Source organism: Setaria italica, chromosome IV (genome assembly GCF_000263155.2).
Source record: "Setaria italica strain Yugu1 chromosome IV, Setaria_italica_v2.0, whole genome shotgun sequence".
Taxonomy (NCBI): Eukaryota; Viridiplantae; Streptophyta; class Magnoliopsida; order Poales; family Poaceae; genus Setaria; species Setaria italica.
Window position 1 is genome coordinate 36,744,464 of NC_028453.1, and position 67,544 is coordinate 36,812,007.

The 67,544-nt window shown below is 46.2% G+C and overlaps 8 protein-coding genes and 2 pseudogenes across 13 annotated transcripts in view; 7 read left to right on the top strand and 3 right to left on the bottom strand.

Moving 5' to 3' along the window:
- Positions 1–1,589: 1,589 nt before the first annotated feature.
- On the top strand, positions 1,590–4,324 carry LOC101765678 (probable inactive purple acid phosphatase 28). Its single transcript, XM_004966065.3, has 4 exons — positions 1,590–1,876; positions 1,983–2,133; positions 3,007–3,398; positions 3,633–4,324. The coding sequence occupies exons 1-4, from the start codon at positions 1,697–1,699 to the stop codon at positions 4,089–4,091; spliced, it is 1,182 nt and encodes a 393-aa protein (XP_004966122.1). The 5' UTR covers positions 1,590–1,696; the 3' UTR covers positions 4,092–4,324.
- A 1,011-nt stretch (positions 4,325–5,335) lies between these two features.
- LOC101766092 (GATA transcription factor 20) lies at positions 5,336–9,787 on the top strand. Of its 2 annotated transcripts, none has more exons than XM_004966067.3 (7): positions 5,336–5,947; positions 6,048–6,134; positions 6,244–6,356; positions 7,072–7,203; positions 7,937–8,042; positions 8,683–8,757; positions 9,358–9,787. In XM_004966067.3, the coding sequence occupies exons 1-7, from the start codon at positions 5,465–5,467 to the stop codon at positions 9,433–9,435; spliced, it is 1,074 nt and encodes a 357-aa protein (XP_004966124.1). In that variant the 5' UTR covers positions 5,336–5,464; the 3' UTR covers positions 9,436–9,787. The 2 variants fall into 2 exon arrangements, with proteins under 2 accessions (XP_004966124.1, XP_004966123.1); XM_004966066.3 differs by having other exon boundaries at positions 5,337–5,947; positions 9,355–9,787.
- LOC101766780 (serrate RNA effector molecule) lies at positions 9,470–16,466 on the top strand. The gene is made up of 14 exons (XM_004966068.4): positions 9,470–9,473; positions 9,591–9,630; positions 10,262–10,804; positions 10,894–10,979; positions 11,315–11,369; positions 13,078–13,152; positions 13,240–13,314; positions 13,422–13,469; positions 13,598–13,666; positions 13,747–14,550; positions 14,640–14,688; positions 15,417–15,646; positions 15,735–15,926; positions 16,081–16,466. The coding sequence occupies exons 1-14, from the start codon at positions 9,470–9,472 to the stop codon at positions 16,139–16,141; spliced, it is 2,331 nt and encodes a 776-aa protein (XP_004966125.2). The 3' UTR covers positions 16,142–16,466.
- A 1,577-nt stretch (positions 16,467–18,043) lies between these two features.
- Positions 18,044–22,520, top strand: LOC101755959 (disease resistance protein RPM1). 2 transcript variants are annotated; one of them, XM_012845107.2, is made up of 3 exons: positions 18,044–18,123; positions 18,586–21,389; positions 21,875–22,520. In XM_012845107.2, the coding sequence occupies exons 2-3, from the start codon at positions 18,635–18,637 to the stop codon at positions 21,952–21,954; spliced, it is 2,835 nt and encodes a 944-aa protein (XP_012700561.1). In that variant the 5' UTR covers positions 18,044–18,123; positions 18,586–18,634; the 3' UTR covers positions 21,955–22,520. The 2 variants fall into 2 exon arrangements, with proteins under 2 accessions (XP_012700561.1, XP_012700562.1); XM_012845108.2 differs by lacking the exon at positions 18,044–18,123 and adding an exon at positions 18,130–18,485.
- A 311-nt stretch (positions 22,521–22,831) lies between these two features.
- LOC105913509 (disease resistance protein RPM1) lies at positions 22,832–26,978 on the top strand. Of its 3 annotated transcripts, none has more exons than XM_012845075.2 (4): positions 22,905–23,046; positions 23,253–23,374; positions 23,501–26,313; positions 26,573–26,750. In XM_012845075.2, exons 3-4 carry the CDS (start codon positions 23,559–23,561, stop codon positions 26,665–26,667), a joined length of 2,850 nt encoding a protein of 949 aa, XP_012700529.1. In that variant the 5' UTR covers positions 22,905–23,046; positions 23,253–23,374; positions 23,501–23,558; the 3' UTR covers positions 26,668–26,750. The 3 variants fall into 3 exon arrangements, with proteins under 3 accessions (XP_022681601.1, XP_012700529.1, XP_012700528.1); XM_012845074.2 differs by having other exon boundaries at positions 22,909–23,046; positions 23,269–23,374; XM_022825866.1 differs by lacking the exon at positions 23,253–23,374 and having other exon boundaries at positions 22,832–23,046; positions 26,573–26,978.
- A 6,195-nt stretch (positions 26,979–33,173) lies between these two features.
- LOC101756360 lies at positions 33,174–33,902 on the bottom strand (annotated as a pseudogene).
- A 16,970-nt stretch (positions 33,903–50,872) lies between these two features.
- On the top strand, positions 50,873–53,081 carry LOC105914248 (annotated as a pseudogene).
- A 3,030-nt stretch (positions 53,082–56,111) lies between these two features.
- LOC101767194 (disease resistance protein RPM1) lies at positions 56,112–60,410 on the top strand. The gene is made up of 3 exons (XM_004966069.4): positions 56,112–56,579; positions 56,958–59,803; positions 60,055–60,410. Exons 2-3 carry the CDS (start codon positions 57,049–57,051, stop codon positions 60,129–60,131), a joined length of 2,832 nt encoding a protein of 943 aa, XP_004966126.1. The 5' UTR covers positions 56,112–56,579; positions 56,958–57,048; the 3' UTR covers positions 60,132–60,410.
- Positions 60,411–60,478: 68 nt separating this feature from the next.
- LOC101767591 (choline monooxygenase, chloroplastic) lies at positions 60,479–64,871 on the bottom strand. The gene is made up of 10 exons (XM_004966071.2): positions 64,505–64,871; positions 64,003–64,048; positions 63,296–63,431; positions 62,708–62,782; positions 62,425–62,631; positions 62,247–62,342; positions 61,841–61,959; positions 61,666–61,759; positions 61,272–61,322; positions 60,479–60,809 (listed from the first exon to the last, which is right to left on the bottom strand). The coding sequence occupies exons 1-10, from the start codon at positions 64,773–64,775 to the stop codon at positions 60,672–60,674; spliced, it is 1,233 nt and encodes a 410-aa protein (XP_004966128.1). The 5' UTR covers positions 64,776–64,871; the 3' UTR covers positions 60,479–60,671.
- Positions 64,872–66,205: 1,334 nt separating this feature from the next.
- The window catches only part of LOC101768264, a 1,678-nt gene continuing 339 nt past the window's right edge, over positions 66,206–67,544 (bottom strand). Inside the window, exons 1-3 of one of the 2 annotated variants that reach the window (XR_002677351.1) lie at positions 67,200–67,544; positions 66,724–67,080; positions 66,206–66,562 (exon numbers count right to left, since the gene is read on the bottom strand). The exon at positions 67,200–67,544 is cut by the window's right edge and continues 339 nt beyond it. Coding sequence is in view for 1 of the 2 variants with exons in the window: in XM_004966072.3 (XP_004966129.1) it covers positions 66,840–67,080; positions 67,200–67,544 (586 nt within the window). In the remaining variant the exon portion in view is untranslated. Of the gene's footprint in view, positions 67,081–67,199 lie in introns of both variants that reach the window. The other variant, XM_004966072.3, reaches the window with a different exon arrangement.

The window sequence follows — 67,544 nt, forward strand, 5'->3', positions numbered from 1 at the left end:
TTTCCCAAGGGAGGCTTGGTCGCTGACTCGCCGTGATCGTGTGGTCTGGTCACCGCCACCACCATGCTACTCGATCGATCAGGTTTGCCGTAAGCATCGAGTCATGGACGTTGGCGTCATCATCGTTCGATCGATACGCTCAATGCTAAAATTCCTGGAACACAAGGATACGCAGCTCTCCTGTACGTGTTTGGGAATAAAAGTTGCCATAGTCTCTTGGCTTCAACTTGAAGCTCAGTGCATCAAGTGCCTGTGCTCGCCGCCCACACGGCCACACCCACCTGAGCAACTCCTGCGTGCACATCGACGTCGCGTGTAGATTATCCCTGAAGCAATGCGTGTCGGCTGCACTGATAAGCCAGCAACGCCCACAAATTCAACCATGGGGCCTTTGATTACCCGGACGGCCATGACTTGGTAGCACAAGGTCGCCAATCTGTGACCAGCAGCATCTTACTTTAGACCCGGATCATCAATCTACGACTCACAAGTCACATAAAAGGCAACATGGTAAACATCAAATTGATGCTAAAATAACTAATCTTGACGCCATGTCAGTGAGAAACTTCCAGAATAACTCACCCTTTTGTTGCTTTGCTGATCAGCGAAAACCAACAAACATACACTAATCCAAATGCCCTGTCTCAATCTGAATCTGAGCAATGGATGGGTTACGGGTTACCTGATTGCCGGCTTGAACGAGTCGTCTGTCAGAGATTTTCTGGCCGCAAGGCAAGTGCTTTTCTATTTGTGGATGGATTAGCCCAAGCACGTCCGTCTCCTAGTTACCTCTGCTGTATGCAACAGAAACCATCAAGAATCTGATCATGACTGAGGGATGTTTGAATCTTGAAGCTAAAGAACCTGATTATGACTGAGGGGATGTTTGAATCTTGAAGCTAAAGTTTAGTTCGTGTCAAATGAAATATTCGGAGGCTAACTAATTACACAGATGGAGGCTAAACGACGAGACGAATCTATTAAGCCTAATTAATCTATCATCAGCAAATGGTTACGGTAGCATATTGTCAAATCATGCACTAATTAGGCTTAATTAGGCTTAATAAATTCGTCTCGCTGTTTAGCCTCCATCTGTGCAATGGATTTTGTAAATAGTCTATATTTAATACTTCTAATGAGTATCTAAGCATTTGATGTGACATGGACCAAACACCCGGAGGGAGAGACGCAGCCGATCGTTGCTTGCTTTCGAAACTGGAAAGATGCAGGTTGGTCCCATTTACAGCACTGCTTGTCTCGACGGATTCAGTGGCAGCGAAACCCAAATCAATTCGACGTTGGAAACAGCATGTAGCTCACGGTGGTGTCCTAGTCGGTTGGCAATGCATACTACATTCTGAAGAACCGTTCCAAGCCTGAAGCCTGAAACAGACAAGTCAAACGGCCTAGCTGAATGCAAGCTGAACCCTGCAGCTGCAGGACTCTCTGCCTGCACCTGCATCTCAACGGCACGTTTCGTCCACGCTGCAGCAATGGCACGCGACAGTTGGTCAGGTAGTTAGTTGCTGGTCGGTTGCTTCCACCAAAATACAGTACAGGAGTAGCTGATGCTACCTGAATGATCCAGCTCTGTTTCAGTTTGGTTGGTATTGGGCATGGAGGCTGGAGCTGGTTTTGACTCTTCAAGAACGGGGGTCCTGCCTCCTGCGCTGCGCACTGGCAGGTGGAGAGACCGATGGCCGCGTCGCACGCGACGGCTCTCGTCGCCCTCCTTCCCCCCTGCCTGCTCGCGCTCCTCCTCCTCCGCTTCGCCACCGTGCTGGACCCGGACCCCGACGCCGCCGTGCCCCGCGTCAAGGCGGCCGCGCCACTCCCACTCCGCTTCCGCCATGACGGCGCCTTCAAGATCCTCCAGGTGAGTCGCTCGCTCGCTCTGCTCTGCTCAGGCCCTCCTCTCCGCTCCCCGTCTCGTCGGTTGCTGATCGATCTCGCTCGCTGGCTGCTGCTGATGCTGATGCTAGGTGGCGGACATGCACTTCGGGAACGGCGCCGCCACGCGCTGCCGGGACGTGTCGCCGGACGGCGGCGGCGCGCGCTGCTCCGACCTCAACACCACGTGGTTCCTGCGCAGGGTCATCGAGGCGGAGAGGCCCGACCTCATCGCCTTCACCGGTGCGGCTCCCCTCTCTTCTCCTCCTCCTCCTTAGAGCTACCTGCCGCTGGTGCGTGGCTTTGCTCCAACCTTGGCTGAGCTAGCCTCGCCGTGCTCAGCTCACCTCGCCAGGCTGCACAGTAGGATTGCCAATTCTGGGTGGGTAAACTCGATTTGGGCAGCGCTGGCCGTCGCCGGGCTCGATTGTGCTTGGAGGAGCTCGATTTGGTGGTTGTCGAGCTCATCTGTGCACAGGAGGGGAACTCGATTTGGTTGTCCTCGAGCTTTGCCAGCAGGATCTGTTCCGCTCCCGCCCAAGCTAATGCAGGCATGGCCATATATATTAGTAGCAGACTAGCAGTATACAGCAATACGCTCCAAAATGTAGCTCGGTGGCATTTGTTCGTCTGGTTTTGGAATAGTCGTCCCTAGGTGCATTCAGTATGACGGCTGGAGGTTTTAGTTATGCAGTGCAAGTTGTTTGTTGCATACTTGCATGTAAAGATGTAACTCTCAATACAATCTCTTGCAATTTATTGGTTTTCTGTGTGATGCAATGGAGATTTATTTAGAAATCAATGTGGGGTCATGCTTAAGGGTTTTCAAAACCAAAATTTTTTGCTGTGCTCGGGAATTTTACACCAAAATCACAGCCCATAAACTATTGATTTACATACTGAGAAAATTGTCGGTATAGCTCTATCAACCAAGCATGACTACTATCTTGGGTCGCTCCCTGCAAACTCTGGCAACATCTTATTCTGGCAAAGAAGTTCACGACTTACCTCTTTGAGTTCCTACACTAGTATTTGCTTTCCATCTTCTTCCTTTATGAGCAAAAGGGAGCCACTCTAGTTTACACCTAACTCTTCCATTGTTTCAATTTGGAACAGGGGACAACATATTTGGGGGCAGTGCAACTGATGCAGCAGAGTCACTACTCAGAGCAATCAGCCCTGCTATTGAATACAAGGTACCATGGGCTGCCATTTTAGGCAATCATGACCAAGAGTCAACAATGACCCGAGAGGAGTTGATGATGTTCATGTCTCTGATGGATTACTCAGTATCTCAAGTAAACCCCCCAGGCTTTTTGGTACATGGGTTTGGCAATTATCATATCGGCATCCATGGGCCATTTGGATCTGAGTTGGTCAACACTAGCCTGCTTAACCTTTATTTCCTGGATAGTGGGGATCGTGAAGTGGTCAATGGAGTTAAAACATATGGATGGATCAAAGAATCTCAACTTGTCTGGCTTCGTGCTACTTCACTGGAGCTTCAGGTACTTCTGATTATGATTGATAACCAAATCACAAGCATTGAGGTTTCACTGTTGTGTTGAGCACATTTAGTGTATCTGATTCTCTCTTCTCCTACTAGCAGAATGCATGCTAGCCACTAGTATTTAGAGATCATTGACTTATTTGTTTATTGGCATTATCTTGAAATAACCAACACTGCATTTCAGAATGGTTGCTTCTAAGTAGTAACTTATATTTTTACATTTATTTGACAGAAAACTGTACTTGCCCCTGCATTAGCGTTCTTCCACATCCCAATTCCAGAGGTCCGAGGGCTGTGGTATTCAGGCTTCAAGGGTCAGTATCAGGAGGGAGTGGCTTGCTCATCTGTAAATTCCGGCGTCCTTAACACCCTTGTCTCGATGGGAGATGTAAAAGCCGTCTTGCTTGGTCATGACCATCTTAATGATTTTTGTGGTAACCTCGATGGGATATGGTTCTGTTATGGCGGTGGCTTTGGTTATCATGCCTATGGAAGACCCCATTGGCCAAGGAGAGCTCGGGTAATTTACAGTGAACTCAAGAAAGGACAGAGATCGTGGATGGAAGTTGAGTCGATCCAGACTTGGAAGTTGCTAGATGATGAAAAGCTTTCCAAAATTGATGAGCAGGTTCTATGGAGACGCAGTACAGATGATTCTGACCACAAAATTTTGTCAAGACCAGGAGCATAAGATTCAAATTCTGTATGCATCTTCTGTATTTATATGCTACGCTGTACAATATTTGTAACCAAGTACAGTACTCCACTTTTGTAGATTAGTTGATTGATTCTTGGAAATCCAGTCTGCCATGGACCAAGTTAGTTTTCACATTCAGTGTCAACACTGATATGCTAATACCCTGATTCAGGTTGTTGAAATTGAAACTGTTTTTGACTTTATTGTGAAGCTTGCAATTTTTTGCTCTTGTTCTAGCAATAATTTATATTATGTTCTTCTTTATTTGCAAGCAGTTCAGCCTTCTTTCTAATATCTCTTGCCGAACAGAGAATTTTGAAGTGTGGTTTTGCTTTGTTGTGTTTAACTAGTTAGTTAACAAGAACAGCAGCACATGGATTAGGACCGTCTGATAGTCTAAGGGCCTGGTTGAGTTCGACAGAGCTTTGGGATCAAGAATTTTTGGAGCCGGTTATTCCTAACTTCAGAATTCATGGATATATTTGGGTGAACCATGTCTTTGTTTTAGAATAAAAATATGTACTCAAGCAACATCTATCTTAGATTGCAAGCTCCTAAATTTGCCGTGTACCTAGGAGCTGGAGTCATGCCAACAGTGCCTGAACACAGATTTGCTTGGGAATTTGTATCCTCTCCGATCCCTTTCATGATCTATAAGTGGAACTTCGATTAGCAATTTTTAAAGTATTATTTAAAATTAAAATAAATAAAAGGTATGATGAAATTATCTTCATTGTAAATAACACTATTAATCATGGAAGAGTCCTCACATTTCCATCTATCTATTCACTCCGTAGAAAACTTGACTTGTAGTAATTTCATCATTCTCAAGATTCGCCAAACCCATTTCCTATATACGTTTATATGTGTGCGTGAGCATCTGCATCGACGTTTTTTTAAAAAAATTATGTCCCGTTGATTTATCTATTTTATTTATTTATTAATGATCAAAGTCGAGCAATTTGATTAATGGGAACTATAAAATGACTTATATTATTTTTGGTGCAGTGAGTAGGAAAATTGGTGCCTATATTTACACGTTGGAGACATGGTACTTATCTAAATAAAAACATTTTATCATGACCTAATCTACTGATTAAAAAGTTTTTTTTTTATCTCAAGGAAAAAGTCATTTAGGAACACACGTACAGCTAAAACCGTGGATCGGACGGCCGCGATCCGCCCACAAAACCCAGAGCGCACGGCCTCCCTCCTCCCTACGTCGTCTCCCTCTCGAGTCCATTTCCACCCTCCAAACCAAAACCAGATCGAAATCCTAGGGGCTAGGGTTACCCTCCACCCCCCATCCCCATCGTCCGTTCGGATCCGATCCGATCCCCCGCCGCCCAAGCCTTCGCCGCCCATCCATGTCCCACCACGACGGCAGCAAGCCCTACCAGCCCCGCCGGGGGCCCGAGCGGCACCCGCAGCCGGCGGACGAGGTCGCCGCGCCGCCTCCCGCCGCCGTGGCCCCGACGGTGGACCACCTCGCCGCTGTGGCCGCCGAGGCGGAGGCGCTGAACCGCTACACCGAGGAGCAGCAGCAGCAGCAGATGCTGCAGGGGCACGAGCAGGCGGGAGAGGACGAGGAGGAAGAGGACGGCGAGGAAGAAGAGATGGAGGAGGACGAGGACGAGCAGGAGGGGGGGCAGGACGGCGGCGTCGGCGCTGAGCACGTCCCCATGGACGCGGATGCTGCCGCGGCGGCGGCCGCGGCGGCTGCCGCCGGCGCGCAGATGGACCCGCATGGGTCGATGGTGCCTGGGGCCGTGCCGCCCATGGCGAACAACCAGCTCACCCTCTCGTTTCAGGGCGAGGTCTACGTGTTTGATTCCGTCTCACCTGATAAGGTCCTTCTCCTCTCCCAATGTCTATAGACGTGAACTTGCCTTCTCTGCCTGTAGGCAACGGAATTCGCTAGACTGATTAGAGTTTTGATTTCGTCTGCAGGTCCAAGCCGTTCTCTTACTGCTTGGTGGAAGGGAGCTGAACCACCCAGGGCTGGGCGCAGGGTCATCCTCTGGAGCGTACAATAAGGTTAGGACTTAGGACAAGTGATGGCGAGAGTAATGTAATGCTTGTGAATCATGTTTGGAAGACCATTCTGGAATGGATGATTCACATGAGTGTATTTGCTTCGCTTCAGAGGTTGAATTTTCCTCATCGGGTAGCATCACTGATGAGGTTTAGGGAGAAGCGGAAGGAGCGGAACTTTGATAAGAAGATCCGGTACAGTGTCCGGAAGGAAGTTGCTCTTAGGTAGGTGCTAGCTTTTTTGAATTTTGGCTGGGTACTCCATTTGTAATATCTGAAGTTCCATTAAGTTTGTTTTGTTGGAACTCACTAAACTTCATCGTATGTGGTCTGAAACAAAGGATTTGTCCTTTAGTAAGATGTCATATTTGCTTTGAAACTTATTACATTTCTTGTGCACATATGTTCTGAGGTAAGTAGTTGTTCAGGGGAAGATATGCATATCCTAACTCCCAAGTCATTTTCCAAGTTATTCTGATTAAATAGACCGATTGTTCATTGACCCTATTTTTGATGTGTTCATTCTTTTTTTAGTAGTGTCTATTAGTTGGTAGGGATTAGGGGCACATTGAATTATGAATAATGTAGTTTACTAACGGTGGACACTTTATACATGGAATTTGGAAGTCAACATAAACATATGATACTAAATCAGCCAATGTGGACTCTATTTACTATCTCTTTCACCCCTGTTATCATATATGTTGTACAAAAAATCGCGTAATGCCACTAAGTGGTGTGTTAAATAGTTTTGGGTTTTCGGTTACTTTATTTGTCTATCCTGTTTCAAAGGTTGTGGATTGCTGCTGTGGCATTTCTTGATCCAGATAAGATTACGATGTTATGTTGGATGTTTCAATGGGAGCTGTGTACTCCTCTTCATAGAAGGAGGTTATGCATAAACACTCTTGAGATTTATATTGGTTGCTTGTATTTGTAGGATGCAACGCAACCGAGGTCAGTTTACATCTTCAAAACCAAAGCCTGATGAAATAGCAGCATCAGAAATGGTGACTGCAGATGGCTCCCCAAATTGGGGGTCAGTGGAAGGCCGACCTCCATCTGCTGCCGAGTAAGTTACAAAGTGTTTCCAGTTTGCTCTTGGTTACATGTGTTTGACATATTCAGAAATATTTTGAGATGAATAAAATATGCTCGGTGCATATTTTCTTGGCCTTTAGAGTGATAGATACCATTGCTGTAAGGCTATTTATTTCATTGTAGATGGCATGAATTTTGGACCCTTGTTTGTTCTCTGCAACTATTACCAGAAATAAGCAGTAATCTGAGATTTAATATCGAAAATCCATAAACCATACTGTGGTTGCTGTTCAGATTGCTGGTTGACAGCATATCATGGTACTACCTCAATACTTCTGTGCTAGCTGCCACACCTGGGATGTTCATCTGTTACCCACATGATCTGCCCACCATCGTATCAACTGAATATAGTTGTGTTGGTAGATGTTGAAAGCTTTTTTATTCCCCTTCCTGACTATTCATGTGCATGGTTTAGATTCTCCTGCTGGTTGGTTCTGGTGGTTTGATAGGCCTGTACTGCACATAACGAGGAGTTTAAGGTCTTCCTCCTCCTGATACAAGCATGAATTGGTTACTTAAATTTAGGCTGGTGTACAACAGTACTAGGAAGTTTGGTATGGAAGACATTTGTTTGTACTTAACATAAGCGTATTTGTTCAATTTTTTTGTGGATATTATGTTTTAATATGGCATGAGATTGAAGTTATCTTTTAAATACCTCATTTCTGAATTGTTGTGATGACTGTCTTCTGTTATTCTTTCAGATGCCATCACTGTGGTACTAGTGCTACAGCTACACCTATGATGCGTCGTGGACCTGATGGACCAAGAACATTATGCAATGCTTGTGGCCTCATGTGGGCAAATAAGGTAGTTGTGAACGCTTAGTAGTACAATTGAGATTCCTGATTTCAGTGAGCATTGAAACTACAAATCTGTTTGTTTTTAGATTAGACTATGCAATGAACCACGATCCAGGCTATTATTCTGCTTTTAATATCCTGCCTCGACATTCTTGGGACTAAAATGCTCCTGCTGTTATTGTAAACTGCATAATGAACCCAGCATATGTTGTTACAATTGCCTTAATATTAAAAACCTTTTTTTCTTAAAAAAATCTTGCTGGGTCCTTAGCCTCAATAGGCGTAGTTTACCATCACGATGCTACACTTAGTTGTTATATGGCCCTGTACTTGGTAAAGCACACATCTGTCTCTGTTTATTTGTGTGCCACTGTAGTCTGTACCCAAACACTCTTCCGGCGGCGTTGAACGGTTTTGTGTCTGCTTTATGCTGCAGTAATAAATCACATATATTTTCTATTTGCTATAGAATTTGTTTCTTTTCTGTTTACTCTTGGGATTGCATTAGCATCTTTGTCTCTGACTTCATCAATTTCTGAAATGAGAAATTTATCTATGTTTTGTTCTGTGTAGTTTCTTCATGTTAATTAAGATGGTATTATGTAAACACAATTAAATCTATTGATGATCCATTCACATCTTTATAGGGTCTGCTGAGGGACTTGTCAAAATCTCCTGTGCCTCTTCAAGCTGTGCAATCAGCTCCTGTTCTAGATGGTGGTGTAAGTTTTTCTTTTCCCTGCACATGTTTTCAACCTAAAATTGGTGGAGAGTTTGTTTGGTTGAAACATATCCTATAAGCTGGAAGTGAAAATTGGCTCAGATAGTTGGTTCCTTATGTTATTATATCTAACAAAGCAATGCACCCTGCACGATCTGTCCTAGGGATGGTACCCAATACTAACAAAAAGCTAAAATTTTAGCCAAATTATGCCAATCCAGCTTAGACCTTTTTAATGTCGCCAAGTACATGATAACAAGCTACTAGAAAACTCAGTGGTAGGTGCGTGCCTTTGCCATCTATGTTTTTCTCCCAAAGAGACTTTAAATCAAAGCATTATATTTATTAATCTTCACCCATATAGAGGTATTGAGACATTGTCTTTACATTACTGCTGGTTAATTGTTAAAGTGGCAGCATTCTTCATAGTGTTTTAAGGACAGTATGTAATGGACTATCTTATCATGCTCTTCCAAAGTCTCTTTCACAGCTTCCATAACTTTTTTTTTTCCTTCTGGTTTGCCTCATTTATTTTGGTAAACTGTATGTCATCATGTTCTGAATCTGAAAACTTAAATTGCCCTTAACTCTTCTCCAGCAGAATGGAAGTGTCATAGCAGCACCTGGCAGCGAGCTAGAGAATCCTGCAGCAGCCATGGCCAATGGCCACGAGTCATGAGGGGAGTAGTGCTGTAGTGGTGTTCAGTTCAGCGATGGGTTAAAGCAACGAGGATCATCCTGGAGCAATCTCTGCAGTAGGCGGTCAACTGTTGTACTATAACTTGAGTGGGAACCTGCTTAGATATGGAATACTTTTTATCTTGCGTTGTGTAGGTTTTAAGAGCTGCGACAATGTTTTATCTCGTGGAATCATGTTTGCAGCCGTTGTTGCTATAGCAAATTTGTTTTTTCTTATCTTGAGGCGCGACTGTTGAGAACTGATGAAGTAAATTGCTTCAGTGTGAGCACTTGCGTGCTTGTAGATCTCAAAGCAGATGTTTGACCCGTGCATCGACGTCTCCTATTTCTCACTACTTTCTTTGCAGCCAGGTTTTTTTTCTTTGCCTCCAGTTGAGATGCATGGATATGGCTTGTTGGCTTGTAAGGGTGATTTCTGTTCTGGGTGCGAGAGCTCTTCAGGATTGAAAATTTGTTAGCATGGTTGTGGTTTCCTGGCTATTGTGACGCGTGAATGAATAATTTTTTATCAATTTTGGGCCATTAGTTTAATTCCTTAATGATCCCTTTCAAGAGTCCTGAATCCTAATCAAGTTACTTCTCTAAATTTCGTTGAGCTTGTAATACAGATTGGAATTATATCATTTCTCTGTCAGCATTATGGAAATATGAACAGCTCCATCATCGTTGATTCTGTGCAGAGGAGCGCTCGAGCACAGCTCATTTCGGACCAAAGGAGGGTGGAGTCATTCCTAAAACATATATTGATCTATAACCGTACACGTGTCCACCCGTAAACCTCCATGTTCCTAGCACCCGAGTTCCAGACGTTTCCGTTTGCTGCGCCGGAGACCTGACCTGCCTTCCCATCGGTCTCTCGGCTCCTCTCCGCTTCCGTCTCCAACCGCTCGACTCGATTGGACTCGGCTCGCACGGCTCCAAACCCTAGCCCGCGCCGCTCGAATGGCCGACGTGCTTGACCCCGCCTCCGACGCGCCGCGCGCGCGGCGCCCGCCGCCTCCTCCTCCAGACAGCCCGGAGGACCGCTCGCCGCAGCTGCCCCCGCCCCCGCCCGGCGGTCCCCCGGCGCCCAGCCGGAAGCGGAGCCGCTCGCCGCCGCCGCCTCCGTCCTCCCTCCCGCCGCCACCGCCTCCGCCTCTCGGCTCGTCGCGGCCGCAGAGGTACCGGGACCACCGCGGCGGCGGCCGGGGCGGGAGCAGCCCCAGCCCGCCGCCGTACCGGGGCAGCCGCCGCCACTCGCCGCCCAGGAGGTCCCCGTCGCCGCCGTTCAAGCGGTCGCGGCGGGACGACGGGTACGATCGCCGCGGGGGCCGCGGGAGCCCGCCGCGCTACGGGTACGACGATAGGAGGTGAGGGGTCCCGGCTCAGTCGTCCCTCGGGTTTTGCACGGCAAGTGTTCAGCAGGTGGTTTTGTGTCCTCACGAATTGGGTTGTCCAGGCGAGGTTATGACTACGAGCGAGGTGGAGGCAGAGGTGGGTATGACGATGACAGGAACCATGGCAGATATCCGAATCGTGCTCCAGGTGAGGACTCTTCCCCTCTGGCGAAGTTCAATTGTATTGTACAAGTCTTCAGAATATACAATTTAGAGCAGCACAGCATCAGGGAACAGATATGTGGGAATATTGTTCTTGTTAAGGAAACGTGATTAATTAAAAAACGGTGACCTGGTGTGACCTTACTCACAGTAGAATGCTGATCACCTAAACATCTCAACTTATTTGTTTTCTGCCTCCATATAGAAAGGATCAGAGGAAATTATGCAATGGAAGCTATTTTATCTTCACAACTTGTGTGACAAATGATACCTTGCTATTTGCTCACTGATTATCTTTTGACATGCAACTTTGATACCCAGATTGGCATGATTCAGGGTATGGGGCGGCCAATGATGGTCCAGGGATCACCCAGAGGTACTATTGATGTATCTACGAGTCAGACATCTTTTGTTAGCCAATTCAAATTTCGTGTTCCTGGGCATTGGTGCTATAGCTGTGTAGAATCTTCAGAACTTACTTCTGCTCTTTGAGAATTTGAATCAAGCCTTGCCCTGTCAGATGCTCTATGCATTGTTAACGGATAGAGAATATTCTCAGAAAATTCTCCATGTTTGATGTTTGAAACAAAAGTGATCCTTTGAGCAACACGAGTATGGAGTTCAGCAGAAGATGTGAATAGTTTATTGGATTGAGTTTCTTTCCACTGGAAGTGTAGTTTGTACTTTATAACCTAGTAACTCTTATTACCCACCACCAGCAAGCCTTGTACTCTCTTTACAGTTTGTACTACTTCAACAAAGAGCTTCCCCCAGTATATCTCCAGTGTATGTATATGTTGAGATGCATCTATATACTCAAAAGTAGAGTCAGCATATGTTTCGGATGCAATCAAATGGAGAATCTGATGAGAACATTCTCTATCCGTTAACAACCAACACGGCAGAGGCTTTATTTGGAACTCTCAGTGTTCTTTTTTCGCACTTTTTTTTTCTGCCAGATATGAAGCTGTTCATACATTTATATTGACAACTCCGCATATTATTAACAGCACTTACGAGATTTGTACTTCTGAACAATTGTTCCTGCATTCAGTTTTACCCTCTCTCCTTCTTACTTGCATGTTGGCATTTCCTCATTCTGCATTGAAGCTCCTGGTAATTGATGATTCTTGTTCAGAAGAGGGACATGAATGTTATGCCCTCTTTTGTCAATGATAGCCTGAAGCATATAGAAACACTTTAACACCCCCCCCCCTCTCTTGATTCTTTTTGTTGCTGCACAATTTTGCTTGACAAGTTTGTGCACTGCTGAGTGTTGAGTCGTACTTCCTCTGCTCTTTCTTATTTAATGTGCTTGAGCTAACTCAAAAGGAAAAGCACAACATCGCCATGCCCTTGTTAAACTTGTTTTCTCTTGCCGCCTCTATAATTTTGTTTTTCTCCTATGCCACCCATCTTTGATTTTATTGACCAATGAACCATATACTAAATGACATGACATTTTACAGATCTCTTTGAATTCTATAACGTCAAATGAAGTAAAAGAATGCTTTCCACTCTAAAAATCAAATATGAATGAAAATACACTCTGTGCTTGTAACGCCTTCAAATGTTGGAATTGGGAACCGATAGAATAGGATCAAATAGATTGTGATTGAGCTCCTTGTTACTCTGGCAATTCTCCCAAGTTTTCGTAAAAAGGCATTCTAATATGAAAACCTCACACGAACTAAGTGTGAAAGTGGACGCATGCTAACTTGGCAAGTGAATAAAACTACAAAAATCAACTCTCTTATTTTGAAACTTTTGGGTTTGGGCAGGCTTACAGTATACCTCTCAGGAAGTCAGAGGTATTCATTTGATGAGATGTTTGAGTCATTCTTCCCCTTGCAATGAAACAAATCAATGATTTCTATTGAAGATTGAACTTGCTAGTGCTTATATACCAAGTTCTCATCCATACCATTTTATCAGTTTCTATATGAGCAGACATTTTTTCTAATTTTTCTTTTTGTTTCAGTCTCTGGAGCTATCCATCCTAGCATCTCAAACAAAAGTTTTTAGAACATAATTTTAGTTTGTGGGGATTTTTTTTGGTCTTACGTGATTATGAATCTTTCCAGGGAAGGTTTGATGACATACAAACAGTTCATGCAAGTTCTAGAGGATGATATTTCACCAAGTGAAGCTGAACGCAGGTAACGAGTAATGAAAGTACACTTTGAGAAACATCATCCCAAGTGCTCTGTTTTGTTTCTTAATGATTTCTATGCTTGATTAACCAGGTATCAAGAATATAGAACTGAGTATATCACTACTCAAAAACGTGCTTATTTTGAACTCCACAAGAATGAGGACTGGTATGTTCCAACGGGTTTAATTTTAGATCCTAATTTTACTTTACAGTAATGCTGAGTTACATCTGGTGCTGAAACTTAACTGTCCTTTTGTTTTCTTACACTTGCAGGTTAAAAGACAAGTACCACCCAACCAACTTAGTATCTGTTATTGAAAGGTGGAGTTACATTCTGTGTGAATATTCTTGTGTGGACTTAGGCCTTGTCGTATCTAGAAAACATTACATATATTCTAGAAAGAAATATGGTTCCAGCTCATCTAAAAAGTTGTTTTCTATTCACGCAGGAGGAACGAACGTTGCAAGGTTATGTCAAAGGATTTCTTTCTTGATTTGCAAAATGGAACTCTGGACCTGTGAGTTTATGCTTGCATAGTTTGTTTTACAATGTGTTTTTTTGGACAACATGTTTATATCTTGATATCCTGTGGAACAGAGGCCCTGGAATAACTGCAGGTGCAGCAAGTAAACCAGGAAGCGGTGGTGATGGAAATTCTGACGACGATATGGATGGTGACAAGAGAAGAAAGCAGGGCAAAGATTCCTCTAAGGGAACAGATTCTCTTTCTGGTGCCCCCAAAGCTCATCCAGTTAGTTCCGAATCACGTCGAATTCAAGCTGACATAGAGCAAACTCTAGCTCTTGTGCGTAAGCTTGATGCTGAGAAGGGCATTGAGGGCAATGTACTTTTGAGTGGTGATCATGACAAGTCAGATGGCGACAAATCACATATTGGATCCATGGGACCTATAATTATAATCAGAGGCTTAACGACTGTCAAAGGCCTGGAAGGTGTTGAGCTCCTAGACACTATTCTGACCTATTTATGGCGTATTCATGGTGTTGATTACTATGGCACCTCAGAGTCACATGAGGCAAAAGGCCTTCGTCATGTGAGAGTAGACAATAAGACTTCTAGCACATCTGATGTCAATGCTGCTGATTGGGAGAAGAAGTTGGATACTTTCTGGCAGGAAAGACTGAATGGTCAGGACCCTCTGGTCATACTAACTGCCAAGGATAAAATTGATGCAGCAGCTGTTGAAGTTTTAGAGCCTTATGTCCGGAAAATCAGGGATGAAAAGTATGGATGGAAATATGGCTGTGGAGCCAAGGGCTGTACTAAACTTTTTCATGCTCCTGAGTTTGTCCACAAGCATTTGAGGCTCAAGCACCCGGAGCTTGTGTTAGAGTCGACTTCAAAAGTTCGAGAGGATCTTTATTTCCAAAACTACATGAAGTATGTATACGTGATGCTCTATTTACAGCTTAAAAAAGTATGATTAAGTTTAGGAGGTGATATTTATCTAGTCCTTCCATTGTGAACAGCGATCCTAATGCACCAGGTGGAACGCCAGTTATGCAACAGTCTGCACCAGTAAGAACAACACACTCCATTTTCTTGCCTTAAAAAATTCATAATCTGCAAATTTTAGCGTGCTATTCTGACATGTCGCATGTATCTGGTCTTAATTATTACGGCTTCAGTTAAAGTAGGCTGTTCTTCTCAGGGGGACATTCTCTAGGTTACTTATAATCATTTTATGGGTCATTGTGCTTTCACACAATTTAGTCTACACTAGAATTTCTTTCTTCCTTTTAGTGATGAACATTGTATTGTTTGTTCCTTTTTGTTATTGGTGGTCTGGCCAATTCCTCTGAACCAGAGCTTCAATGACATTGCCAGCTTCTGAGGGTGAAGCATTATGTCCTTTTTGATCTCATGAATTGTTATGTCCTTGGGGATGTAGCAGAGATGCCTGCATGTTGGGGATCTTGAATAGATGGTTAACTGCTTGCCTGCTTGGGTGAGAGTAACGAAGAATGGCGTAATATTTAATAATCTGGGTGGAATTAATATATCTCTCGACTGAAACAGTAATCAATTAGTGAGTTACATCAACAGTCTCTGGTTTCTGGACCCTCTGCTAAAAAAGTGGGGTTTATCAAACTTAGAGCAGAATATTTTGTGAATATAACTATAGTGCTGCTGGCAAAAATAAAAATAAAAATTGAGTACAGGAGACTGCAGCAAAATTTGATGCATATTGAACTGTCAATTTGGGTCCGAGATCCTTGATGCATGATGCAACTTCTGATTTTCAGGACAGAGGAAGACGGAAACCTGGCATGGACAGTCGTCTGAGATTTGACCGTGGCAATAACAAGGACAATGATAAGGCAGAGGGAGGCCGATATGGTAGAGGTGATCGCTCTCCAAGCCGTGATGGGCCTGATGATCAGATGTTTGATGCTTTCCGTGGACGGGGCTCCAATGCTCCTTTTGTTGCCGAATTCCCCCCTCCACCAATATTGATGCCTGTACCTGGTGCTGGGTAAGTGTAAAGGCAATGCATTTCAGTATGTTTTGGTTGAAATTAGGACCGCTCAGTGGCTAACTAGTGTCGTTGCTATTGTTTTCAGTCCCTTGGGACCATTTGTTCCTGCACCTCCAGAGATAGCAATGCATATGATGAGAGAGCAAGGGCCACCTCCGTTTGAACCTAATGGTGCACCTCATGGGAACACAGGAATGCTCGGGCCGATGATGGGTGGCCCGGCACCTATTATAACTATGCCTCCAAATTTCCGTCATGATCCTCGCCGTCTACGAAGGTTAACACTGAATTCCAGACTCTCTGTTTTCTCTTGTTTGGTTGCTCTAATGTGCATCATGCTGTTTTGTTGCTGAGAAGGAAAATTATTCTTTTGGGCTACTGTTTTAAATAACATCATGCAACTCATACCTGTCTTCCCATATCGGTTGCAGTTACAACGACCTTGATGCTCCTGACGAGGAAGTGACTGTCCTTGACTACAGAAGCTTGTAGGCTCCAGCATCCCCAGACGCCTAAGGTTTTCCCGTGCTCTCATTGGAGAATAGGGGTTGTGTTTCTCTCTAGAGTCGGAGATGGAAGGTTCATGAACAAGTAAATCAATTTTTGGGTCACCTGTAGCGTGTTAGATTTGTTGTGGCTTGAATGTGGTCAGAACTTCATATTTGCTCTTACGTTTGTTGAACTGTGCTCGTGCATGCACTGCAGTTACAACAGTTGTTGGCCAAGTATTTGACATAATGCTGTATTGTCATTCACAACATTTTTTCCGATAAATGAGGATTCGACTGAATAAATATAGGCATTTTATTAGTGCGAACGGTGTATACTTCCGTGCCTGGGTTTGCGCTGTTTTCCATCGACGATTTGTCGCAGTCAGTGGTTTAAATGAACGAAGACTTCTTGTACTGGGTGTTGTCAGTGCTTTAAAACGAAGACTTCTTGTACTGGGTGGAAGCCTGGAAGGGTGTTGAACAAGGGACAGGTTTCAAATCAAATATTGATTTGATTGTGAATTTCTGGTAACCCATTTTGTTTCTCTAAGCTGGATGCCTACGTGCTGACTGCTGAGCGCCCCTCCAGAAGCGACGATATATTGTAGAAACCGGCGGCGAAAAGGTTGAACAAGCATATTTTTCATTAAACAAAAACAGCTGGATATAACATCCTAGTATGTGTTATCTACTATAATGGAAACTAAGTTTAAATAAGAACGTGGCAATAAAAGCTGATGCCTCGGTGCTTGTACCTGGAGAAAAGTGGATGGCCCACTTGTAGGTCACACATGGAAGTTATGAGGTGAAGGAATATAGTACTCTCCCCTCCCAAATTTCTACTCATTTTTTTCATTTTTTTTCTTTTCTAGTATATAAGTTTTGCAGCTTTTCTAGGTACATAACTTCTGCTACGTAACTAGACATACAAAAGTTTCGCTTGCTACGTAACTAGATATACAAAAGTTTCGCTACATATCAAGATTTATATCAAAAGTTTTGTATCTAGAAAAGTCAAAACGAATAGTAATTTGGGACGGAGGAAGTAATATTTAATTAAGGGTATTGTTTGCGTCCGGACGTCCGATGGGAAAATTCCCATTAAGACGCTCCGTTGCAACATCAAAATAAAACATCTGTAACATTGAAAATATATGGTTGCAACATTGAAAAATATGCGAAAAAATAACTACGTTGTTCGACTCTGGATAGAAAATTCCTGCCGCAACATGAACATTTTGTTTTATGCAACGTTCATGGTGAAACCTGCGTAAACAATAGTTGCAATATTGATGCTTAACTATTGCAATATATGTTGAGCCGTCCGATTTTTTATGACTACGGACGTCAGTTTGCAGTATTACCGTTTAATTAATATTAAATTTTTCATAGATGTTGATTCTGCTGGTAATGTTCGTTACTCGGCACGAGTGCTTATCTTTCCATATGTTTGTTTTAGATTTAGTCAGTTACTGTATTTTAAAAAGATATTGCTTTTGTTATTGTCTACTGTGTAACGTATGGTCCATAATGGAACTTGCTGCAGTTAAAGGGATGTTTGGATAGGGTGCTAATTAGAAGGGCTAAACATGAGCTAATTATAAAACTAATTGCAGAACCTCTGTGCTAATTCGCGAGACGAATCTATTAAGTCTAAATAATCCATCATTAGCAAATGTTTAGCACCATATTGTCAAATTATAGACTAATTAGACTTAATAGATTCGTCTCGCGAATTAAACTCCATCTGTGCAATTAATTTTGTAATTAGACTATATTTAATACTCTAATTATCATCTAAACATTCGATGTGACATTTACAAGCCGGGGCTATCCAGCACCCCCTAAATTGAAAATGAAGCATCGCTTGTGATGTGATATTTGGGGGATCCAACTTGATTTAGCACACACTGTGGCTTGTTTTTATTGTCCTCGATTTCTTTCGGTTTCTTTTCTCGCCGTCTTGTTCCTCTGCTTGTTGAGGTGAGCACGCACGCTTTCTTTGCTCGTTCCTCCTAGTCCCTACCCGCGAGGCTGCGACCTCTTCTTGGGGTGCTAAACCATGGAGACAGATAGATTGCTCCTCTATTGCGCGGTTGTGCTCGCTGTTTAGGCCTACCCTTATCAACACGTAGGAGCAGGACCATGCCTTGTAGCTCTGTTGTGAGCAATTCGTAGAACAGCTTATGGGCATCTGGCAAGGTCAAATCCTGGGTTCTTGTTCCATGATTGTCCTCATAGATACATGATGAATCCGGCTGCTGGTCTCAGGAATTTAAGCCTGGTTCTTCGCCTTACACACTGAAACCTCCGTTTGCTAGTCGGTCAGCAGGGCCCTTCCTCTTGTTAGTTATCTCACAGCCGTTTGATGTTTACTTCCGTTTTGAGCAAAATTCGTGTGATGCTTCGGCTAACTCGCTGTTTATGAATTTCCAATCGTTGCAGACTGCGTCTGAATCTTGTTCGAAAATATATCAGCGAGGTGAAGGCAAATATGGCAGATGCGCTCTTTGTTGTTCTAAAAAAGGTCGCTCTTTCCCTGGGAGAAGGGGCACTGACGAAGATTGCCAGTGAGGTGGTAGAAGCAGCGCCGATTTTGACGGATTTTGAGCATAGCGTGAAACAAATCGAGGGCGAGCTCTCGGTTATGCTGGCCTTCATTGGGCAGGTTAGAGCGCAGAAAGCCGCTGACAGGGCATTTGATGCGTGGTTGGACCAAGTTAGAGATGTTGCCCATGAGTTGGAAGACATTATTGATGAGTATGCTTACCTTACTGTGCAAGCTGCTAATACAGGCAGCTTCTTCAAGAGAAAGTTCCATCAGGTCAGGAATTTTGCTGCATGGCAGAAATTACCAACCCGGATCAGTCAAGTAGAAGCTCGAATTCGGAGGCTGGCTGAGATGAGGAATCAGTATGGCATTTCGGTCGGTGAGATAGACAGGAGTGACAAGTTGCAGATTCCCAATCAACTCTCTGTGTCGGATTCTGCTTACTTAACTGATAACTCTGAAATAGTGGGGCATGCTGATGAAATTGGGATATTGACACAATGGCTTCTTGAGGAGAAACAAGACCGGACTCTAATTGCCATAATAGGTATGGGGGGTTTGGGCAAAACAACTGTTGTGAGCAGTGTATACAAGAACCAAAAGATCAGGAGAAGTTTTGATTGCCACGCATGGGTTACTGTGTCCCAGACGTACCAAGTCGAAGAGCTTCTGAGAGAAATCATAAGTCAGTTAATAGAGCAGAGAGCAAGTATGGCAAGTGGTTTAATGACCATGAGTCGCATGAGACTGGTTGAGAAAATACAGAGCTATTTGCGGGACAACAAATATTTGATCGTCTTGGATGATATATGGGACAAGGATGCTTGGTTATATTTGAACCATGCATTTGTGGGAAATAACTGCGGGAGTAAAGTGCTGATAACAACTCGGAGAAAAGATGTGTCTTATTTGGCAGCTCACAACCGCATAATTGAACTTAAAACTCTTAACTATGCTGAATCTTGGGAACTATTCTGCAAAAAGGCGTTTTGTGCATCGAAGGACAACATATGTCCTATGAATCTTAGATCTTTGGCAGGGAAAATTGTTTACAAGTGTCAAGGATTGCCACTTGCTATCGTAATCATTGGAAGTATTCTGTCGTACCGTGAATTAGATGCACAGGAGTGGTCATTTTTCTACAACCAACTTAGCTGGCAGTTAGCTAACAATCCAGAGCTCAGTTGGATCTCCAGTGTCTTGAATTTGAGCTTGGATGATCTCCCATGTCATCTGAGGAGTTGTTTTCTTTACTGCAGCCTGTTTCCTGAAGATCACAAGATTAAAAGAAAATTGATAGCCAAGTTATGGATTGCAGAAGGCCTTGTGGAAGAGAGAGGGGATGCAGCTACAATGGAGGAAGTTGCTGAGCATTACCTTGTAGAGCTAACTCACCGTTCTCTTCTTCAGGTAATAGAAAGGAATGCAAGTGGAAGGGCGAGAACATTTCTTATGCATGATCTTGTGCGAGAGGTAACCTCAGTAACTGCTCAAAAGGAGAAGTTTGCTGCCATACATGGCACTGCTGGCGTAGCCCATGTTTCCCAGAAAGCCCGTCGCTTATGCGTCCAAAAAGTTGTTGATTCCCAAAATTATTTAGCAAGTTCACATCTACGATCATTCATTTTGTTTGACACTGTAGTGCCATCTTCCTGGATATATGACGTCTCATCACATTTCAGGCTGCTGAGAGTGTTATGTCTAAGATTTACCAATATTGAACAAGTGCCAGATGTGGTCACAGAACTATATAACTTGCGTTATCTGGATATTTCATACACAAAAGTCAAATGGATATCGCCCTCATTCAGAAAACTTGTGAACCTACAAGTTTTAGATCTCCGATTCAGCTATGTGAAGGAGCTGCCTTTGGAAATAACTATGCTAACAAATTTACGTCATTTACATGTTTGTGTAGTCCACGATATTCAAGAAAGATCATTGAATTGCTTCAGTGATACAAAATTTCGTGGCAACATTTGTGGTCTAAAGAATCTTCAAGCTTTACATACTGTTTCAACCAATAAAGATTTGGTCTTACAGCTGGGAAATTTGACAATGATGAGAAGCTTGAGCGTTATGAAAGTGCGGCAAAGCTACATTGCTGAGTTATGGAACTCCCTGACTAAGATGCCTAACCTGAGCAGACTGCTTCTTTTCGCGTCTGATATGGATGAGATTCTAAACTTGAAAATGTTAAGGCCGCTGCCAGATCTGAAGCTCCTCTGGTTGGCAGGAAAGTTAGATGGAGGCACGGTCCCATCGCTATTTTCTAAGTTTGAGAAATTAACACTATTAAAAATGGACTGGACTGGTCTGAAGAAGGATCCTATTCGCTCCTTCTCTCACATGTCAACTCTAGTTAATCTGGGGCTCCGTGGGGCATATGGTGGGGAACATTTATCTTTTTGTGCAGGATGGTTCCCCAAGCTTAAATATCTGCAACTTGCTGATATGGAACATCTGAGTTGCATTTTGATGGAGGATGGAACAATGATAGGTCTACATCATTTGGAACTTATTGGTTTAAGGAATATAAGGGCAGTACCCAAGGGTATCAAGTACATCAGGACACTCCATCAGATGTTTCTAACTGACATGCCGATGGAGTTTGTTGAAAGCCTGCGAGGAAGTGCCAGTCACATTGTTCAGCATGTAACTAACGTCCATATTTTTGACTCCTCTGATTCTGAAGCAGGTAATATCCATATTCTTACTATGCCAATTATGTGATGAAACGATTAATATAGTTGTCATAAAATATTTTCAAACAAGTACTGATTAGAAATGAAACAAAATAGGTAACGAATAATGTCTACAAAGCAGGTGCTTGCAAAGCTTATCAGTGAACTGGATCCAAACATTTATCTCATCTCTTTCCGTATTCAAATTAGGTTTTTACCATGTTCATATTAACGTCCTATTCAATTCTTATGGTATAAAAGGGCACCAGTGTTGGTCAGATATCCATACATAAATGATAAACTGTATCCACTTACTGTAAATGGATGTAGTTAAGTAAATCTTTTCAGTTTCCATTTTGTAGCCCCAATTCTCTGTTTCTGCATGAATGAATAATTGAAAAGAATCTCTCATTCTCATTCCATTTGTGAACTCCATTTTTCTCATCTTTAGACTTATTATTTATACGAAATTGTAAATACTATTTTGCTGATATTGCAGTGAATAACTTCATATTTTGGCCTCACCTTTCCAAGAAGTATGGCTCTGGTGCAGCTAAGTATGACCCTACAGCAGAATGAGGGTTCATCTGGAACTTGGCAGTTCGACGTGGGAGATTTCAGCAAGAAATTTGCAGTTCCTCTGTAGGCCAATCTTCTTGAGCATCGAACAGATCTTCAATATGCACTCATAGATTGATTCAAGCAAAATCCACCATTAACACATGGGGAATGAAGCACGTGGAAGTAAAAAAAATTTGTGCAATTTGCTGATAAATGCCCATCAGGGGAGAGAGGTCTAAGTCTGATGGACAACTAGAATCTAGTTACGATTCGCATGTCTCAGAGACTACTGGGAAGGCAGGCAGTGCTTGAGAGTGGCTCCCTTCTTTATGTGCCGAATAACGAACAGGGTTCTGTCCAGAGCAGGGTAACTATTACCTGCATGGCTGCATGCCGTGTTAGATGTGTGCTGTAGCTTAAATGGCGACAATTTTTCATTATTTGCTCTTGTGTTTGTTGATGAACTGCGAAGCCTAATGTAATCAGATTACAGACGTGTGATGTGTGTTTGTGCTCTTTGTTTGGTTGGAGTTGGACAATGCAACGGTGCCAATTTGATCGCATCCCCAATTTCACTCGTTCTGCAAGATTTGTATTTTCGGCTCCCAACTTTTAATTTCCAGCGATTGTTCGTGGCTATATACTATATATCAGTGGCTTACCAGTTATCAGTTATCACTATCACAAGGATACGATCATACTGGACATTGATCGAGCAATTTACAAATACCAACGTCAAATGTCAATTGAACGGGGATTTTTTTTTTCTGCAAGATTCGTGCAACTCCACCGCCTCGAATCCTCGATGGATGACAAATGTCCCACATATCCCCTTGATTTTGTAAAACCCGAGTTTGACTGCAGCAAGTTTTCAAAAAAAAAATGTTCTCTAATCTGGGCACCGCGTGCGGATGAGACCTGACCAGCCGTCGTTGACTGACTGGGGGCTCAGCAACCAGGAGAGATGGGCATTCTGGAAACGACGGTGGGCGCGGTCGTCGAGGCGGGAGGCAGCACCGCAGCAGGCTCAATACTTCAGTCGCGGCGGTCTCCGATCTTATCTTGGTCAGCGCCTCAGCGGCTCGTCCTGCTGCTCTGCTCGCCGCGGAGGTAGGCAACACTTCTTGCTCCTACTCCATACCTGGCCTATTTGGGAAAACTACAGTGCTACTCCACATCTGGAATTTCCATTTTTTCCCGCAATATCCAAAGTCTATGCTCATACATTATGAAATTGTTGGTTGGCATCAGGGATTCGATTTCTGTCTTCCCCTTATCTTCTTTATAGTAATTTATGCTTATTAATTGGACAGCAGACCTCTTTCCTTGTAGTTTATCTCACAACCGTGTGATTTGCTCTTTCCCTGGGGGAGAAGAGGTACTAGAGAAGATTGGGACAGAGGTTGTGGGAATCTCTGACTTGCTAACCTGATAGCAGGTCTGTTTCTCTTTTTGTTAATTCTCGTCCATTTGATGCCGTCTGGATCTGATGTTCATTTCATTTTGAACAAATCCATATGATGTGTTGACTAATCTGCCATTTATTAATTTCACATTATGACAGAGGTGTTCTTGAATCTTGTTCGAGGGGCATATATTTATATGACAAGGTGAATTCAGACATGGCAGATGCCCTATTTGTAGTCCTCAGAAAAGTTGCTCTTTCCCTGGGGGAACGGACGCTAGAGAGGATTGGCGCGGAGGTGGTCGAAGCGGCACCAGTTCTGACAGATTTCGAGCATAGCTTGAAACAGATCGAGGACGAGCTTTTGATTCTGCAGGCTTTCGTTGGTCAGGTTGGGCCGCACAAAGTTGGTGACAAGGCATTCGATGCCTGGCTGGACCAAGTGAGAGATGTTGCCCATGAGGTAGAAGACATCATTGATGAGCATGCTTACCTTGCTGCTCAAGCTGTGGATACTGGCAGCTTCTTTAAGAGGAAGTTCCGTCAGATAAAAAACTTCGTAGCATGGCAGAAGTTTACTAGCCAGATCAGTCAAGTAGAAGCTCGAATTCAGAGGCTAGGAGAAATGAGGAATCGGTATGGCATCTCGGTAGGTGAAATTCACAGGAGTAACAAGTTGAGGCACCCCAATCAGCTCTTTATGTCAGAATCTTCTTACTTAACCGATAATTCTGAAATAGTGGGGCATGCTGATGAAATCGAAAGATTGACACAATGGCTGCTTGAGGAGAAACAAGAGCGAACTCTGATTGCCATCTTTGGTATGGGAGGTTTAGGAAAGTCTACTATTGCAAGCAGTGCCTACAAGAACCAAAAGATCTCAAGAACTTTTGACTGTCATGCATGGGTTACTGTATCTCAGACTTATCAAGTTGAAGAACTACTAAGAGAAATAATAAATCAGCTGATAGACCAGAGAGCAAGCGTGGCAGGTGGTTTCATGACCATGAGTCGCTTGAGACTAGTTGAGGTAATACAAAGCTATTTGCGGGACAAAAAATATTTCATTGTCTTGGATGATGTGTGGGACAGAGATGCTTGGTTATTTCTTAACTATGCATTTGTCAGAAACAACTCTGGAAGCAAAGTGCTGATAACAACTAGGAGAATGGATGTGTCTTCTTTGGCAGTAGATAAATACGTTATTGAACTTAAAACTCTTCCGTATGCTGAATCTTGGGAACTTTTCTGTAAAAGGGCGTTTTATGCATCAAAAGATAACATATGCCCTGAAAATCTGCGGTCTTTGGCAGAGAAAATCGTTGCTAAGTGTCAAGGATTGCCACTTGCTATTGTAACCATTGGAAGTACTTTGTCATACCGTGAATTCGAGGAGCAGGAGTGGGCATTTTTCTACAACCAGCTTAGCTGGCAGTTAGCTAACAATCCAGAGCTCAGTTGGATATCTAATGTTCTGAATATGAGCTTGAATGATCTCCCTAGTTATCTGAGGATCTGCTTTCTTTACTGCAGCCTCTACCCTGAAGATTACAGGATTAGAAGAAAACTGATTTCCAAGCTATGGATCGCAGAAGGTCTCGTGGAAGATAGAGAAGATGGAACAACAATGGAGGAGGTTGCAAAGTATTACCTTACCGAGCTCACTCAGCGTTGTCTTCTTCGAGTCACAGAATGTAATGCATGTGGAAGACCTAGAACATTTGTTATGCATGATCTTGTGCGAGAGGTAACCTCAGTCATTGCTAAAAAGGAGAAGTTTGGTATTGCATATCGCGATGCTGGGATAACCAAAGTTTCCCATGAAGCTCGCCGCTTAAGCATCCAAAAAGGTGCCCAGTCCCTAAATTCTTTAACCAGTTCACGACTCCGCTCATTCATTTTGTTTGACCCTGAAGTACCATCTTCTTGGATATATGATGTTTTATCACAATTCAGACTACTGAGGGTCCTATGCCTAAGATTTGCCAACATTGAACAAGTGCCAGGCATGGTAACGGAATTGTATAATTTGCGCTATCTAGATTTTTCTCACACAAAAGTGAAGCACATACCAGTATCATTCAAAAAACTTAGGAACCTACAAGTTTTAGATCTCAGATTCAGCTATGTGGAGGAGCTGCCATTGGAAATAACTACACTAATTAATTTACGCCATTTATATGTGATTGTAATCCATGATTTGCAACAAAGATCATTGGATTGCTTTAGTGCTGTAAAAATTCTTGGTAATATTTGCCATCTAAAGAATTTGCAGACTTTACATATTGTTTCAGCCAATAAAGATTTGGTTTCACAACTGGGGAACTTGACACTGATGAGAAGTTTGGCTATAATGAAAGTGCGGCAAAGCTGCATAGCAGAGTTATGGAGCTCCCTGACAAAGATGCCTAACTTGAGCAGGTTGCTCATTTCTGCATGTGATATGGATGAGGTTCTTGACTTGAGAATGCTCAAGCCATTACCAAATCTGAAGTTCCTCTGGCTTTCAGGAAAGTTGGCAGAAGGTGTTCTTCCATTGATATTTTCCAAGTTTGAGAAATTGGCATTGTTAAAGATGGACTGGTCTGGTCTGAAGAAGGATCCTATTATCTCCTTCTCTCACATGTTAAACCTAGTTGATTTGCGGCTATATGGGACATATGGTGGGGAACAGCTAACTTTTTGTGCAGAGTGGTTTCCTAAGCTCAATTCTCTGCAATTAGCTGACATGGAACATCTAAATTGGATAGATATAGAGGACGGAACGATGATAGGTCTGTATCATCTGGAACTTATTGGTTTAAGGAATCTAAAGGCAGTTCCAGTGGGCATCAAGTACATTAGGAAACTTCACCAGATGTTTCTGACAGATATGCCAAACGAGTTCATACAAAGACTGCAAGGAAGTGACGATGACATTGTTCAGCATATACCTAATGTTCATATTTTTGACTCTTCTGATTCTAAAGCAGGTAATTTCCATTTTCTCTGTGTGCCAGCTACTTGTAAAACAACCAGTATAGTTGTCTTAAGTTTCTTTTCTGATGATTCAGGCTAGGAAAGATCAAATGAAAACATGTATCAAGGAATTACTATTATTGAAAAGTACCAAATGTTTGGAAATATTATTGGTTCACTAGATCAAAACATCTTGTTCTGCTTCTTTCTTATTCTTCATAGGTCTTTATCGGTATATATACCTGATAAAATACTGTTTTGTTGGTGTTGCAGTAAATACCTTCCATTTTGTGCCATACCTTGCCAAGAAGTACGGCCCTGGCGCAACCAAGTATGCCCCTACATACTGGGGCTCATCCAGCATTTGACATTTCGGTCGCAGCTTTCAGTAAGAAATAAATATGTAACTCCTTTGTAGACCAATCATTTGAAGAGTAAACAATATGCAGTCCCTCATGGTGCTAAAACTCTATATGAGATCGTTTTTTGTGTTGTGTATCATCCCTTGTTTGTGTTGTGCCTCATATGTGAGTTTCTCACTTAGCTCCTGATATGGTTTGCTACTGTCAATAAAGATAAACACAAGAAAAATTCAGCAGTTGCTGCATGGAGGCTGTAACTCGAGTTTTTTCGGCTGTGCTTCCTGAAAAATGGCTATCAGTAAAGTCGTGGACATGTGAAGGGATGCACTTGCATGCATGTTTGAGTGGTATTCCCTGTACAGTAGAGAGCAGATTACACCCATGTAGATGTAACCATACAAACTACTTGGATCCGCAGCCGGTACAGACGTACGGTGGCCACAACTGAGGAGGTTTTGGTGGTTTGCCGACTTGTCCATGACTGACTGTGCCAATGGTAGACAGAAACGACACAATAGCCATGCACTTGCCTCGGTCAAATGCCTTGTGAGCCCCATAGGAAGTTTGCAACTTCATGGAATTTATGGTGCCTGAGAGTATGGTCAACTGCAGTTGATTCATATCTATCTCGTTTCCAAGCATGTCAAGAATGCTTCTTGCACTCCCAAATCTCCCGAAAAAAAACTCAGGCAAGCAGGAACCCATGTAGGATCCCAATGTATAACCACCTCTCTGGCTCTTTCTTGAACGAGTCTCTGCACTCCATATCTATAGCAGCTTTGCAAGCACCGAATACTGCATTATCTGAGATTCTCTGCACTTTTGATATATCACTGAATCCAAAACCTTGCTGTCTTCAGCAGCATGGACTTTAGGGACAGACATTTCCTTGGCACACAGCATACTACTTGGAATTGTCTGCATTAGAGCAGGTACGGTAAACTGTAACTACATAAGCATCATCAAGAGACTGAAACCGCAGCTTCCTTTTCTCAGAAGGGTTCTTGTACTTACTAACAAGATTTATCTTTTTACCGGCATCATTCAGAAACTTGTTTAAGAGATGTCATTATCATCATAAGAGGACTCATATAGAAGATTGTGTGGTGCCCTCTGTAATATCTAGAATTTAAGCTTTCCACACTGAAGTTTGGTGTACCTTGCTGATATATTGCAAGAAATATTATTAGGCATATAAATAATTGATGCACTATCGTGTGATGGATATGGGTGTACATTAATTTAAGAGGCACAAAGTTTGTACTTTACGAAAGTAATATTCGAACGACAATACGAGTGAATCCACTATTCCACCTGCTTAAACCATCGCTAATTCATCTATGCGTGCAAGCAACAGAAAAAAAAACAGGTGTAGCAAAAATGATGATTTTGAAACTGGCATCCACAGCCACAAAATAGGATCTTAGTTTCCGTGAAATACTAAATATGTTTTAAGAATAAGATAAGTGTTCAAAAACTTTTTTTTTAAAACACGTGACGTGCAGTTCTAAAAAAATGGACTAATCCATCGGCCGGATACTACTACGTCACCGAATTTGAGTCTACTATCTACTGTGCGCCTTTAGGGATCCAAAATTTCCACGGCAAACACAGTTAGCGACTTAGAGCGACTCCAAGAGTCCTCAAAATTTTTTTCCCCAAAATTATGTATTGGAGGCTTTTCTAAAAAATTTTTCCCCAAAATATTATCATCCCATAACAGATCTCCAAAAAGTAACCTCCCAATATTTCAAAACAGACCACATCATCACAAGTGGGCCCACTCTAGTTGGGCTGCCCTCATCTCCCCCTCACGATCTCTCCCTCCCCTCACGATCTCTCCCCAATATTTTAAAATAGACCACATCATCACAAGTGGGTCCACTCTAGTTGGGCTGCCCTCACCTCCCCCTCGCGATCTCTCCCTCCCCTTACGACCTCCCAGAACAGAGCTCCTGGCCATGTTGCCACCATCCACTGGCTGTCGAAGCCGAGCCCACGCTTCCCTTCTCCTCCCCCTCCTTTTTAACCCCGCCGACCTGCTCCCCCATCTCCTCCGTGGGCACCAAGACCTCTGCACAGAATTCAAGCACCGGCAGTAGCTGCCGCCGTCTACGGACACTCCTCGGCAGCCGCCTTACACCCACGGCACAGGCATAGATGCCGACACAGCAGCAGCAGCACACACCCATCCTCTGCGCTGCACGCCTGTGTCCCCGCCTGCCATCGCGCGCCCACCTGCTGGAGCCGCTCACCAAGCTTCGCGCCACGCGCCAAGACGCGCTCCAGGTCCGCGTCCACCGCGCGCTCCACAGCCTGACACCATGGCCGCACGATCTAGCGCCGCACCTCCTCCAGCCCCTACTATAGCGGTGGAACCTCTCATTAGCCATCCATCTCGCTAGAATCGTGGGTGGCGGAGGCACGGCAGAAGACGACGGCAGAGGAATCGCATGACGGGGCTCTCGACATCGCTCCCCTTTCGTCGGACCGCCGCCGCCGCCGCCACGAGAAGGTGCCCCACCACATGCGTGGCATGGGGGAGGCCGGCCTAGTGGTGATGACGATGTGCCTCGGTGTGGTGAACCTCGCGGGGGAGGGCATCCATCACGGCGTGGGCTCGACCTCAGCACACGCCATGGCGCTGGCGACGGAGATGCAGGATACCCCCGAGAAGACCGCCGTGGAGGCCGATGCCACGGCAGCCGCCGCGTCGACGACGACGGTGGCGTCCATGGGGAGGTTGGCGGGCCGCCGAGACGCGATCCGTGGGAGGTTGCGGCTGGACCGGCGCAACACGTGCGGTGCCGACGTGAGCCAAGTGGGCTCCTCCCGGTGCAGTGCAGCGCAGGCCCGCCCTGGAGCACGGCGAGGAACGCCAGCGCGTTCTGGAAGCTGCCGTGCGCGTCGGAGGAAAAAAATCAGCCTGAAGGAATCTGCGCGCAGGAAAGGAGAATCGGGGACGATTGGGGGAGGAGCGTCGACGCAGAAATATGCGGGGCGATGGAGTTTTTAGCGTAGCTATATTCTTTTCAGATTAGAGGACCTGTTGGAGCTTGATTTCTTGTATTTTTCTCCCTAAACAAGATTTAGGAGTAATATAAGGGAGACTTTTGTAGTTGAGTTGCTCTTAGTCCCAAGTGCCAACATTTTTGCCTCTTCGTCGACAAAGACGGCGGCGACATTTTGCAGCTTGCGAGAAGAGACCCAGAGCGGAGGCGCGGCGCCCTGAAGGCTCCATACTTGAGCCGCAGCCGCCTCCTCTGCTCAGGCTTCCCCCTCGTCTTGCTCCTCTGCTCGCCAAGGTATGCCGTATGAACGCCTTCTTGTTCTTGCTCCCTGTCTGCTATTCTGGTCGGATCACGGATGCTACCAACCGTGGAGATGGATGTACTCTTCTCCCGCTCCCTGGTCAACCAAGATTTCTTGCCGGTTGCTGTTAAGAGGAATCTGTGAACACCTTACGGCTGGACAAAGCCAAATTCTGTACATGGGAATCTGGGATATGGGAGTCCAACCTCATTAGTCGTTCCCTTGATGAATTCACTAGTTGGCCTTATGCTTTGAAATAACTGTCGGCTTTGTTGTCAATCTGCACAACTTTCTTGCCATGCTCTGGCATTACATCCATTTCGAACAAATTCCATTTGATCTACTGAATAAACTCCTATTTGTTTTTTTAAATATGTTTTTTTTGCATTTCAGGTAGTACAGAGCTGCGTGTGATCCTTTTCAGGAATGTAAATACATGACAAGGTGACGAATTTTCAGGTGCGTGTAGCAAACATGGCACATGCCCTTTTCGTTGTTCTAAGAAAAATTGCTCAATCCCTGGCAGAAGGGGCATTGGCCAAGATTAGCACAGAGGTGGCTGAAGCAGTACCAGTTTTGCAAGATTTTGAGCATAGTATGAAACAAATTGAGGGCGAGCTCTCAGTGCTGCATGCCTTTGTTGGTCAGGTTAGTGGGAAGAAAGTCGGTGACAAGACATTTGATGCATGGTTGGAGCAAGTTAGAGATGTTGCTCATGATGTGGAAGACATCATTGATGAGTATGCTTACCTTAGCGTGCAAGTCATGGATACAAATAGCTTCGTCAAGAGAAAGTTTCATGAAATCAAGAACTTTGCAGCATGACAGAAGTTCCCTAGCCAGATTAGTAAAGTAGAAGCTCGAATTCAGAGGCTAGCGGAAATGAGGAATCGGTATGACATCTCGGTAGGCGAACTGGGCAGGAGTAACAATTTGAAGTGCACAATAAGGGTCTGTTTGGTTGGACTGTGAGCTGTGGAAAAGCTGTTGTAGGCTGTGAGCTGTGGAAAAGCTGTTGTGGGCTGTGAGCTGTGGAAAAGCTGCTTTAAGTTGTCAACTGTGAGAAAGCTGAAAGTCGTTTGGTTGAAACAACTGTGAGACTGTAGGTTTGGCAAGAAAGGTTTGTAATACCCTTGGAAGGTATGAAGGACTGTTGATATGCAAATTGATCGTAAAATACTGTGTTGTTCACTTAATCACATAAATTACCATTTTAGAAAAGGGAAATTTTTTTTTAAATTTTGCAGCCACCATTACCATATTGTCCACGTGAATACAAAGCTAACATTTCACAAGAGATATATGGTTCATATAAATGTCCACCATTAACATATGGTCCACATAATTATCTCCCTCTCGTCCTAACCAAAGCATCAGCTATTCTACTACGAATAGTATTCATTGTATCCTCATTCTCCCCATCTGGACTCTCATCTCCTTGTGTTTGGGTTATGCCACATGTCTCTTGTAGTAGGTAGTCCTCATCAGCATCACATCTATCAAACACTTTATCATGCAAATTGCTCTCACGAATAAAATTATGCAATGCCATGCAAGCAAGAATAATATACTTTTGAGTACGAGTGGAGAAACTTGGCATGTCCTTCAAAATACGCCACTTCTGCTTCAACACTCTGAAGGCCCGCTCAATGACATTTCGAAGGGATGAATGCAAAAAATTGAAAATCTCGTACTTCCCTTGAGGAGGACGCCCAAAACGAAGCCGGAATTTTGGTATGTGGTATGTGCTTCCTTTGAAAGGGGCAAGATATCCTACTCTGTTTGGATAGCCAGAGTCCACAAGATAATATTTTCCTACAAAACCAAATCAAATCATCAAAGGAAAACAACAATAGAACTATTACTAACTCTTAACCAACATGCATACCTTTGGGAGGTACGGGAAATGAAGGAAAATTCGCTAATGCATGATTGAGAATCCGTGTGTCATGTGCAGAACCCGGCCAATTAGCAACCGCAAAGATAAACCTCATATCAAAGTCACAAACAGCTAGCACGTTCTGAGATGTATATCCATGTCGACATGTGTGGTTAACCACTTCCTCTGCTGGAACGGCAACTTTAACATGTGAACCATCTATAGCTCCAATAGCGCCTTTGAAATAAGGTCAGAAACGGTCCTCTTTCACCCTTTCATGCTCAGTACAGAAAGTTGGATCTCTTGGCTTGATATTGTCCTTTGCTAACTTGCGCAAACAATTCAATACTTCATGAAACTTGGTGTGAACTGTCCATAGCGATCGTGTAAAACGATTTTCAGCTTGTGAAAATGATTGGGGTCCTCCGACAATCCATAGAAACATCGCCAATGACTCAATTGATGAAACATTGTTAGTTGAGATCAAACCGTAATTCGAGATGAGCAAATTATGTAGTGCCATGAAAATATCAGTGCTCATTCGAAACATCTTATAAAAGTACCTCGGACGACCAAAGCACCTCATAACCCATTGAAGCCCAGTTTCTGATGTTTCCCTGTATTATGCTTTGTTGAAATACCGATCCGTGTACATGTTTCCCATTTGACCAATAGCAGCAGCCTGCTGGGAAAGTTCAGCTAGAAGCAATAATCCCTTTTGCCCCTTTTTGACCAGTTCTTCCATGTTGGCATCCATCTACAAACACAAGTTCAATTCTTCCCTACAGACACAAGTTCAATTCTTCCATTCAGATAACAGAAGCACATAACCAAATATATGAACATTATATGGATGGACATCACGAATATATGAACACCATATGAACACATAACCAATGGTTCTCAAATAGTTCTCATAGACAACTAAACAAATATTGGTGCACAAACAACTAATGGTTCTCAACAAAGGGTAATAACAGACAACTAATGGTTCTCAACAAAGGAAAATAAATAATTATTGGTTCACAACACAACACTAGATAAAGTAGGGAATAGTTCTACTGATGCTTCAACAACTCCTTTTCATGCTCTCTCTCAATCAAATCGAACCTTCCTTCTTTTGTTTCCAGGGAGCTAAAGACCTCCCTAAATTCAGGTTTGACGATAAGGAAGGTGGCTGTGTGCATTAAAGCAGTTTTTTCTTGCACTCCAGAATCTTTCACCATCTTAATAGCCTCTGAAATGCTTGGGACTGGATTGGTTGGAGCAGCAGATGAAGCTTCAACACTAGAGGATATCTTATCTGCTGCAGTTTCTATCTTCAAACATGTGTTCTTGTACAGTCGAAAGAATGGACTCTTCTCCTCCTTCTCTTCAATAGAACTAGAGTGTTCCTTGTGTTTCTTTTTCCTTGGCTTTGATTTCTTCAAAGCAGCCAGCTTCACATCATCAATGTCTTGAGTTTTTTGTATCTCACTCACATCGTCATCACTTGACTCATCAAAGGATATATCTCCAGGGCAGGATGCACTAGCGCCACTGACATGTATCTTATCAAACAATATATGAAGATCATCAAGGTGCTTCGGCCCTTGTTTTCTGAACCTCACATGGTTGCATTTGATACCTTTCTCAGAATTATTGCACCTCTGAAATTAAATGAAACAAAGGGTTCATTAGCAAGTAACAGAATATGAAAACATTGAAAATGAACAATGAATAATGACTGTAAAGTGCTTACAGCTAGGTGTTCATCCCACCATTCCTTAGAGCACTCAACAGTTCGCTTCGCCTCATTCCATCCAAGCCCAGTTGCACTATTCTTCAACTCCATGAACCATGTATATTCCTTTTTCATATTGTCCTACTTGTTCTTGAGTTGTTTCTTTGTTAGCTTCTGACCAGTTTTTTCTTCATGCTTAGATATAACATTTTTCCAACCAGTCCTATTGAAAAATCCCAACGGCCTATTCCCAGCTTCTATCTCTCCTTTGCAGATATCAATAAAATGCCTCACATTGGCATCACACCAATCTGCCTTATCAGCCATTCTTGAATGAAGAAAAAAAACTTTGATTCAATTCAGTTACCATAACATGACTACGACCCAAGAACTAGTGTCTATCTCTATACTCTTGTCCTTCAATTCATCCATGGTATATCTAGTCTGGCACAAAGGAAGTTATAATACCCCAGATCTTTGGTGGTATTCACCCTACCTAATAATATGCACAATAGTTATTTTTAGATGAGCTACTTCCACAAGTATAAGAACACAGTTTATAAAACCTAAATGTGCACGAGCCAATTTACTACTCGAATGCCATGTGTTTGTTTTCTCAATATACTCCATGAATTAATAATGGCTACCTACATGTATCTAATGGATAGCACAGAGCACAACAGGGAATTCAGTATACTTGAGCTCGAGCTCCTAGAGACTCACCTCGAATCTTGACTCACGGAATCCCGTCCACTCGAGTGCTTGCAGATCCGGAGCTGCCAGCCACGGATTTGCGCCGCGCCAGCTCCTACAGCTTACTCCGAGGAGGAGACGAAAGGGGCGGCCACCAGCACGGCCCCAGGACAGAGGTCGGCAGCGTCCCGCTGGAGGCGGCGGCCTACTGCGACGGAGAGAGGGCGGCGGGGGCCCGCTGCGACGAAGACAGGGCAGCGGCGTCCCGTTGGCAACGGTGACAGGGCAGGGGCATCCCGCCGCCGCCGCCAACCCGTTGTGATGGATAGGGCGGTAGCGGCCTGCTGCGATGAAGAAAGGAGAGGAAGAGAAGGCGGGATGCGCTCTTGCCAGGGAGGAGTGGCCGCCGTCGCGGATGACGAAGCAGGAAGCGCCATCGCCGGCCTGTGCGCTAACCCTAGCGTGGCCTGCGGTTGTGGATAGAGGAGAGCGATGGTTCTGGACCAGAGAAAGAGAGGAGAGCGATGGAAAATATCGAACCGGTAAGTTGTAAAGAGTGGCAGACGGGTAATTTGGTGTAAAACCAATCCTTCGCAGCCGGTGAAAGCCGGGTAAGAGGTGCTGCGGAAATACAACATCGAGCGAAGCTGCTTTTTGTTGAAGTACCGCGCTAGGAGTGCACGCTTTGGTTAGCTTTCTACTTTTTGCGGCAGCCACAACACTTTAGAAGTCAAACCAAATAGACCCTAAGAATTTTCTGTCCGAGTCTGCTTATCTAACTGATGACTCCGAGATTGTGGGCCATGCTGATGAAATTGGAAGATTGGCACAATACCTTTAATTGCCATCCTTGGTATGGGAGGTTTAGGAAAAACTACAATCGCAAGCAGTGTCTACAAGAATAAGCAGAGAAGAACATCCTTTGATTTTTACGCATGGGTTACTGTGTCTCTGTTGGTGGTTACAAAATACGCAAACAGTAGAGGGTGGCTCTAGAATAAGGCACTTGTCGTAAAAGCTTCTAGGGTACTGAGTAGCTAGAATGTTGTGTCTTACTTAGCCCATGGCTCCTCCTATTTATAGCCTCGGTGGACGAGACCTTTTCGGTCAAAAGACCCCTCGGCCCTCCGTACGGCGCCCCTGGAGGGGGACCCGCTAGAAAGGAGCGACAAGGGTAGTAAGGTATACATCCTCTCTTGGGTACGGAGGTCCTTTGTACTTAGGGCTAACGTTACGGCCCATCTCCGTGTGTGTGTTGGGGGGGGGGCACGGCGCCCCCGTACCTAGGGCTGACGCCGTGGTCGCCTTTTCTCTTTGGATGATGCCTAAAGGTAAATATTCTTGCTTCTGGGTTCCAGCCTAAAGACCGGACTGGGGCTCCCCACCCACGAGTCCCTCTTGGGGGGAGGATGCTCTCGCAGGAGTCAGAGGTTTTTCGGGAGGGCCTCGAGCGAGTTTGGATGGGGGCCTCCTTTCCCCCACTATCCCGTGGGCCGTCCCGCCATCGTCGTGTTCCATTAGGGACTTCAGGGGTCTTCAGTTGACCCCTGTATGCTGCCTTTGGGGGACCCCCGGGGGTTTCGGGACCCCCTCTCGCCTCCCTCCTCCACGACCTCCCACCTTCCTAACCTCCATGGCCCGGGAAAGCGGGGGAAGGACGGGGCGACTCCCCGCAGGGAAAGGTACCCCCGTAAGCATGGGATTGCTCCAAAGGGAAACGATTCCTCCAGCCCGTGATCGTGGGCCAATTCCCCAACAGCAGCCCTTTCTCGGGGATTGATGTTCGGAACCTTGGACGACGATCTCCGAGACTCCCTTCGGCTGACCGAGGGAGAAACAGCCGAATGCCGGAAGTAGGTAAGAGAGCGGTCCGGGGGGAGAAAAAATGGCATTTCCTTCTCTCCCCTGGGCCCACGGTTGACCTGGGTGGCGCGCCCTCGCTTTCCAACATGCCACTTGGTACGAGCGCAAGGGTTGAGGCATGCGAGGCCCGAGCATAGCCTGCCGGGTGTGGCACGCGAGGGGCCGTGTGTGCCTGTTGGGAGGATCGTGCGGGTCAGTGGGACACACGTCATCTCCCTATTGGCCCATGCGGTCAGGTTGCCTCGGTCCTAGTCGACGTGGGCGCCTTGGACGCTCCTCCCTGGGCCCCTCTAGGATTATAAATACTGCCCCCCTCCTTCTTTAGGGTTTGCCCTTAGAGCTATCCTCCTCCCCCCGCCTTCGCATCCTCCTGTTCTCGTACCGCCATCTCGCCCTTAGATCTCCTTCCTTCACTCTTACTCATGGCTCCGAAATGACCGGCTTCCGTGGAGGGGGATCCCTCAAAGGCAAAGAAGTCCCGGGCAGAGCACCCCTTTTCCAGGCGTCTCCCGGCGAGCCTGGTGGATAGCGACTTCTTGGACGACCTCCATGAGTGGGGCTTGGTCTCCGACCGTCCCTCAATCCACCCTTCGGAATGGGAGGAGGTCCCCCGCCTAAAGCCCAATGAGATGGTGGTCTTCGCCGAACAGTATGAGTGCGGGCTCCGCTTCCCCTGTTCCGATTTCTTCTCCTCCGTCTTGGCCTACTACGAGCTCGAGATTCAACATATTGCCTCGAACTCGATCGTGCGTGTGGCGGAACCGCCCAAATTAACGTGACTAAAATGCATTTAAGTCGCCTGACACGCGATTATGCACTTTAAGCAAGTCAACCTGGTCGACCGTTGGATTTCATCCGATGAACCACTTACACAGGATCGAGAAGCATCTCTCACACGAAGGTGAGTAGCACAGAGATTACAACATTCCCATCACATTAACTTAGTTCCACAAATTATTACATCAGAGTTTCAAAAATTCAAACAAGTTTGCAAGGTTCGAACAGTCGAATAAAATAAGCGGAAGCTAAATGTCGATACACGATATCATGACGAACCCGATCATGACATCAAAAATCCCTACCCTCGCCATCCGAGGAGGGATCCCACTCGACTGTCCAGCCCGGAGGGAGCTGGGTAGGCCAAATGGTGCCAGCAGCCAAACTATTAACATCACCTGAAAAGTTAAGCCACAACAAGGCTGAGCAACTAATACTCAGCAAGACTGACCCGTCGGCTAAACTATTTTTACCAAGACCTAAACATGCAAGGCTTTCTTGCTCTGGGATTGCTTTGCCAAAAGCGTCTAAAGTAGGTCCTTATTTTCAATATTTTAGCTCAAGTTCTACGTTCTTTAACCAGTCTAGATTAGCAACTTATACTAAGCAAGCATAGTTTCCAAGCAATTAAAGAACAAGCATCAAATTAATATCATCATCATGTTCCATCTTTACTCAATGCAGAATAGCGATCAAGCAGTCCCAAACTGTGAGAGGCAGACGAATTGATTTGAATTTATTAACCATGCACGGCGAACCTAACCTCACGACATCTGCGCACCTCGAAGGGTTGCTTCATTTGTCAGCCGTCCCCATCGATCCCTTAGGCACGTGTCAGGGCCAACTGCCTTTGGCATGCAATGCTCCATAATCCCGGCCTCTGCCGTACTATGACCGCACTTGCACCCACATGATGCACCATGGGAACGACGTTACAAGGACAGCCGGGGGAGTATGCCACACCCCAGTTCAATCAGGTACTAGGCTTCCCCATCCCATACTAGGTATGAGATTAGTACTTTCAAACACTTGATCACGAACGCCGACACGTTTCGACCTTAGATCAATTTCATTTAGACAGACGGGGCAATCCACCAAGTATCGAACATAAGCCCGACCCCGTCCGTCGTCCTTATAGTTGCAACATAAATAAAATATTCAACTCCTATAACTCGCGAGTGACAGAAAATCACTCGACTTTTACCGAGACCTATTAAGCATTGCAACTACTTGACCTTAGCATCTAGTATTCAAATCAAGGTACTAAGTTCATGCATCTACGGTTTTAATCAACTCCTACCAACGTAAATGCACAATCATAATCATCAACAATTGGCATAAAAGTAAAACAGGGAATTCATGCACCGGGGCTTGCCTTCAGGAAAAGTTAGAGGATCTCGGGGTCCTGATCTGGCTCGGGCTCACCCTCCAAGTGATGAAGCTCCGCGACGGGTTCTTCCTCCAGCGTAGGGTAGAGCTCGTAGGTTCCGTCGGCGAGATTAGCTTCTATACGACATGCACATGCAAGAGTTTAGTTGTATTCGCGCGTGTACCCAACGATGCAAGGCATGGCTTAAAGTAAAAGGAAGCTGCGATGGCCACATTCACCTCGACAAGGTTTAAATTTCTTTAACTTCAAAATAATGTGGTCGGTTTAAACTTGAGTTCGAATTTGATGGCGATTGTGTACATATATAGTTTTTTACAACTTAGAGTTCCACAAAGAGAGTGGAAGGTCGGGTTTGGGTGGTTCAAGTGCATTCGGAGAGTTACTTACTTCTGAATGTTTTTATATACCTCTTCCAATTCCACTTATTTAGCGTATTAGGATTTGTGCTTCCTTTTATTCCTTTAGGTTGATTACTTAACAAAAAATGATTTCATAAACAAACAGTAGCTAAAGGTTCTGAGAAAATTACAGAACCTCACTTAAGCCATCAATAAGTTACTGTAAAATTTTGGAAGCCATTGGATGACTCCAAAAGGAATTATTTGCATTTCATTTTTAAAGGTAGTGTGAGCTTAACTTTTTCTATCTTCAAAGTTACAATGAAACAGCGGGTGGAATTTTACCAGTAGGTTAAAGGTGTGTTACAGGAGCTTTGGTGAATTTTTCATGATTTTTGGAGAAGGACAACTATTTTCTCTATTTATCTTCTATTTAAACGTGCTTAAAAAGGAAGGTAATTTTCTTTCTGGTTTTTACCACAACTCATATTTTTCTTGCAAACTATACAGCAAAACAAACTCAACCCAACTGGTTTCACATTTTTCTGAGCTCTGGATCAAAACTTGAGCAAAAAGGAAGATTTAAACTTATATTCCCAAAATAAAGTTAAAGTAGTGACTTTAAGTTCTAGATCAGAACCCTAATTATTTTTCTGAGCTTCTACACATAGCAGCAAGCATCACAGAGTTGGTTTTACATTTTTCTCACTTTTCTTCTATTTATGATGATTTAAAAGGCCTAAACCATAATTAAAAGCATAGGATATTATTTACAACAGTAACATGAGCAAACTTATTTCTCTTAGGAACTAGACAGAGCAAGAATTCCAACAAAAATAGTTTGGCATTTTTCTGATTTTTCTACGATTTACTGGGCATTTACGAAGTTTAACTCTTTTTCTGCCTTTTATTAAACTAAAAGCCGTGGAAAACTTGCATCCTACCCCCTGAGTATAAGGGTTAAACACGCAGGGGTCCCTAAGTTTTTGCACCCAGGCCCCTGGAAAGACTGGGGAAGATGCAATGTCGTCCCCGGGGGTGCGCGCGGCGGCGGCGACGAAATCCCCGGCGGTTCGCCGGCGGGGATGGGGCAACAAGTTGCCGGAGAGGCTTAGGGGCTCACCTGAGCTCGACTTGGCAGGGTTGGGGCGATGGAGGTGGACGGCGAGGGTCGGAACGCGGCGGCGGTGACTGAGCTTGGCGGGCGGCGGTGCAGGCGGCGTTCCGGCACACCGGCGGCATCGGGGAGGCCACGAGCTGCTTGGAGACGTGCGCGTAGGGGTGGCGAGGCGGGTGGAGAAGTCGTCGAAGTGCGGGGTGGTACGGAGGTGGGAGCTCCATGGGAGCTTAGCGGCGGCGCAGAGGAAAAGCAGGGGCGCGGTGTGCGGTAGGTGGCAAAGGGTGGCGCTAACGGCGAGCTTGACCCTTTTATAGGGCAGCGGTGGAGCAGAGGTTCGAGGCGGGGCTCCGGTGGCGGGAGGATAAGACCGGGGAGCGGCGGGTGCGCGGGCGAGGCGGCCATTGGCCAGCGACGCCATTGGGCTGGGGAGGCGGAGCTCCGGGCGCTCTCCTGCCGTGATTGGCCTCGGGCGAAGCGTGTCGTGTGTCTCCGATCTGTCGGGCGGGCGAAGCGGAGGGCCACGACCTGGGTTGGGCAAACGGGTGGAGGCACGGGACGACGACAGCGTGGCGGCTTCTCCGGTGGGCGGGCGACGAACTGGTTGGGCGGAGCAGATGCGCGGCAGGGGGAAGGGATGCGCGCGACCGGCGGTTGGCCAGCCCGGCGCTCGCCCCGTCCTGTCGCAGGCGCGGGTTGGGCGCCGTGGCTCCCGCCCTGTCGCTGTTTCGCCGGGGATAGGGCGCCGGCGAGCTGCCGGTGGCCGGCGGCCACGTGGCGCGCGGGCGTCGAGGCCACTTCGGGCAGCAAGCCCGACCGGCTTTGGGAGCTTCCCTCTCCAGATTTTTCAACTAAACGTTTAAAACTCCTTTAAGAAAACTTGTTCAACTCTGGTTGTAGTTCAAACTTGGTTTAAGGTGTTTGTTCAGATTTTGAAAGGATTTGGAGATACCTCAAGCCAAAGTTTGCCAAACATCTGAAATTTCAGACTTAGCCATTTTAGCCGAAAGGGTTGAATTTCAGGAGCTTAGCTATCTTTGAGTCGAATTTAGGGCAGCTTCTAAGTTGAATTAGACCAAAGTGTTATTAAAGGAGTTGCTCTTCAAACTGAGGACTTCAACTTCTATTTAAGGTTTTTCTTGAGTTTAGTTCACAAATTTGGAGGAACGCCCTCGCCAAGAGGCGCACTCTGGACAGTTTCTAGACTTAGTGTTGTAATGTCCAGGGGGCTGAGTTGACCTATTTACCCAACTTTGACCACGATTTAGAACAGGTTTGGATTCGATTTGGACCTGGGTCAGTGTAACAAAGTTGGAACAAACTCAAGGTACTACAACTTTTATTAAGGGCCTGACTTGGGTTTAGATATGAATTCGTGAGATAACATGTTGCAAAGTTGGAGGAAAACTTGAATTCCAGGACTTAGGTGGTTTATAGGGTTCTTTAATACTCCTGTTTTGATTCCTATTTTTGACCTTCTCCCACTCCAAATTAGACACAGTGCCTTTAACAAAAGTTGTTTGAAATCAACAATTTTACAACTATTATTTGGGCAAAAATTTAAGTTTGCATATAAACTCTCAAGGTTTATTTTAAACTCCAAAAAGAGCTTCTTAGGGTCAAAATGGGTATTCCACCTCTTTTGCTTAGTGACTAACCACTTGTTTAGATTTAAAAGCACTTAATTTAGGTAGAGTTGTTACAGTGCGCTGCAACACTTTCGAGTGGGCCTTCCTAGCCGAGGGGGTGAACCCATCGGCTCGCACCTTCGTCCACCTCCACACCGCCTCCATCCGCAAGAAATTTCACCTCTTCGAGGGGGTCAAGACGGAGGTCTATTATGTGCAGGTCTTCATCTATCCCCGGGACCATGCCGTTGTTCCGACCAAAGCATATAAAGACCAGAGGGAGACTGCTTGGCTATCCACGTGGTTCTACCAAACCATCTCGGTGGACTCCCGCATGACGTCCACCTGTGACGAGCCTAAGTTCACCTCGCAGCCCTCCTTTCTGGTGGATGATGCTCTCCAGGTGAGGGTGTCCTTGGTGGGGACCATCACTAGGCGCTTCTCCATGTGGGACCTGGTGGGGGAGTTCCTGGCTTGGGATATGGCCCTTCTCCAAGGGGTGGGAGTTCCCGGTGGAGGGCGACGGTCACCCCGTCGTGTACAAAGACAAGGAGGGGAGGACCTTCTTTTGAAAGAAACTCAAGTGGAACCTCCCCGGTGAGTCTTGTTCATATGAGCTCCGGGACCTGTTACAACTGTTCGCTGATCCTCCTGTCTTATACCCCACAAACCTGACATTGGCGGAGATTGAGGCGAGAGCGGATGACCTGCTGGGCCCCCACAACACCTCTGAAGCTGAGGCTCAGAAGGCCCTTGTGTTAGGCAAGTGGGTGAACTGGATCATGCGGATCCGTGGGTTGGCTACACCGGAGTGCCCTGAGTTGTTGGAGAAACCTTCCCGCGGTGAGAGAACCCGCGGATGGGGCGGGGGCCTCGGAACCCGGGGAAAGAAACGAGCCGTCGGTTCCGCCTCTGCCCCTCCCACCATCGATGTCGAGGGGTCCGAGGGGGAGGGCGCTGAAGGGGAGGCGGTTTGGGAGGACTTCCCACACGCTTTGCCCTGCTCCGATGCCCGTGTTTACAGCAGTTAGCGCACCAATTCGTGAACCATAAGCGCTCGGATCTGTTGTAGCTTTTCCCTTAGAGTATTCCCCCAAGATTTATCAATTCGTGTAATAAGTGGATTGCTGGCTCTCACTTTATACCAATCTTGCTAACGAAACTGAGTGTATATATTATGTAGAGAGACAAACCAAACTAATAACAATGATTGAGGCAATATAGCAACGGTTGACACAAGATAGGAGATAGAGATAGATATAAGCATTCCCTCTCTAGGATCTAGGTTTATAAGAATATGCATCTACTACAAAGATGGGTGCTGCCTTCACTAGCTATCACAACGGTTACGGGCTCACTTGGCCTTTTCCCTACTGTATACTATCACTACGCAGGGATAATCAATCACCTCAGTCACACACACTATATCAAAGCATTCGCAGAGTTAAGCTAATCACCACAAGTACCGAAAACTCTAGTAAGAACACATGTTGTATAGGATAGAGATCTCACATATATAAACGAAGCATTGCAACGACATACACCAAGATGCATTAATAGGCATAAAGAACATGTAGCAGTTACATGTTAAGGACCATATCAATCCTAGGGATGAACAGAGGTTGTACCCCATGATCTTATACATGTTAACGAATAAAGTGGATAAGGAGCACCTGGAGAACACCCTGACCGAAGACAAAGACGAGGGGAGGCGCAAGGGACTCATGCCGATCGACCTGAGCCACCCTAGGCCGATCAGCCTAGGGGTTTCCTCCCTCCTATGGAGGTCCCCATCGACGATGAAGCTCCTGATCAGATCTAAATCCCTATTTATTCTCTTGTGGTAGCGGCGGCTAGGTCTAACTCATTAGGATCCCCCTCCTTGTTTTAAGTCTTGGGTATTTATAGTTGTCGGTGTCGGTAGGGGTGCCTTCAAGGCTAGGTTTCTGGAAATTAACCCTAGAAACATTGTGGGCAACCTCCTGGTGAAAGGGCGCGACAATCGAGCCCAGAAATAGGCCAGGCCGATCGGCCTGGACCCCTCTAAGCCGATCGGCGTACCCTGTTTTGGCCTTTAATGCATGAGCGCTTCATACAAAAGTTGTAGATCTCGTCGAGCTATGCAATTTTCCCTATAAATTCGCCCCAATCAGAGTTCGGATGAGGAAGATATGGCTCGTGCAAGTTTTATCTTCTCCTACGAGCCTGCAGTTCAATGTTCGTGTTTGGACCTTCCAATATCCAAAGTCCGGGCTCAAGTCCAACTTGTAGGAAAATGCTTCATTTATGTCATATTTCCTATGATTTTGCAATATGATCCAAAACACAACACATATGTGAATATGGGGTTATTTCAGGTACCAAGTGGCGGGTTAGTATAAGACTATGAATGAAAATACTAGTTCAATGGCACTAATAGTATATCAATAACGAGTGTCAACAGCCCGTTGGGTGGAGCCACCTCGCCAAGTTTCCCCCGTCCGCTTCGCGTCTCCCCCCTTGGTTTGGGGGCCTCGAGCTCTGCGCCCCGCGGGATCCGCCCCAAATTCTAGATTCCGGGAGCCTACCCTGAGTTTAACAGCAAGGAGGAAGAAGAGGAGATCCGTAAGCTATTTTACTTCCCCGAGCTAAACTTGTTGTCACTGCTTCCATGCTAGATGATTGAATGGTCCCTTCCGCAATGTTCTGCAGGGGCCGTCGACCCGCCCTTGATGGAGCAGAGGGCGGCCGCTTCGGAGGAGGAGGATGAGGAGGAGAGCGGCGGCGGCAACGGAGGGATGAGCCCCCTCCCGAAGGACATTCCCAACGTCCGCGGGAGGGCGCGGGAAAGGTCTGTTATGCGGGGGCCCCTCGAAGTCCGACTTTGTCACCCCCGAGGACTTGGCCGGGCGTGCTAGTCCTCAGGTGAAGTTGGCCACCATGGCCTCGGGTGTCTGGGTTCCGTCCGTCCAAGGACTAGCCCGGGACCTCCCCATCGAGGTGGCACACGAAGCGCTTATCGCCTTGGGAGTGCAGGTGCGTTTCTATCTCCTTCTCATCCGTTACCTTCCAGTGTTATTCCGCGCCTCCTCCCCTTTGACCGCGGGTTGGGCCGTTATTGCGTGCAGGTCACTGTGTTTGCCAAGGCAGCTTCATCGACATCCTCCTTCGCTCAGGAAAACACCTCTGAGGCCCACATGCGGGAGCTGGAGGCAGCCTTTGCGGAAGCCCACCAGACCGAGAAGGAGGCTTTGGCCCGGGCCTTACGAGAGGAGTAGGACCGGGACGCAGCGAGGACGGGCCTGGTGGCGGAGAAGAAGGCCTGAGAAGAGGCTAAGAGCCAGGCCACTACTACCTCCTCTCAGCTTCTCCAAGGGGCTTTGGCCCTATGGAACGTCGTGGAAAACATGGGGGCCACCCTCCCTCTGCTAGGTATCGATATGGACCCCCCAATGCATCCTCAAGAAAATCTCTCGGAGAGCGTCGAGTGGCTTCGTTGAGGGAACGGGATTATCATGCCAAGCATCGAAGGCTTTGCCAATGTATGCGTCTAGACCTCCTGGAGGGGAGCCTTCCTGTCGCTTCACATGGCTGGGTGTGACCACCTCCGGGTCGCCAAGGAGAAGATCCTGGATCTCCTTGGCGACACCTCTACCTTCCTGGAGCGGATCCGGGTTGTGAAGTCCGCCTCGCGGGTCTTCAGGGATTATTGGCTGGACCACAGCCTTGAGTTAGCCCGTACTGTGGCGATCATCGAGGCCCGCGCCGTTTCGATGGCCACTGCGAGGAGAGTCCCGGTAGAGCCGAGGACGCGATGGGGAATAGGAGCCTTCGGAGTGATCCCTAGGTTTGAACTCTTCCCTAGCCTGCCCCTCGAGGCTTAATCGCCCAGGGCCTGTCTTCTGCTAGTTTTCTTTTTTTTTTGCTAGTTTCTTTTGCTCCATGAGCCCTTTCGCTTATAGAGAAAAAACTCTCGGGATGTAATGGGAATCTTTTGATTAATGGAAAAAAAAGGTGTTTGGGTCTGTTCGTGATCCCGTTATTATTAACCGAGGGCCTCCCCTTCCTCTTTCCTTTTCAGCCCATAAGACAAGGTTGGAAGGCTCCCGCTATGAGAGGCCTGCTCCCCCGCGAGGCACCTCGTTCGAAATGGGGGTTTCCTGGCCGCTCCGGGGTTCACGCCGCACCTCTTTCGGAAGTCGTTCCGGAACCCCTTCTTTTCAGTGGGATCTTGGTCAAGGGGTCCTTTCACCAGGATTGGTCGAACTGGTTGGAGAGGCAAGGTCCTGCGCCTGGCTGCCAGAGGCATCTTGAGGAGGATTTTTTCGACTTCATCCAGGAGTGCGGCTGCCTGTCTAATCAACTGAAGCCCGATTGGCTTCCCTAGCTGGCCCCCCCTTCGAGGGGCTTAGATTCTTCGGCTTCTCCCGGGACTTCTCCATCTGCGGGAGACAAGACCCGGGACATCCCTACTTCTGGGGGAGTGGAGAGTATGCCCTTGTCCCCTTCCATGGAGGGGGAGGGCTTCTCCATTGGCCATTGTCCCAATTTGGAGGTGTAACAGTTTTTCCTGAGACTAAATAAAGAACTCTATTTTGTGTTTCCCTCTTTTTTTTGTTTCTCTACCCGGAAATCCTCCTAGGTCGCATCCAGGACTATGTTGCATCATGGCGGAGAGCCAAGAGACGAGGCACAGTCCCCGTTCCCCCTTCCTTAGATCCGGTAGGGAGCTTGGAGGATTTCTTATCTTGTAATGAATGTTGACCATGTATTTATCTAGGGGATACGTGATCCTGTTGCCTCTGAGAGTCGTCGCCCTGGGAGCCTTTCGGTTGCGGAGAAGGGGAAGCAAACAGCCGACGAGTCGCCTATCGTGTCTTCGTCATCCGGGGGCTGGTCGGAGCAGGATGCTTGTGAGGTGAACCCGCAAGTGGAGCTGGACGTTGCCCTTGCTTGGCCCATGGTTGCGGAGAAGGTTGTGGGGAGAAAGGCTCCTCCTAGTGCCATCAATGTAGCGACGTCCTAGTGAGCCACCTAGGAGGCTTTCTTGGTGGACCTAGGACCACCCCCTGCCGTCGGGGAGTCTTCGTTGCGATTGTCACACTGCTCCTCCCGTCGGCGTTCTGTCGGGGCGCGGTCCGTTCCCCGTTCCGGGGTGTGGGCGCGCAATCGTGCTCGCCATAGATTTTTAGACTACCTCAATCGCGGTGATCTAGGTTAGGTGATTGTCTTGGGGGTCATAGCTCCAAAACTATTGGTTTTATGTGGTGTTGCTTGTAATAAATGATTCCCGAGATGGCACTCATATGTTCTGTGGCCTGCTTTCATGCGCTGTGTCGACGGCTCTCGGCAAGGTAATGGCTCCGATGGAAAACTACGTTATGTTACTCTGAAAGGCATCACTTTGGGCCGTAATGGACGTGCGGTAGCGTAGGGGCAGGTGAAAAGACACCGTTCGGGAGCTGTAGCCCCGGGGTGGCGCGTGGTTCTCGTCGGAAGGCATCGCTTCCGGAGCAGAGTAGATGCACGGCGCTACGCCGGTGCTCGAGGGCCTTAGCCCTTAGCCGCCCAGTGCGATTTGCTGGAAAGCATCGCTTCCAGAAAGGAGCAGGTGTGCGATGCTACGTCGGCACTTGAGGGCCTCAGCCCTTAGCCGCCCAACACGGCTTGTCGAAAAGCATCGCTTCCGGAGAGGAGCGAGCGTGTGGTGCTACACCGGCGCTTGAGGGCCTTAGCCCTTAGCCACCCAGTGTGACTCGTTAGGAAGCATCACTTCCGGAAAGGAGCGGGCATGTGGTGCTACGCCGACGCTCAAGGGCCTTAGCCCTTAGCAGCCCCATGCGACTTGTCGGAAGGCATCGCTTCTGGAAAGGAGCAGGCGTGCGGTGCTACGCCAGCGCTCGAGGGCCTTAGCCCTTAGCCGCCTCGTGCAATTCGTCAGAAAAGCATCACTTCTGGAAAGGAGCGGGCGTACGGTGCTACGTCGGTGCTCGAGGGCCCTAGCCCTTAGCCGCCTAGTGCAACTCGTCGGAAAGCATCGCTTCCAGAAAGGTGAAGATAACTCTGCGATGTCTTACCTCAATCAAGGGCTCTTACAACTTGACTGCGTCCCGACTCCTGGACACGGGTCAGAAAATGCCGCTGGGGGGCCTTCGGTGCCGGAAGGGCTGAGTGTGAGGCCCTGCCCTTTCTGTCCGCCCTCCTCCCGTTTGTGGGACTCCTCACGGGTAGTATTGAATGAGGAGGTCCGCATTCCACGAGTAGGGGTCCTCTTCCCCATCCGGGGAAGTCAGGCGGTAACTTCCCGAGCGGTTGCTTACGGTGACGATGAAGGGTCCTTCCCACTTGCTTTTGAACTTGCCCAGGGTGTTGGAATTCCTCCGATAACGTAGGACCAGGTTCCCTTCGGCGAACGCGAGGCTTCGCGTCTTCTTGTCTTGCCAAGCCCTTGTCTCCACCTGGTATTTCTCAAGGTTGGCTATAGCTTGGACACGTGTTTCCTCCATCAGCTCCTTTGCGACCACCTCTTCTTCCTCCTTGACTTGGTGCGTGACTCGAAGGGAGCTGCACGACGCCTCCTCCAGGATCATAGCCTCTTCTCCGAACAGAAGCCGGAAGGGTGTGAAACCGGTGGGGCGTGAGGCGGAGGTGCGATGGGCCCACAAGATATTCGGGAGTTCGTCGGCCCACACGCCCTTGGGTTCGCTGAAGATGCGCTTGCTCATCACCGTGAAGATGCTGCCGTTGGTGCGCTCGCATGCTCTGTTAAATTGCGGGTGATACACCGAGGTGAAGCAAATCTTCGTGCCTAGGTCTTCACAGTAGCTCTGGAATCGTTCGGAATCAACTGCTTTCTGTTGTCCACTGTGATCTCCCGTGGCACCGCGAAGCAGCAGATGATGTTCTTTCAGAAAAATTTGATGATGTTGGCAGGCTTGATTGTCGTGATGGGTTCTGCCTCCACCCACTTGGAGAAGTATTCCACGGCTACCACAGCAAAACGGAAACCTCCTGGCGCGGTGGAGAGTGGACCCACAATGTTAATGCCCCATCGAGTGAGCGGCCAGACAGGAGCCAACAGTTGGAGCAGCGTTGCGGGAAGGCGACTCATCTTGCGCATCCTTTGGCAGGCGTCGCAACACCTGACAATTTCTTGGGCATCCCGAAATGCAGTGGGCCAGTAGAAACCTTGCCGGAAAACCTTCCCGACGAGGGCTCTGGACGCCGAGTGCGCTCTGAAAGGTCCAGCGTGCATTTCTTCCAGCATTTGGTGTCCCTCCTCCCTTGGGATGCACTGCAGGAGGGCGGCGCACACACCAACCTTGTAGAGGGTTCGTCTACAAGCTGGTAGTTGCGGCACCGTTGTTGCAAACGACGCATCTCCGTATGGTCATCAGGGGTGTGCCGCTCTTCAAGGAATGCGATGATGGGGGAGCGCCAATCTTCGTTGAATGGTGGCGTCGGGGGCGGTGACAGGGACGATGGTGACGTGAAAAAAGACTTATGGTGGGAGTGGGTTCCCTTGGGCGGCTGCTTTGGCCAATGCGTCGGCGTGCTCATTCTCTGCACAGGGGATCTGCATGATGGTGAAGCCCTGGAATTTGCGTTCCAGGTTCCGGACCACCCGGAGGTACTCCGCCAGCTCAGGCTCCCAGGCCTGGTATTCCTTCTCCACTTGGAGTGTAATGACTTGGGAGTCGCTCTTGATGAGGAGGCATCACGCTCCCAAGGTCGCCGACTTCTATAGTGCGAGGACAAGCACCTCGTACTCCGCCATGTTGTTGGTGCAGGGGAAATTTAGGTGGAGAGCATATCGGATCTCCTACCCTGATGGGGAGGACAAGATCACTGCAGCCCCCGCACCGGCGGTGCCCCACGCGCCATTGACATATGCTGTCCAGATCGGCTCCACCGTCGGAGGGCCACCGGCGGACGTCGTTGGCGTCCAATCAGCAATGAAATCAGCGAGCGCTTGTGACTTGATGGTGCTTTGGGAGATGAAGGAGAGTGCAAAGGGAGCGATTTCCGTCACCCACTTGCTGATGCGCCCTATGGCCTCCCGATTTTCAAAGACATCGCGCAGCGGGGAGGATGTCAGAACAGTGATCGGGTGGGCGGTGAAGTAGTGCTTCAGCTTGCGGGAGGCCATGATGACGGCATACGCCATCTTCTCCAGCTTGGTGTAGCGCAATTTGGCCCCCACCAACGCTTCGGAGACATAGTACACCGGGGATTGTTCTTCCCTTCCGTCCTGGGAGCGCTCTTCCACCAGAACTGCACTCACAACTCCCTCCGCTGCCACGATGTAGAGTAGGAGCGAGGCCTCGAGCATGGGGCTATCAGCACTTCTAGATGCTCTAGGTACTGCTTGAGTTTGCGGAAGGCCTGTTGTTGCTCCTTCGTCCACTGGAAAGGATCCGAACCCCGCAGCACCTTGAAGAAGGGCAGGCTCCGCTCCACCGATCTGGCGTTGAAGCAGCTCAGTGTCGCAAGTTGCCCTGTCAGGTGCTATGCCTCGCGCACATTGATTGGGGGCTCCATCTTCTGAATGGCGCAGATCTTTGTCGGGGTTGGCTTCGATCCCCCACTGGGAGACAAGGTAGCCCCGCAGCTTTCCGAAGCGTACCCCGAACGTGCACTTTTCAGGGTTGAGGTGCAGATTGGTCCTTCATAGATTCGTGAAAGTTTCCCATAGGTCAGAGCGGTGGTCCTGCTCGTCCTTGCTCTTGACGACAACATCATCAACGTAGGCCTCCAAGTTCCTTCCGATTTGGGCGTCGAAAACCAGCTCGACCAGCCGTGCGAACGTTGCCCCGGCGTTCGTGAGGCCGAAGGGCATCCGCACGAAACAGTATGCTCCGAATGGGGTGATGAAGATGGTTCAGGACTCGTTGTCCTCCACCATCCATACCTAATGATACCCGGAGTAGGCATCGAGGAAGCTGAGGCGCTCGCTTCTGGAAGTGGAGTCCACGATTTGATCAATGCGGGAGAGAGGGAAATCATACTTCAGGCAAGCCTTGTTGAGATCGGTGAAGTCAACACACATTTGCCACTTGCCGTTGTTCTTCTTCATGAGGACCGGGTTAGCGAGCCATTCCGTGTGAATGACTTCCCGAATCACATTTGCGTCGAGCAGCTTGCGCACTTCCGTGCGGACTGCCTCCTTCCGTTGACATCTTCCACACCTTCTGCTTGCGGGGCTTCTTCTTGGGGTCGACGTTCAGGTGGTGTTGTATCAGATCTCGGTCGATCCTTGCAGATCAGAGGGGGACCAAGCAAAAACGTCCTCGTTTTCTCGGAGGAAGTCGAGGAGGGCTGCCTCCATCTCCTCCGGGAGGTGGGCCGCCAGCTGCACCGTGAATATGAGCTTGCACGATCTCCCAATTCATCTGAGGAGCTGCTTTCTGTACTGCAGCCTCTATCCTAAAGATTACAAGATTAGAAGAAAACTGATTTCCAAGCTCTGGATCGCGGAAGGTTTTGTTGAAGACAGAGGAGATGGAACAACAATGGAGGTTGCCGAGTATTACCTTACAGAACTCACTCAGGGTTCTCTTCTTCAAGTCACAGAAAGGAATACATGTGGAAGGGCTAGAACATTTGTTATGCATGATCTTGTGGGAGAGGCAACTTCGATCATTGCTAAATTGGAGAAGTTTGGTATTGCATATAGCGGTTGTGGTATAACCCAAGTTACCCATGAAGCTCGCCACTTAAGCATCCAAAGAGGTGCCCAGTCCTTACATTCTTTATCAAGTTCACGACTCCGTTCTTTCATCTTGTTCGACACTGAAGTTCCATCTCGTTGGATATACGATGTTTTGTCACATTTCCGACTACTAAGGGTCCTTTGCCTAAGATTTACCAATATTGAACAAGTTCCAGGCATGGTCACAGAATTGTACAATTTGCGATATGTAGATTTTTCTAACACAAACGTCAAGCATATACCAGCATCTTTCAGAAAACTTACCAACCTACAAGTTTTGGATCTCAGATTCACCTATGTTCAGGAGTTGCCTTGCGAAATAAATTTGCTAACTAGTTTTACGTCATTTACATGCAGGGGCGGACGCAGTAGAGGTCAATAATGTGGACAGAACTCTTTCAGCTAGTATGTATATACATATATAGTTACGTAACTAACTGAGTCAGACTGTATTTGCAAGGACTCGACCTGCTTGCTCAGCCAGCTGCCTCGACCCCAATCCCCCCTTCCGCCTTTCAACTAATCGGCATCAGTTCGTGTGACCTCGACTCCAACGCATGTTTCTTTCGTCTCTCAACTTACTCATCCGCTTGCGCTGCCGCCGGCACCTGACAGAGGAGCGCAAGAGCGGAGGAATCAAGGTTCGTGCTGGCTTGCCGGCTGCTGATCTAACGGAGGCTGTTGGCGCCGGCTGCAGCGCCATGCTTGCTGCAGCTGCACAGCCGGCCATGGAAGATGCAGAACAGGTCACGGCAATGCCGAGCGCAGGTTCTGCAGAAGCGCCGGTGGTATCGCTGCCGCCCCGTGGGCACAAATGAGGAGGCAGAGATTACAGCAGACATCGACGCATCGTCGAGGATGAGCATGCCATGTTGATGCCGCACGTAGCAGCTACGGCCATAGTTTGTTCAGTGGCTGCGACCCTGCGGCACCAATGGTTCGTGCAAAATGCAAATTGGCTATTAATTAATTATGTCTAGTTAGTGTTCGTTGCAATTTATCCAATAGTTTGTGCGAAAAGAAAATTGCTTATCAATTTACTTGTTCTAGTTCATGTTGCAATTGATATTGTTTTGTAAAGTATGACAAATTAATGGGCTATTTTGTACCGTACTAGGCACCCTTTGTATGATTGTTCGGTTCGCTAACATCTATGTACACCCAATCTTAAATTCCTGCGTCCGCCATTGTTTACATGTGTGTCTAAACCATGTTCTTCATGCAAGGACAGTGGATTGCTTCAGTGCTACAATATTTGCCACCTGAAGAACCTGCAAGCTCTGGGGATTATTCAAGCTAATAAAAATTTGGTTTCACATCTGGGCAACATGACACTGATGAGAAGTTTGGCTATAATGAAAGTGCGGCAAAGCTACATTGCAGAGTTATGGAGCTCCCTGACAAAGATGCCTAACCTGAGCAGGTTGCTTATTTCAGCGTGTGATATGGATGAGATTCTTAATCTGAACATGCTAGAGGCCTTACCGAATCTTAAACTCTTGTGGATGGCAGGAAAGTTAGAGGGGGGCATGCTCCCGCCTTTGTTTGCTGAGTTTGAAAATTTGACATGGTTAAAATTGGACTGGTCTGATCTGAAGAAGGATACTATTAGCTCCTTCTCTCACATGTTAAATCTTGTTGATCTGCGTCTCTTCGGGGCATATGGTGGGCAACAGGTAACCTTTTGTATAGGGTGGTTCCGCAAGCTCAAAACTCTGCAATTAGCTGACATGGAACATCTGACTCAGATTGAGATGGAGGAACAAAAAATGGTGAGTCTACATGTTTTGGAACTTAGTAGTTTGAGGAATCTAAAGTCTGTACCTGAGGGTATCAAGTACATTACTACACTCAATAATATGTTTCTGATAGATATGTCAATTGAGTTCATAGAAAGACTGCAAGGAAGTGATAATCACATTGTTCAACATGTACGTAACATCCATAAATTTGGCCCTTCTGATTCTCAAGCAGGTAATATCCATTTTCTTAGTATGCCAACTATTTGATGAAACGATTAGCTGTCATAAGATATTAAAGTAGATTTAGATCTCAAAAGTTCAGATGTGAAGAGAGATAAGACCAAAAAAATTATACAAAAGAAATTGCTTGCAAAGCTTATTAGTAAAATAGCTCTAGACATTTTGTTAAAATATCTCTAGACATTTTGTTCTTTCTTTCTTTCTTATTCACCATGGTGCTTTTATTATTTATACAGCTTAATAAAAACAGGCTTGTTGATATTGCAGTAAATAACTCCATTTCTTCGGAATTCCTTGCCCAAAAGTATGGCCCTGGTGCGATTAAGTCCGTCCCTACAAAATGAACTTCACTGCCCCTTAAGAGTTGGTTGGGAACCATCAGCAAGAAATATGCAGTTCTTGTGTTGTCCAATAATTCGAGGAGTGAACCATGTGTAGTTCATCTAGGTGCCAGATCACTGGATGGGGTAATTATTTTTCTTTTGAAGATTGTGTATTTGCTGAAAATGTCCATCAGAGTTCAGAAGAGTCATCTGACGAGCAGAATATTTCAGTGGTGGCATTTTGTAGCGTGCAAATATGAGCAGGACGCAAAACCTGACAGTGTTTAAGTATAGTTTTGAATCTTCATGTTATTACCACTAAACATGTCAATTCTTACAAGCTGTAAACTTGATAGCTTGAAATTTTATACCTACTGGCAATTACCATGGCCTGGTCCTCCCTTGTTTCCTATCAGGATTTAGATTAAATCCTAAGGACTTTGCAGAAATCCTGAAAAAGATCATTTGGATATGAAGGTCTGCAAATGGATATTCAGGTATGATAGCCGGTCCTGCATGCCGGAAACATACATGAAGATACCTCCCAGTTAACCAGCAGGCGGTCGAAATTGGCGTGCAACAGCATGAACTGATGCTAATGCAGTAATACGTACAGTTCTTGATATTCTTTAAGTTGACGAGGTCATTACTAAACCTCTTCTTTTTTAAAAAAGAAGAAGAGTGAGTATGCTATTTCAGAATGCGTATTCTGCAGTCAATCACTTCCCAATGGAAGCAGCATAGGCTGAAAAGACTGAGTCTCAAAAGAGACAGCAAACTGTTTCGTGTTTGATTGAGGAAACGCTGGTTGCCATCACAAGGTTACAGTCACAATTAGTGTAAAATGCTGTACCCTGCTGACATGAGCATCTTAGATTATCCAAGACAAGTCGTATAAGGCCCACATTTACAAATGCCAAGGTCAAAGATGAAATCATCTCTCAATCAAGGTGTTTTAGAGAGATTGGCATTTTGGTCTTGCTGACCCAAAGACAGCGGCGAAGAGGCTCACGCTTGCCATTTGCCAAGTGACACGCGGAGGGAGGGCATGATCGCCGAGGCGCAGTAATTCTGCCGCGGCTGCCTCCTCTGCTTCTTTCTTTCTGATCTCTTCGTCGGCTTCCCCTTCGTCTCCCATCCTCTGCTCGACGACGCCGACGCCAAGGTAGTCATGTAGACAAGCTTCTTGCCCCTCCTCCCTCTCTGCGACCTCCTGCACCGATGCTACCGACCTCTCGCGCAATCCATTCGATCTGCCATTGTTAATCGCACAACACTTTTCTTCTTGAATACCACATGCCCGTTTGATTCATTCTATCTGACGTTACTTCCATTTTGTACAACAATATAATGTTTAGAATAACTTGTCATTTATTTTGTTCATAATAATAGCAGGACAGCAGGAGCTGTGTGTGGGTACTGCTCAGAAGTATATGCATCTGATTCTGAATTTCTGGCAAAGTGATAATTTTTTGAGGGGCGGGGGAAAGAAAATATGGCAGATGCTCTGTTTGCAGTTCTCAGAAAAGTTGTCAGTTTCCATGGGAGAAGGGGCACTATATAGAGAGGATCGGTATGGAGGTGGCCCAAGTAGCGCCAATTTTGACAGATTTTCAGCATAGCATGAAACAAATCGAGGGCGAGCTTTCGATTTTGCATGCCTTTATTGGCCAGGTTAGTACACAGAAAGGTGGTGACAAGGCATTTGATGCTTGGTTGGACCAAGTTAGAGATGTCGCTCATGAGGTGGAAGACATCATTGACGAGTATTTGTGAAAAATGTCCGTCAGATGAGTCGCAGGACAAGTAGAGCATTTTCAGTGGCCACATATTATAGCGTGCATACATTTTTTAATAATGAAAGATAATATTCCAGCTTTATTCAAAAATGCATCAGATCACAAACATAGAGGGGTACATATCCAAAAGAATTTTGGAATATGTAGCCAAGGCATCAGAAGATCTGATATACTAAAAAGAAATAACAAAATATAAGAAAAGGAAAAAGAAAAATCTCTATCTTGTTTCGTAAAGTCGCCTCCAAATGAACCGACTCCAAATGAACCGACTTCTCTTCGTAGGTGAAATCAAAATCAAAGCATGAGCCAATCTAACAACGGGGAAGAGAAGCAACTCCATCTGCTGATTGATGCTCTCACCACAAAATCAAGACCGCAGCAAAACCATCCACACTTCTACTAACACAGTCAATGAGGATAAGCAAGATACCAGTAGCTATTGAAGACTCCAAGTTGGGCAACCACAGCACCCGCACGAAGTACACTACCACTCAAAATTTCTGAAACGACGCCTCCACCAAGGAAACAACGACAGTTGTTGCCGTCGCTACCCATTAGGATAAAATTTTCACCTGGAGACTTAGTGATGGGGTGGGCTCGAGACAAAGTGATGGCGCCTTCAAGAAGGAAAACGGCACCCAAAGGCGTTGGCGCCACTGAAACCGGCTAAGGCCAGCATGACTTTCACTATCGTACCCTAGCCCACCACAACATAACCCAAAAGGTTGACGAAACGTGTCCAATACCACGCCATCGCCGATTCGGAGGCCGAAGCATACGTGATCAGGCCATCCCTGACAATGTTGAGGCATAATTTCTGTCCTTCTGTTATCACTAAACACGTCAATCTGTACAAGTTATGTACTGTGAATTGTTATACTTCACCAATTACCATGGCCTGGACCCAGAGACCCAGAGTCCTCCTCCCATGCCGTCTCTGCTGTTGGGGGAATCCTCAAAAATGTTGAAGGAAGACCACATGTTTGGTAGGAAGGGCTGCTTCAGAAACTTCGGGGATTTTGTGTGACACCGGCAACTGAGGTCAAAGATCAAACCAATTCTCAGTTTGATATTTCAAACTTCATGGGAACCTAGCTGACCGCGGCCAAGTTTATACTTTATACTAAGCTGATGCCCATGCGCTGCTGATTCCACAGCATTTGACGTGAGGGGCGCCGCTCTTTTTTACCAGTGGCCGGGCTTGCATCAGAGATATGGGCATTCTTGGCCTCACTGACCCCAAGACGGGAAGCTTGCAATCTGCAGGTGCCACGCGGAGTTGAGGGGGCGTGGCGTTGCCCGTGATTGCGGTTGCGCCATTCTTCAACGGCGGCCGCCTCGGCCGCTTCGTCTCATCGGCTTCTGCTTCGTCTCGCTCCTCCTCCAGTCCTCTGCAACCCGAGGTAGGCACGCCGTCCTCCTCCTCCTCCCCCCTGGCATTTTGCGTTCGTGCTGCTGCTACTAATCCGTAGGGGGGTAGGAGGACGATGCATTTTTCTTGCACGCCGCTGTACGATCGATTCGTCGAACACCCTATGGGCATACGAGTGCCGTAGATACCGGGATTATGGGGATGAGGAATCATACTTCTTTCTCTCGTCATGAAATTGATCTCAGCAACCATGCCCCGTTCATGTCTTTATGCTTTAAATTTTTTGCTTGCTGATCAGACAGCCAAATCTTTTCTTCTTGATTACATCGAATCTGCTAGACCTTACCATCACTTTGCGCAACACTATTGTGTTTTGACATGCCATTTTTTTCCTTTTCAATTATCACAGACAGAGACAGTCAGCTGTGTGTGAGTACTGCTCAGTAATATATGCATCTGATTCTGACAAAGTGATGATTTTTTGAGCGAGTGGAGCAAAAATGGCAGATGCCCTGTTTGTGGTTCTCAGAAAAGTTGCCCTTTCCCTGGGAGAAGGTGTGCTAGAGAGGATCGGCACGGAGCTGGCCGAAGTAGCACCGATTTTGACAGATTTTGAGCACAGCATGAAACAAATCGAGGGTGAGCTCTCTATCCTGAAGGCCTTTATTGACCAGGTTAGTACACACAAAGATGGCGACAAGGCATTTGATGCCTGGTTGGACCAAGTTAGAGATGTTGCCCTTGAGGTGGAAGACATCATTGATGAGTATGCTTACCTTACTGCACAGGCCCCAGATACAAGCAGCTTCTTCAAGAGAAAGTTCCATCAGATCAAGAACTTTGCAGCATGGCAGAAGTTCCCTAGCCAGGTCAGTCAAGTAGAAGCTCGAATTCAGAGGCTAACGGAAATGAGGAATCGGTATGGCATCTCGTTAGGTGAACTAGACAAAAGTAACAAGTTGCAGCAATACAATCAGTTCTCGACGTCAGATTTCGCTTACCTGACTGATAACTCTGAGATAGTGGGGAATACCGATGAGATTGCAAGATTGACACACTGGCTTCTTGAGGAGAAGCAAGACCGAACTTTAATTGCTATCTTTGGTATGGGAGGTTTAGGCAAAACTACAATCACAAGCAGTGTCTACAAGAATCAAAAGATCAGAAGAAATTTTGATTGTCGCGCATGGGTTACCTTATCTCAGACTTACCAAGCTGAAGAACTACTTAGAGAAATCATAAATCAGCTAATAGACCAGAGATCAAGCATGGCAAGTGGTTTAATGACCATGAATCGAATGAGATTGATTGAGGTGATACAAAGCTATCTACAGGACAAAAAGTATATGATTGTCTTGGATGATGTTTGGGATAAGGATGCTTGGTTATTTTTGAACTATGCATTTGTCAGAAACAACTGTGGTAGTAAAGTGCTAATAACAACCCGGCAAAAAGACGTGTCCTCTTTGGCTACTGGCAGCTATGTTATTGAAATGAAAACACTGAAATATGCTGAATCTTGGGAACTATTCTGTAAGAAGGCATTTTGTGCATCAAAAGACAACATATGTCCTGATAATCTTATATCTTGGGCAAACAAAATTGTTACCAAGTGTCAAGGACTGCCCCTGGCCATTGTAACAATTGGCAGTATTCTGTCATACCGTGAATTAGAGGAGCAGGTGTGGAAGTTTTTCTACGATCAACTTAGCTGGCACATAGCAAACAATCCAGAGCTCAATTGGATTTCGAGTGTCCTGAATTTGAGCTTGAATAACCTCCCAAGTTATCTGAGGAGCTGCTTTTTATACTGCAGCCTCTTTCCTGAAGATTACAAGATTAAAAGGAAACTGATTTCCAAGCTATGGATTGCAGAAGGTCTTGTGGAAGAGAGAGGAGATGGAACAACAATGGAGGAAGTTGCCGAGTGTTACCTTATGGAGCTCACTCAACGCTCTCTTCTTCAGGTCACAGAAAAGAATGCATGTGGAAGGGCTAGAACATTTCTGATGCATGATCTTGTGCGAGAGGTAACTCTGATACTTGCTAAAAAAGAGAAGTTTGGTATTGCTTATGGCAACGGTGGTACAGCCCAAGTTGCACATGAAGCTCGCCGCTTAAGCATCCAAAGAGGTGCCAAGTCCTTAAATTCTTTGGCAAGTTCACGGCTCCGCTCCTTTATTTTGTTTGATACTGAAGTACCGTCTTCTTGGATATATGATGTTTCATCAAGTTTCAGACTGCTGAGGGTCCTATGCCTTAGATTTGCCAATATTGAGCAAGTTCCATGCGTGGTCACAGAATTGTATAACTTGCGTTATGTGGATCTTTCACACACAAAAGTGAAGAAGATACCAGCATCGTTCAGCAAACTGGTTAACCTTCAAGTGTTGGATCTCAGATTCAGCTACGTGGATGAGTTGCCACTGGAAATTACTATGCTAACTAATTTGCGGCATTTACATGTGTTTGTAGTCCATGATGTTCAACAAAGATCATTGAATTGCTTTGGCTCCACCAAATTTCTTGGCAACATTTGTCATCTAAAGAATCTGCAAGCCTTATACACTATTTCAGCCAATAAACATTTGGTTTTGCAGCTGGAGAACTTGACACAGATGAGAGGTTTGGGTATCATGAAAGTGCAGCAAAGCTACATTGCTGAGTTATGGAACTCCCTGACTATGATGCCTAACCTGAGCAGACTGCTGCTTTTTGCGTCTGATATGGATGAGATTCTAAACTTGAAAATGCTTAGGGCGTTACCAAATCTGAAGCTCCTCTGGTTGGCAGGAAAATTAGATGGAGGCATGGTCCCATCACTATTTTCTAAGTTTGAGAAAATAACACAGTTAAAAATGGACTGGTCTGGTCTGAATGAGGACCCTATTAGCTCCTTATCGCACATGTTAAATTTAGTTAATCTGTGTCTCGTCCGAGCATATGATGGGCAACAGCTAACTTTTTGTGCAGGATGGTTCCCTAAGCTCATAACTTTGCAGTTAATTGACATGGAACATCTGGATCTGATTGAGATAGAGGATGGAACATTGATGAGTCTACATACTTTGGAACTTACTGGTTTAAGGAACCTTAAAGCTGTACCAGAGGGCATCAAGTACCTCAGGACACTCGACCAGATGTTTCTGACAGATATGCCAAACGAGTTCATAGAAAGGCTGCTAGGAAGTGACAAACACATTGTTCAACACATACCTGACATCCACAATTTTGGCTCTTCTGATTCTCAAGCAGGTACAATCCATTTTCTTAGTATGTGAATTACGTGATGAAATAACTAATATAGTCATCATAAGACAGATATTGATCTAAGTTTAAAGTAAACAGATAGACACAAAAGTATAAAAAAGGGGAAACTATTCACAAAGCTTATTATCAAAATATATCCAAATATTTGGTTTCATCTTCCCTTCTTATAATCTTATTCCCCACAATGCTTCTATTATTTGTAAAGCATAATAAAAGCTGGTTTGTTGATATTGCAGCAAATAACTTCATTTCTTCGGAATACCTTGCCAAAAAGTACGGCGCTGGTGCAATTAACTACTCCCCTGCAGAGTGAGGCTCATCTGGCACTCTCTCCAGGGGCTGTCAGCAAGAAATATGTGGCTCCTTTTGTAGGCCAGGGAGAGTGAATAAAAAAGCAGTTCATCTAGTTACCAGGACAGTATATGAGCGATTTTTTTCTGTTAAGCAGTATCTGATGGTGTTAAGCGTAGTTTCCATCTTATTATACCAATCAAGTTAATTTTGTACTGGTTGTATACTACAGACTGCTGCACTTGCTACCATTTAACATGCCTGATAACTAATGTTGTAAAGTTACCGAGGTCATTTCAAAACCCTTTAAAGGAAAAGAAGAAGTCACAGAAAAGAGCAATTTCAGAAAGCATCTTATGCGGTTGACAATTGTTTCCAACATAACAGATTGAAAATTACTGAGAACTCAAATTTAATAGCCAGCAAATATGGTTTTGTGTAATCGAGGAGGTGTGGTCCGCTTCACATTACAAGATTGCAATCGAGAGCAGTGTAAATGCGGTACCCTGAAAACAAGTGTTTTGTTCTGTACAAGTGTGGTGAGATGCGCACATGAGAATTGCTAGCCGCTAAGGTTAGCATGCAGGAGGCAGTGGAAGTGGTGCATGGCCATCTCCACGGACGGAGCGTATCTTCCAACGCCGTAAGCTGGTGACTCCAGGCCCCGCTGAACCCCCTCACAGAGTGCAATGTCCTCCATCTGCAGGTATGAGATGCAACTATCAAGCAGCAGCATTGAAATGCCTACGCCTGGTGAATATCAATGTAAAAGCTGTTCTACTATACACATGGATTAGACTGCTTGCTTGTGATGCTGCAAGCCTGAGAGAAACTGAGTTTAGCTTCCTGTTTGTTCATCTAATCGCGCAATATAGCAATTTATAATATGCATCATGGAATCAGGAGTTTCATGCCATGTCAGCACTGTGCATCATTCAGAGAAAACTTGCAGCACAATAGTATAGCAACGAAAGAATTGAGGCAGAACATTTTTCTGCTTCTGCTTCAACCAGCATGGTTTTCATAAGAAAAGCAGGAAATTCATCTGGTAACTTACTCAGTCATGTTGTTAGCCTATTTTTTACTGAGACCATGTACTTGAATGTAAACTGTCATACTACCTCACAAGTCACAACCAGACATTAGTGCTATATCGATGTACCTGTACTTGCTCACTGTCTTTTAGGCTTCTCTCGATAAAGTTCTGGTCATCCTGCGCATTCAATATGGAAGTTCAACTGAAACAGCTCACAACATGCATGAATATACCATGTGTAAACCTCAGCACTTAAAAGATACAACTACAAAAAGGTTCATTTTAAACTGTAGTAAATGCAAATGATCATTAATTATTCAGGTGGAACCTATAGTATTCCATCAAGTTAACACACAAGACAAAAAAATGTTGTACTGCAAAAGGAATGAACAAGAGGAAACCATTGTAACAAAAAAAAATGCTCAAGTTGGCAATTCAAACAACTATCTCACTAGCACAACACCTGAGATGCGTAAAATAAACATAAATTGGCACATAAGTTAAAGAAAATGGACTGTACCAGCAGAGACTTGTCGAGAAAATAATCAAATACCACCTTACACTTGGTTGAACCCAGTGGCACAGCTAGATTAGTGTCCATCCATGGACCGTACCTGAAAATAGAACTTATTCACATCTCCCATGCATAACGCAAAGTGAAAAGGGTAGAATAGCAGGATCTCAAGGATGATCACCTGTTGATCATAAAGTTTGGATAAACAAAGGCATAGAGAGCTTTTGTCCCTAAGCGTTCGAAGTCATCTGGTTCAGATGGTGCACTTTCACATCTTTGAACACTAACTCTTTCGTATGCCTGCTAGAGATGAATAGATGGTAATTAACTATTCATCTTAAAAGAGAACAGCAACTGCAATAGCATTAGTATGAGCTGAGCTGTGAAGATAGATAAAAGAAAAAAACAAATTGAAACCGGTACCTTCAAGAAAACAGAGCTCAACAAAGTATAAGTAGTATTCAAACAAATTGCACAAATATTTTCGTCTAGTCGAGACCCTTAAATTCGCACCAAAGTGACTAATCCCTAAACAGAATCTTATCAAGGAAATGTCTGCAGAAGGAAAGGAGGTTTGCGGACAATACAAGTGTTTCATAGGACTGAAGCTGCAGACCGGATGCAAGAGCCCCATGTGCATATGGGACGTGATATCCACCATCTAGATAATTGTCACAAAAGACCTGCATAAGAAATACACATTAGTTATAATATGTTCAAGAGAAATTCACTGCATTTCTGTGACATGTGAATAATGTGGCAGACCTTCCAGTTACAGTTGATAATATATTCTCGCCTGCAAATATGAGGCAGTGAAGTGTCAATGCCATTTGTACTCAACAGCTCTGAAGCGCTACCGAGCCATTCATCTCCAACCACATCACCAGCATCATCTTCAGTGGACTCGTCATCAAATCTGGCCAACACAAAAGGTCCCCATGTAGCCACCTTAATTGGTACGAGACCAAAATCCTGTTTCCAAACAGAAGCATAAGTTGCAGTCATTGGGCTGAGTATAGGCTGAAGAAAGAGTTTGGAATATATTTACATTCTTATTGAAATTCTTTATTCCTGATATTCTTGTAGCCTTCAGGAGGGTACCGTCCAATCCATATGTCCATCCCTACAAAACAGCATCCCTACCATCTCACTCAACACTCATAATGATCGAAACAACTAGGCAAATAATACAATTTCTACAGCTCAGCATCTGCTACCGGTAGAAAGCAGAGGCTTTACCCATACCCAGTTCATGAAAAACCCTACTCGAAGTAATGAACTCAATGATGTTTCATTGTTTGGTCACTTTCTGATTGTACTTTAAGTATCCACATAACTACCAAAAAGATGGGAGTTCAGTTCTCAGTTTCTGTCATAGAAATCAAGGTTTGAATTCTCATTACATTTGTGGAAGTTATTAGTGCTGACAGCCGAATCGACAATTAGCATTCTAAAGGACCTTCAGTTAATATCACACTTATTCATCCCAAGTTATTTTCCACATTTTCTTTCACAAAACCTAATGAATCAATCATCTGTACCATATGTCTTTCTTAGAGAAACAAAGAAAGAAATATGATAAGATCAGCACTATAAGGATGTACCATCTCTAAAAGGCTTCCGTTAAGGAACTCACATGATAAGGGCACTGGAAGCAAGTCTTCTGACCGCTTCCACATGCAAGGAGTGAGGCATGATGTCGGCACACATTGTGAAAAGCATGAAGGTTCCCGTTTGCGTCCCGGCATACGACGAATTCTACATTTCCCAGTCTGTTGCTTCATCTTGTTAGATGATTGAAGGTTAGCAGTCTAGACCATGATATATCATATACAAGAAATTTGAGGTAACGTTACTGAAAGACAGTAAAAAATTTCATGTTTGTTCTATCTAGACTAGAAAAATCCCAGGAGCATCTATGCTCATACAGCAAGTTTTAAAGTCCTGCGCAACCATATCAACGTCCCAGACTGTATGTCAACAGCCAAGTACTGAGCCATGAAAAGTGCTACCAGAACTTGTTCTACCAAGATGGGAAAAAGTGAAATTTGTAGCACTGCTAGTGTACTAGTACCCTGCGGCAGGTGCTGTCATCAATTCATATTCAGATACAGATTTAGTCTACCTCTAAAGAACACTCCACTTTCTATTCATTAGGACATCTGAAATCATCTCCAACCAAAAAGAAAGAAGAAAACGAAAAATCTGCCGTTCACCATTGTTTACTTTCAGTTTGAAACCCTATACAACTAGATAAAAAAAAAACTTTTTCTTCAAACGAAACAAAACAGAAGGTGCCTTCTGATTCAGACTACAGAAGCATGCAAACAAAATTGTAAGCACCTTCCTGTGAAGAAGTCATTTGGGTTCTTCACTTGCCATATGTGACCTGCAGTAAAATTTAACAGGTACAGGCATTCAGAGAGGAATTATGGATGCCAACAAAAACGTAAATATGTGAACATGTAGATGTAATAACAATTTAGTGCAGAAACAGTAGTGCAATGATAAACTATGGCTGAGTCGCAAAACCAATTAATATACTCAGCCATTGCTGTAATGAGCCAGGATGACGACGCAATGGAAGCACAAGGCAAGACTAATCCAGATACTCCCTCTGCATCAACGCGCTATTCAAGTTTGTACAGAGCCGAGGTCCTATACTCTGCCGATGATTGAACAGTGACTCCTACCCTGTCACTCCCATCCACAGATGGAAGTGCTTCTCCAGCACTCCTACCACGAATCACTAGCATACGATGCATCCTTGCTGGAATCGGATCGTGAACCGTTAGGTCCGCAGCTCAAAATCAAATCGAGACTCTGGGAAATCAATCGGGCGTACCAACAGCCTGCCACCCGCGGAGGAAGACGCGGTCGAGCTCGAGCCGAAGGAAGTCCTGGTCGGCGTACCACCCGCTCGGCGGCGTCACCGCGGCGTCCAGCGGGACCGCCGGGTCGAACTCCGCCACGAGCCTCCGCGCGTGCTCGGGCTCGGCCGCGACGGCGCGCGCGACGGCGGCGGAGACGCGTGGAGGCCAGGCGCCGGCGCGGCGAGGTCCGGGGCGTGTGGCTCTGGCGGAGGAGAGCGCGGCGAGCGATCGCGCGGCCGCCATCGCCGTCGCCTGGCCGGCAGACGAGTGCGACAAGTCGAGACGGGTTGTGGGGTGTCGGGGAGTGCACTTTCCGCTGGCGGTGGCGGTTAGCCGGATTGGGGGATGACGTGGCGTTTGTTTCGCGGAGGAAACGGTTGGTTAGACCCGTTCCACTTTCATGGTTGAGCCGTTGAGCCCAGAATGGGCCCAGTTAGAAGGGACCCGTACTTCAGTGACTGCTCTTTTTTTAAAAAAAGAAAAGTTCCTACATGACACTGGAAGATAGCTAATTCCACATCCGACATTTTAATCTTCCTTATTTGATACCGGCTTCAAATTTTATACCTTTTATGACACTACCATGAGATTCACGATCTTTTAGCTCGTTCGTTGACACAATTTTCCTTTTTTTTACTATATTCGTTACTATAATTCTATAAAAAGGTTAGCTTAGAAAAAAATTTGCAGTAAAAGGTTTCGTGTTACCGCTGAATAATCCTCGGATTTGTGGTTCCACGTCATATGCGCTTTTTATCAGCTACTTGGAAAATGGTGTATGCCTCCTAGCAGGAGACGGCCATGCCAGTGGTTACTAGCGAGCAAAAGGGCCTCAGCGACGGGGCCGGCGCCCGCGCCGACGACGACCAATCGCCATCGGAGGGGAGGAGACGACGACGACGACGGCAGGGCTCCCATGGATCGCACGCCAAAGCAGCTGCATCGGATGGGGAAGCGATCGAGAGGCGAGAAAGCGAGATGGAGCCCCAGACGGGTCGGTCGACGTCGAATTGACCACCACCGTACCCATCGGTCGCATCGCGCTCCTAACCACCAGCTGATGGTCCACACGAGACCACTAATCGACCAGCGGATGATGATGACTAAGCCAAGCGATTCCGAGTTAATTAGGTGGCGACGGGTGGGCCCGGAAGCGGATAAGATCGTCGTACAGCGCCAGCACGACACAGAGACACGGGCAGCAGACGTATCACGTAGTACACGCGCCCGCGGCGGTGGTCCATTCCCACCTCTCTCTCCCCCTCCGGCCGTCACACCCCGGCCGGCCGGCCGGCGGCCCGGGGCCCTTCCTTTTTCTCTCTCATTATCTCCACGGCCTGCCGGCCGGCCGGCCGGCTATCTCGAAGCTTATCTGTTATCTCCACGCCGCTTTTTGACAACCTTGCCTGTCTGTCTCCCCGTCAAGTCTCTCTCTCTAGTATCTCACTACACGTCACCGCTTGCCAGCCGGAGAGAGCCTTATCTTGAGTGCACAAAAAGTGTCCAGGAGCATGCAATGTTTAACTAAGGCAGCAGGGTTAGATTATGTTAACATGGTGATGCAAGTTTACACGCCTCTCCGGATTACGCGAAGAAACTGTTTTGTTTTTTTGTCATGTCCGAAGCATTCTATTTTCACTGCAAGTGCTAAAATAAAGGAGAGATAAATAGCATGTTGCCCTCAAGGTAAGCAGATGATAAAGAGGAAGGAATTACCGTACAATTACACCAACCAAGCATGGCCTCATGTTGCTCTTTCAGCACAAAGGGGTGGTTACAAAGTGTGTTTTAATTTGTTGCCAACTACCGTGCTGTACTAATAATCCTACTCCTTGCTAAAAGTAGGAATATTGATTTAATTAGAACTAGAGTATGCAACCCACTAACATCAAATGAACAGATTATTAGCACCAAAAAGTAGTAGCTGTGCACTTGATTAGTTCATCTCCTTCAAAAGGGTTAGCTTGTTGGAGGAGCTAGCTAACTCTCTCCATTTCTCCAATGGGATCACAGCAGGTAGCACGTACCACCTGTTAGGGATAAAATCACAGCAGCTTGGTGCTCATATTCTCTTGGAGCTGGAGGTCAATGTAAATGCGAATTAAGCTACGGAGGAAGAAGAACCGAGTGCTTGATTGCTGGTGGCTAAAAGAAATTAAGAAATCAACGCCTAGCACAGGGTATTGTATACCATGGTCGACGAGACGATCGATCGGATCCCGAACTATTACAGAGGATCCATCGACCCACCATGTCGTCGTCCTCGATTTGTATATATATAATATCCTTCCCATGTAGGAGTATTCTTCAGCCACTGCCGGCGCCGCCGTCGTCGGTGCCGGTGGCGGAGGGCGGGAGGAAGGGCGGCAGCGCGGTGAGCGAGGTGGACGCGACCCGCCGGATGGAGCAGCACCGGAGCACCCGCCGCCGCTTGTTGAACGGGTTCTCCGGCTTCACCAGGTCCCGGGCGCTGCTCACCGCCGACGCCGCGTCCTGCAGGTTCGCGAACGACCGCGACTTGCCGGAGAAGAAGTTGGACAGGCCCCTCCTGCACCCATAAATCGTTCCATCCACCCGCGTCAGAGAACTGGTATGATCCAGCGAGGAAGAAGCCGCGTACACGCTCGATCGATCGATGCGTGGCGTGGGAATGGGATGCTGGCTTACTTGATGGGGAGCGCGTCGTCGAGGCCGTCCATGCACGAGAGCGCGCCGCCGGCGCCCTTCCTACTCGCCGCCGCGGACGCCGCCGTGGCCCCGCTGTCCGCCTCCTCCCCTTCCTCCTCCTCGTCCTCCGACGCCGCGCCAATGGACGACCTCTCCTCTTCCGCGGCCTCCTCCACCGTCTCCAGCACGAACAGCCCCGCCCGGCGCCCCACGCAACCGCCGCCTTTGTCACCCCGCGCCGCCTCCACCACCACCCCCGCCTCCTGGTCCTGGACCACGTCCTTCCTCTTCCTCGCCCCGCCGCCGCCGCACAGCTGCCCGTACGCCACCCCGGCTGCGCCGGGC

Excerpts from the sequence above, each read along its gene's own strand:
- LOC105913509 (XM_022825866.1), top strand. The coding sequence starts at position 22,901 with ATGGGCATTCTGGAAACGACGGTGGGCGCGGTCGTCGAGGCGGGAGGC. Across the intron at positions 23,047-23,500 it reads CTGCTCTGCTCGCCGCGGAG|AGGTGTTCTTGAATCTTGTT; the intron begins GTAGGCAACACT and ends ACATTATGACAG. Across the intron at positions 26,314-26,572 it reads CTCTTCTGATTCTAAAGCAG|TAAATACCTTCCATTTTGTG; the intron begins GTAATTTCCATT and ends TTGGTGTTGCAG.
- LOC101767591 (XM_004966071.2), bottom strand. The coding sequence starts at position 64,775 with ATGGCGGCCGCGCGATCGCTCGCCGCGCTCTCCTCCGCCAGAGCCACA. Across the intron at positions 62,783-63,295 it reads GCTTCCAGTGCCCTTATCAT|GGATGGACATATGGATTGGA; the intron begins GTGAGTTCCTTA and ends GCTGTTTTGTAG. Across the intron at positions 61,960-62,246 it reads TTCAGTCCTATGAAACACTT|GCATACGAAAGAGTTAGTGT; the intron begins GTATTGTCCGCA and ends CATCTCTAGCAG.
- LOC101755959 (XM_012845107.2), top strand. The coding sequence starts at position 18,635 with ATGGCAGATGCGCTCTTTGTTGTTCTAAAAAAGGTCGCTCTTTCCCTG. Across the intron at positions 21,390-21,874 it reads CTCCTCTGATTCTGAAGCAG|TGAATAACTTCATATTTTGG; the intron begins GTAATATCCATA and ends CTGATATTGCAG.
- LOC101766092 (XM_004966066.3), top strand. The coding sequence starts at position 5,465 with ATGTCCCACCACGACGGCAGCAAGCCCTACCAGCCCCGCCGGGGGCCC. Across the intron at positions 6,357-7,071 it reads CGGAAGGAAGTTGCTCTTAG|GATGCAACGCAACCGAGGTC; the intron begins GTAGGTGCTAGC and ends TTGTATTTGTAG. Across the intron at positions 8,758-9,354 it reads CTCCTGTTCTAGATGGTGGT|CAGAATGGAAGTGTCATAGC; the intron begins GTAAGTTTTTCT and ends ACTCTTCTCCAG.
- LOC101765678 (XM_004966065.3), top strand. The coding sequence starts at position 1,697 with ATGGCCGCGTCGCACGCGACGGCTCTCGTCGCCCTCCTTCCCCCCTGC. Across the intron at positions 1,877-1,982 it reads GCGCCTTCAAGATCCTCCAG|GTGGCGGACATGCACTTCGG; the intron begins GTGAGTCGCTCG and ends TGCTGATGCTAG. Across the intron at positions 3,399-3,632 it reads CTACTTCACTGGAGCTTCAG|AAAACTGTACTTGCCCCTGC; the intron begins GTACTTCTGATT and ends TTTATTTGACAG.
- LOC101766780 (XM_004966068.4), top strand. Across the intron at positions 13,315-13,421 it reads CTCCACAAGAATGAGGACTG|GTTAAAAGACAAGTACCACC; the intron begins GTATGTTCCAAC and ends TTACACTTGCAG. Across the intron at positions 15,927-16,080 it reads GATCCTCGCCGTCTACGAAG|TTACAACGACCTTGATGCTC; the intron begins GTTAACACTGAA and ends TATCGGTTGCAG.
- LOC101767194 (XM_004966069.4), top strand. The coding sequence starts at position 57,049 with ATGGCAGATGCCCTGTTTGTGGTTCTCAGAAAAGTTGCCCTTTCCCTG. Across the intron at positions 59,804-60,054 it reads CTCTTCTGATTCTCAAGCAG|CAAATAACTTCATTTCTTCG; the intron begins GTACAATCCATT and ends TTGATATTGCAG.